Here is a 72089-nt window from a genome sequence, read left to right as displayed (position 1 = left end):
AATAATGAAAATTTCGAGACAACCAACCCAAGTCACAATAAAGATAGACCAAAAACAACTGGAGAATGTGAAATGTTTTAAATATTTGGGTAGCTTGTTAACAGATGATGGAAGGTGTACATGTGAAATTAAATCTAAGATTGCCATGGCAAAAGCTGCATTTAGCAAGAAGAAGAATCTTTTTACCAGCAGATTGGACTTAAATTTGAGAAAGAAAGTAGTGAAATTCTACATTTGGAGCATCGCTTTGTATGGGGCTGAAACATGGACACTTAGGGCAGTAGATCAGAAACACCTGGAAAGCTTCGAAATGTGGTGTTGGAGAAGGATGGAGAAGATCAGTTGGACCGATTATGTGAGAAATGAAGAAGTGTTATTTAGAGTCAGTGAGCAGAGGAATATCCTACATGAAACAGGAAAACGGAAGGCTAATTGGATTGGTCATAGCTTACGTGGTAACTGCCTTCTAAAAGAAGTTATTGAAGGAAAGATAGAGGGGTGGATAGAAGTGACCAGAAGACAAGGAAGAAGAAGTAAGAAGATGCTGGATAACCTTGGGGACAGAAGGGGATATTTTCATTTGAAGGAGAAAGCTCTCGATCGCATCAAGTGGAGGAACTGTTTTGGAAGAGACTGTGGACCTGTCGTCTTGACAGATTACAGATGAATGAATGAATGAATGAATGAATAGTTCGCTTGTGGACTACAGGCCACGGAATTATTTTTATGACTGTTAAGTCATTTTTGGTCATGTTATATTGTACTTCTTCATTTCCTGTGACTGGCATGGGAGCCATGTGAGCGCCATTTAATGTAGTACTTTGAAATTGCATATTGTAATATATCTATGAGACATATGCAACTTATGTCCAGGTAATTTTTGTAGAGTGTAAAACAGGAATATAGCAGCCATTTGTTCTTTTAGTTTTCATTTCGACAGTGGTAACTAATGAACCATTGGAGCTAGGAATATGAAATAGGTTAAAATGTATATACAAATTATGTATGAAATACATTTTACAAAAGTTACAAATAAGACCTCTTCAGTACTTTGAAGTTATATGTGATACATTTAACATAGAATCTTTATTCAAGTTTAAGTTCTTCCCAAAAGTTAGTTGATGATGGCAGTGATGATAATTTGTATTTGATATATTCATCAGTTACACATAATATAGAATATGCTGGCTTGTGTATGAAAATGCCGATAGCCCTATGACCATCCATGTACATACTCATAAAGCACATTTTATCATTTAAAATTGTTGTATTATTGCATTATAAACTTATATTATGCCTACATGTTACATTGACAACTGTAGAGATATACATAAGACTGTAAGTCTGTACAGCAAAATATTATGTGGAAGAAGTTTGACATATAATTTGGATCATAGAGGTTAACACTAGACAAATGAAAACCATAAACTGAGGATACCACACTGTATGTTATGGAGTACTTTTTGCATTTGTCAGTCATCCGGTCTTGACAGCTGAGAAAGGAAGGAACCGTAATTAAGTAGTTGGCTTGCCTGAAACATCTTTGATGCTACATAATACCTTGTGAAAGCAACCTATGGAAGAACAGTCCATTGTGTGCAGTGAGCACTTTAACATGGTGACTTGGGTTCCCGTCATGTGTTGAAAATAGGATCTGGTGACACTGTCGTGGTGTAATAACCTACATCACTCACTGATGACAGCACCCTGAAAGATATTTTAGGTGCAGAGAATAGAAGACAGTGACAGTTCATATATATATAGAGAGAAGATCTTGGTGACGTTATAGGCTACTAGGTTTGTTTTCCTGTGAAGTCTTCATGCTGGTGATTTCTGCTCATTAGGTATCGCCTGTTTCGGGAGCATTGTGTGTGTGTTAATGGGAACTACATCAAGGATCTCTCCATTCTTGGCCGAGACCTGTCACGGACTATTATAATTGACAATTCTCCGCAAGCATTTGGATATCAGGTAATGCATAGTAGAGTGAGAGCTTGTGGAAAGGCTTTGTGTGGGTACATTGTTAACCTGTGGAAGTGTACGTGGTGTGTTCAAAAAGTATCGAACCTTCTTTTTTCCCGCGTAAACCAATGAAGCACAGGAGGCTCCCTTCGGTGGAGATGTGGAGAGGACATTCATGCGCCCGCCCACAGAAAGCGTCAGTCACTGGCAGTCGGAGGAGTGAGGACGTGTAGTCAGTGCTCGTCGGATTCCACTAAGGTGTAAAATGATGGAACAACATGAGCAGTGATATTGCATCAAATTTTGCCAAAAGCTTGGCAATACCCAAGTGGAAACCATTTGCAAGATTCAACAGGCTTTCGGGGACGATGCCATGAGCAACTCACGCATAAAGGAGTGGTACAACCGTTTCAAAGATGGGCGCACATCAGTGGACAGAGAACTGCATTCAGGCAGACCCTCAACAAGCCGAAATGAGAATGTCATTGAGCAAGTGTGGACTTTGGTCATGGAGGACCGTCGTATCACAGTCCTAGAACTTGCGAACGAGATAAGGGTAAGCATTGGATCGGTACATTCAATTTTGACCAAGGATTTGGGCATGAGGGAAGTGTCCATGAAATTCGTACCGAAACTGCTAACAATGGAGCAGAAGCAATGCCGTCTGGAAATTGCACAGGACATGCTGGACAATGCAAACAGTAACCCCAACTTTCTGAACACCGTGATCACAGGCAATGAGTCGTGGGTTTATGGGTACAACCCAGAAACCAAGATGCAGTTGTCACAGCGGAAACATCCGACATCCCCGAGGCCAAAAAAAGCACGGCAGGTCCGCAGCAATATCAAGGTCATGTTGGCCATTTTTTTCGACTCCCGTGGGGTTGTGCGTCATGAGTACGCACCACAGGAGGTCCTTCGTCGCCTTCGCGATGCTGTGCGGTGCAAACGACCGGATCTGTGGGCAGCAAAAATTTGGCATCTCCATCATGATAACGCACCTGCCCATTCTGCGCATCTGATTCAGACTTTTGTCGCCAAACACAACATCTCTGTGGTTCATCAGGCTCCCTACTCCCTCGACATGGCTCCATGTGACTTTTGGCTATTTCCCAAGCTGAAAATGCCGCTGAAAGGAAACCGATTTCAGTCAAGAGAAGACATCATGCAGAATATGACGGCCCGGCTGATCACCATTCCAAAAGACCCATTCCAGAAGTGTTTCCAACAATGGTGGAAGCGCTGGGAGAAGTGTGTGCATTACCAAGGAGACTACTTTGAAGGGGATTAGGGTTTTGTACCTCCAAATCAATAAATTTATTTCTGCCGACCAAAGGTTCGATACTTTTGAACACACCACATACATGCATCTGTGTAGACAGAGGTATGCATGCACACTTCTGCAGATTGATGGAATTTTTTTTTAACCTAAATAATACTGCGTACAAGGTGGTTATGTTTATAACTTCATGTGGAAAGAAGGTGGTTAATTAAAAAGAGATTTTACAGATGGAAATTCTTATAAATGGGGGGAGAAATTTTTATTGCTGTAAGTCTACCCTTGTGTGTTGAATAGCATGTGTTGCTCTTATCTACAGGTTATTTCTATTTGAGTTTTGTATTACCAACTAAATTGAATTTGAGTACACTCTATATGAACATATTTAAACCTAGCTAGAAACTTCTAGGCTATCCCTGTAGCCTGGCCATTTTGCCTGAGGGCAAGTATTTTTAACATTGTGAATATCCATAATTCAGTGAAATTTTATTTTACATGTTGTGCAAACTTTAATATCAGTACAATATTGTGGGAGCTATCTACTGACTGTGATGTAAACTCTAAGAACAGATTCTAAACCCTGAACCATATCAGAGAGTTGCAAGTGCTGGAATTTTACCATTATCCAAAGAAGAGTTATATAAGATATGTCTGACTGGGTATCTCCTTTTTGCTTGCAACATGCCGTCTAAAAATCACGAGTTCATCTATATGAAGATATTTTAGAATCTGTAAAATAAATGACAATTTTTGTGACTGATAGTTAACCCTTTGACGTGGTCATTTAAATTCCGCGGCCGCGGCTCCTGCGGTAATATATTCAGCCGGCCATTTAAATTTTGCTCGAAAATTATTTATTCATCATTGTTCTTAAATTCTATGAGATAGGAACATGAAACTTTCACTAAAATGATCTTAAATGGTGGTTTTATAACCTTACCTTATAATATGAGCGCCCTGTATCTCGGTAATGGAGGCAGTTGGTTTAGTAGAAGGAAGGCCTTGAAGCATTCGTATAACCCAACGGTGCCCCACGTTCACCATTCTCCGCTCCAATATTGTGTATTTTTTTTGGCCCTTTTTTTTAACCACACATATGTGCGGCCTTGCCTTCTTACCCGTGAGGGGTATACTTCAAGGAAATGTCTTTCCGTGACCCGTTTAGTTGCCAGGTCAGCTGTAGTAAATTCAACGTTACGAGTTATCATAACAAGGGGTTGTTGCTATGCCTTTGATATTCCATCCATTTTGGCGGCAGGAGATGTCGTAGGGGTGACCACAGAATTCATGAAGTTATTCTAAGAACTGTCTGGTATGTAGTGAACGAAAGTAGAGCTTAGCTGGCTCAAAAAAATATTTATGGTCATCCCTCGAAACGACCACCAAGGTCAGTACGATAAAATGGAGTCAACTGGAGCGATAATGAGCGAAGGAATGAGTTCTTTTCCCTCCCCCACACACATCCGTATCGTCTCAGGGGGTGACCACAGTGTTCTGCCTTAAAATGTGGCGTTTTTCTAAGAAATGGGTGCTATGTACTGTGCGAAAGCAATCGATTTTGCAGGCATAAACTTTTGTACATCCCTCTTCTAAGAATTCCAATTGAATAGCCAGCTCAGGGCAATATGATATTATAAACACCAGCACATATCAGTCTCTGGTGTTTATAGCTTCAGAGCAAACAAAACACATCATTCATAACAGAAACAGCTCGCAATAGCCACAGGAACGTTGCTGCAAGACAGGCATATGTAACGACGACTTAGCGCTCTTAAACGCGTGTGTCATTAAATACAGTCCTCCTGACAACAGGCCAGTGAAAAATCTAACAATCTACAGCAAAACCATCAATTATTATGGGCGTTATAACATACGTGTGCAGCTGGACGAAACATACACGTCGAACCCCCCCAGACGATTTAAATCCCTGACGAAACATACACGACGAACCACGGCAACGGGTTAATTTAAATATGTGATTCCTCAGGTACAAAACATGTAACAGTCACTGAATATACTTCAGCACCAGAGGAGCCATTGGCAATAGCAGGAGAATATTTAACAAACTGCATTCATTTTAATAAACTAACCATTACAACAATCTTTTAATATGGCATCTTGCAACTCAGTCAAAAATTAGATCAATTTTAAGATCATTGCTACATCACAGTAATACAGCTTAGTTACTGTGCTGCAAGTTCCAACCCATTATTAAGGGCCATCTTCAGGGGTAGTGGTGTACCAAGTATCAATCTTTTGCTGAATATCATTGCATCACATACCTTCTTAAAATATAGTTTATTACCTGTGTAAAGGATTCTCCATTAGATATTGTCATGATTTTAGAGTGACTATAGATGGGGTTTTGATTGGTAATCAGATTTATTGAACACTTTCAGAACGTAACTACAAATAAGTGTGACAGTCTGGAGTTTCACATTCCAACAGTCACTGTAATTACAGCATACATAAAAGTCTTCTCAGTCTTCCATAGCCATTTCTTGGTAGCAGCTTCCAACAGCTGATGTTACCCTTACTCCAGTTCCTGAAATGTCCCCGGCCTCAGCTACAGTAACTCTTGACTGACTCACTGTCCTGCTTATATTATCTCAGCACGGACCACACAGAAAACTCTGTCCCTATGTTGCTGTTTTCAACTGCCATGCAAGCTTGCTTGTTTGTGAAGCTGTTACTCAGTAACAGCTGTTGTATGGCTACTCCTTTCATGGTCATTGCCTAGCAGTGGGTCTACATGCCACATTGCACCTTCCTTAAGGCCATTCGTCCTGAATAGCCCACAGGCATACCACCATTTCTTCTTTTCCGAGATCTGTGCTTGTGACATCTGTGATCAGGCTAGTCAAGCCGTCGGTGGTGCCATATGGCTAGATGCCGGTTCCCATATCAGTCCTCCAGTGCTCCTACAGTTTTCACTGCGGCCTTTTCTTTAGAGACTTCCTGATGCCCCACTATGGATTTCATTTCTTCTGGACTTGTCTCTGTTTTTGTGAATAGGCCATCATCTCTTTTCAATCGTCCCTCATTTCTTCTAGCCAGGCATCCATATTTTCTTGATAGGCATCTAACTTGGCCATCATATTGGCCTCAGACTTCTCCATGATGTGTAGCAGGTGTTCCAGCATTGGTTGCATCCTTTATTTCATTTTTGTAGGATAACAATAAACCAACCATTGCAATCTTCAATCCAATAATGCACTCGATCCAATCCCACTTCAGACACCAGTTGTCATGCATATGGGGTGACTGTAGATGGGGTTTGGATTGGTAATAGAGTGTATTGAACACTTACAGAACATAACCACAAATAACTATGACAGTCTGAGTTACACACTTGAAAGATCACTGTAACTACAGCACTAATAAAGTCTTCTCAATCTTTCCTAGCCATTGCTCAGTAGTGACTTTCAGTGGCGAATATTCCCCTTACTCTCGGTTCTAGAACTATCCCCAGTCTCAGCTACAGCAGCCCTTGACTGACTGACTCAAAATCAAAGTTATGTTACGACTGATGGTCACTCGGTCAGTCTGTCTTGGTGTCAAGCACCCATCTGGGACCCAACACCAAATTTTTATCTTTGATATTTGTGGGTTGGTGTCCTCTCTGATGAGAGGACAGGTCTGTCATTCACAATTGCTGCTGGCCCTCACCAGTGCAGTCATTCTCGCGACCGAGTCCAGAGGCTGTTAAGACCATATTTTACTGTCTCAGATTCGAGATTCCCCCAGCCTGAAGGTTCAGGTCCTTGTATTTATATCCACCAGGAACATGGTGGCCCAGTTAAACCTACAGGTGCTGGATTCCCTTTATGTTGCCTTCTACAACTTGCAGGGCAACAATGGAGGTATTCAAACCAGCCTCCATGTGGGGAACTGACTCGCAAACTGTCCTGCTTATAACACCTCGGCATGGACCATACAGAAAACACTGTTCCTCTGTTGCTGTTTCCAGTTGTTGCAGTGTAAAAATGCCTGTTTTTAAGGCTGTTACTTTCACTGTTGTTGCCTAGCAATGGGTCTGCATGCCACAGTATTTTCATTGTTATAATCTGTAATACAAGGTGGTTCAAATATGACCGGGACTGATTTGTGTGTAAACAAGCCGCACTGCGCAGCAGCTGTGCAACCTTGAGAGAGTGAAGCCACAACTTCCACCCTCCCTCCTATTCAGGTTAGAACCTGTTCAGTCCTGTCTGGGAGTTGCTAGAGTGATGATCCAACAGAAGGTAACCACGGAGCGTGGAACAACACATTGTGATCAAATTCCTCGATGGAGAAAACGTCCCATCTGCTAGTATGGGGAAGAGTGTCTCTTATGGATCTATGTGTTTGGGTGGTGTAAGTGCTTCAGAGAGGGCAGAGAGCGCGTGGAGAAAGAACCGCATGATCATTGGCCTCGAACATCCGTCACCGAGCCAAATATTGATTGTGCAGATGCACTTATTCGTTAGAATAGGCGCATCACTATCAAGGAACTTGAAGCAATGCTGTCCATCAGTGTTGGTAGTGTAGAAGACATCGTGAAATACCACCTGCACTATTGCAAGGTGAATGCACGGTGAGTACCACACACTTTGACGGACATGAACAAAATGGTGCTCATGGAAGCTGCCAGTCGTCTCCTACAGCAGTTTGAAGATGAAGGCGATGCATTTTTGAAGTCTATAGTGACCACTGATGAAACATGGGTTCGCTACTTCATTCCGAGTCCCAGCAGTCATCACGTGAGTGGCCGCATACCAGTTCTCCCAAACCCAAGAGAGCGTGAAGGAGCCGTTCGGCAGGAAAAGTGATGGCAACGTTCTTCTGGGACTGGCAGGGGGGTTATTCATGTAGACTTTCTGACAGATGCCAGAACAGTCAATGCAGCTTATTGCACAGACCTGGCAACAGATGTGAGGGAAAAGATCTGATCCAAGCGGAAGACACGTGGAAAGCGGGTAGCCTTCCTTCAAAACAATGCACGCCCCCATATGGCCAAAACAACAATGGAAACCCTCCGGAAACTGAAATGGAACCTTCTGACACATCCGCCGTACAGTACGAATTTGGCCCCAAGTGATTTCTACCTGTTTGGAAGGCTCAAATCAGACTTGCATGGCATGCGGTTTGTGGACGATGACGCCATCATCCAGACTGTTTGGGAGTGGATACGCCACCAACCACAAGCCTTTTTTGAAAAGGGCATCAGGATGCTTCCAGAAAATTGGAAAAAATGTGTTGACTCTGGAGGGGAGTACGTTGAAGACTGACATGTGCAAGTAAGTGTTTGGCAATTATTGTTTTTAAAAAAAAAAATCGGTCCCGGTCATGTTTGAACCACCTTGTATATACAGCTATATTCCAAATTTATCAAAAGCTATCCATGACATTTTGGAATTAATGATGTCTCTTTTGAATTGTTAAAATTTTAAATTTATAAGTGTTAAACCTATAAATGATAACAATTTTAAATTTATAAAGTTTAAACAGACACATAAATAATATGTGTACATTGAATTAAATTTATCATTGCGTCCTTTTGGAGAAAGCGATAAGACTTTCTTTAGCCTGAAACACACCTGATTTTTATAAAATATCAGGAGTACATTTTGCCACGTCAGCAGATACAAATAGAAGGTTGTCATGTTGAGATCACATAAAGGAGAGCTCAGATTTCAGTTTCAAATGTTAGAAGTTTGCATAATTATAATTGTTAGTGTTTGTTTACACTGAGGGTGCTTGAAAACAAGGTGCTAAGGAGAATATTTGAACTGAAGAGAGATGACGTGATGTTTGGTTAGAGAAAACTGCATAATGAGGAGCTTCATAACTTGTACTCTTCACCAATTATGGTTAGAATAATCAAGTCAAGGAGGATGAGATGGGCAAGGCATGTAGCACGAATGGGGCGAAGCTGAATTAATATAGGAGATTGGTTGGAAACCCAGAAGGAAAGAAACCACTAGGAAGACTAAGATATAGCTGGGTGGATAATATTAAAATGGATCTTAGAGAGATAGGATGGGCTGGTATGAAGTGGACCAATCTGGCTCAGGATAGGGATGAGTGGAGGGCTCTTGTGAACACGGTAATGAACCTTCTGGTTCCATAAATTGCTGGGAAGTTCTTGAGTAGTTACGCAGTTGGCGGCTTCTCAAGATGGTCTCAGCTCCACGAAGTGAGTTGGTGTCTGTTTACAGAGACATGCATCTGGATTATACGAGCATGTTTTCTATTTCAGTTGGAAAACGGGATCCCAATTGAGAGTTGGTTTGTTGACCAGAATGACAATGAGCTTATGAAGCTATTGCCTTTCCTGGAGGACCTTGTTCAGATGGTAAGTAAAGAGACTGCATTGAGATGAAGAGCAGAGAATGAAATTATTTTGACCTGCTTGCATTTTAATGTAAATTATATTAAATTACATGGTAATTGATAATTTGATTTACTGAATGCTTATGACTCATAGCTACAAAACTATAACACTAATTTACACACTGCAAATCATTATAGCATGCACTAAGTCTGCTCAGTTTGTTATGTCTTCACTAGTGTTTCCTAGGTAGCAGTTTCTAACAGTGGAGATTCTTCTGCTTTCATGCTCATGACCGGCCACCAACTGCAGCTGCTCACTCACAACTAAGTCACCAACCATCAGCTGCTGACCGACTTGCCTGTGTTTTTCGTCTTATATAACCTTGGCACAGACTGCATACAAAACAGCTTCCTGCTGTTCTGCTATTGTTGAGTGAGTAGCAGTTGCCATGGGAATGTGTTTGCCGGGCCATTGCGTAGTAGTTGCCACCTCTTCTGGCTCGTTTGTTCCACCTTTCAGGCGTCATGTTGCGCTGGTCCCTCCTTAAGGCTGTTCACTCGCGACTGACTGCTGTGTTTTCCTTTTGGTCCACATTATATATCCTTGACATGGACTGCACAGAAAACACCTCTTCCAGCAGTTCTTCTGTTGTCATTGCAGGAGCATGTTTACCAGGTTGTTACTTAGCATTGGCGCCTCATCTGGCTCTGCCATTTCACCCTTCAGGTGTCATGTCACAATATTTTTCTGTCAGTTTGGTTTGTCGCTTAAGTTTGGGCTGGCCATCACCCGCACAGTGTATTGGGTCTGTGTCCAATTGTGACTTGGGACCACATGTTTGCTCTTTTCAGATATTTTGTTTGTTTCAAAATGGGGCGTCATCTTCAACAAGGGGAGGTGTCTTGACTACTACCAGTCACTCCATCTCTGCTGGGGGTGACTCAAGTGGGCACTCACTCACTAACTGGCTTTTTCCTCCCTCCAATCCACACACACCTGCACACACCTCCAGCTGATCCCTGTCTCCCATTAGTTTTCATTATATAACTCTGGTATGGGCCTTGTAGGAAACATCATTTCCAACAGTTCCTCTATTGTTGTATACATATCCGTTACGATGGGAACGTGTTTACCAAGTTCCACTGTTCCAGCTTTCAGGCATCATGTCATTATATGTTAGGAATGTGAAGGTCTGAAATTTTCAAGGTGAAATCAAGAAGAGGAAACATTGATGGGGACATGGATTTTTCAGTCTTGAACTTGAGCTGTTTTTGGATAACTGTGTTTGCTTTGTGCAGTACCACACAAACTACCTGATCCACAAGAATCTTATTGACTGGTAGCTCTACTGTAGATCAACTTGTCAACAAAACTGGTCTTGTCTCCCTTTTCTTGCCCATGGTGAGGAAGGACATAGACCCAGAATTGAGTTAAAAAAGAACAATTCATGGCATTTTTTCTTTGAACATTATCTGATATCAGATTGGGCAAGTAGTACCTTTCAGTGCATTGAGAAAAGTGGCTGGTGTTTTAAAACGAGATTGCAGTGAAAGAATTGGTGTAGTAGAGAAAATTCTCATCTCGATTGACAGAATTTTTGTAATTGTTGTGCAGAACTGAAAAATTCTGACTTAAGCCTTTTGTTTATGTATGAGGGCAAGTCAATAAGTAAGTTACAAATGGATATAGAACTTAAACAAATAAGAATACTGATTTGAAATATGCTTTTATTTCTCAACATAATCTCCCTGTACATTGAGGCACTTGTCCCATTGCTTCACAAGCCCCTGAAATCCAGCAGCATAAAATTCTTTGGGCTGCTGTCGGAACCAGGCGGTGACTTCCCTTTCTACAGCCTCTCCGTCGTGAAAATGTTCAGCCAAAAGATGAAGTTTAAGAGGGCTGAACAAATGGAAGTCGCTTGGAAACTTTGTAAAGCCATTCAACGGAAGTGACCAGGACTCCTCACCAAAGGCGCGTTGCTCTTGCATGACAATGCGCGTCCCCATACTGCCAAGACAAATGAGACGCTGCAAAATTTCAATTGGGAAGTCCTTGAGCATCCTCCGTATAATCCCTATGTTGCTCCAAGTGACTTCCATTTGTTTGGCCCTCTTAAACATCATCTTTCGGCTGAACATTTTCCCAACAATGAAGCTGTAGCAAGAGAAGTCATTGCCTGTTTCTGACAGCAGCCCAAAGAATTTTATGCTGCTGGTTTTCAGGGGCTTGTGAGACGATGGGACAAGTGCCTCAATGTACAGGGAGATTATATTGAGAAATAAAAGCATTTTTCAAATCAGTACTCTTATTTGTTTAAGTTCTGTATCTATTTGTAACTTACTTATTGACTTACGTATGTATATACAGAATCAGAATATTTGTTAACATTAAAAGATTGGGAATAATGGAAGTATTTATTGTCATGTTTCAGTAATTGCTTTCAGCTTCATGTTTATATGTATTAAGTGTCACCTAATTTCATATGTTTTATTGAAGGTATTACTGAAATATGAAATCTCAAAGAGATAAATTGACTTAATATTTCACATTATATATATATATATATATATATATATATATNNNTGTGTGTGTGTGTGTGTGTGTGTGTTGGGGGGGGGCGTCGTCAAAATTGTATTTACTGCAGGGACTCTTATTAATCCCAAGCCATTGGCTTGCTGATGGCATTGACCTGGGACCTTCAGAATGTCCATTATAAAATAGTGAGTAGTGATAAGAATATCAGCAGGTGTAAATACACTGCATTGTAAGGCTCGAATAGTGTGTGGGGAGGCACTTTTTTATACAGAAGGAAGAACTCTTGCAAGGGATAAATATAATTTGGATTTGTTCATGCAGTACACAGAGTATTGTTTTTAAAGAAGGCAAAACATAGTACAAGAATTGGTGTTTGTAAATATACATATAACAGTATATATTATAAATATATGAAATTTGAACTTCAAGTGACTTTCTGATGTGATACAGATCAGTAGACAAATGTAAGTGTATGTTGTTTCCCCCACTTTGTGTTTTAAATTGGAAACATGTCCAGTTACATTAAATGTGGCATGCTGCATGGTTAAGGGCAAAGACTACCAGTGTTCATTAAACTATGTTTGATGTGCTCAGCAAAGATTAGTACTGTCTTCTGGGATGTGATACCATGTAATCTGCCAGACACCATGGCATCATATTCTAGAGGATGATCATCTATCGACCACATGAAATGCAAATCTTCAAAGATGTTAAATATGTGATGCCATATTTATCCATGTGTTGCTTGCACTTTGTATTGCTAGTTTTCAGTCTGAAAATTAGGTTTTGACATATTGTAACATGTTTTGTTACTGAAGACGCCGTAGTGATTGTTAATTGGTTTATTTAACAACCTACAAGTAACGGCTACAATTAATTATAACAATATTGCGGGGTTTCACAATTTATAACCCTATTCGCAAATCAAATCACGCTATTGTCAGTAGACTACACGTTTCACAGTACGGGAGCTATACAAGTGTCACTGTGTTACACACTCCCAATTAATTCTCACTTATTTCAAACTGTCATTGATTATCACACTTTTACTCGTTCACTGCTGACTGGAGAACTGTCTTCGGCCGCTGATACACTTTAACTTGCTTCGTAGGCTGCTGCCTTGAGAAGTGTCTTCGGCGACGGCTACATTTCAATTTGACTACAACTGAACTGTTGATAACACACTGCTCAGCTGGCTTTTATTCCGTTCGCTGTTACCTGTTGCCCGCATCAACAGCATCATTGCGTGTCGCGTCACAGTAGGAATCGGTGCCACGTCACTGTGTTTGTGTATAGCCTAGCAACGCTGTTACCTCACGCCGCCTTACATCACTGCTGTTGACTCGCGTTGCATAGCTACCAGGATGCTGGGACTCGGCTAACTTCGGCTCCGCTTGGCACGTCACCGCCGGGGGGGGGGGGGGGGGTCCAGCTAGCGTGACACGTCACAATATCTACTAAGGCATCTGTCATTGTTTACAAAATGAATACCTGACATGTGCTTTATTCATCACACTTCATTAATGTATGTTATGTTCAAACAAATATACTTTATGAGAAACAATGTTTTAGAGATTTGAAGGTCTGTTGCAACGATTTTAATGAAAAGACAATTTCTAGTCACATTTTTTTAAAGAAAATAGCAAGTACCCAAAATAAATTAAATTTATTTGCAAAATAAACCATTTCACTATATTTTAGGCCTACACAGTGAATTGTCATTAAGATGCTGGATTTTTACACAGTGACATGCATCACACTTCCTACAGGCTTATTAGAAACTGAGTATCTTCTTTAAATGAAGTGTACATTATGAAGTGAACTACAAATTTATGACTAATGACCTATTCACTGCATAACTGACTCCATGGATTAAAGCCCTGCTTGACAACGTAACTCAGACACTCAGTTTCCTGGCGTTTTATGGAATCTGAAGGTTTACTGCCACATTCACAAGTGCCTGCCACTGGTCTCTCTCCTGAATCATATGAATGCAATAAATGTATGTCTGTATTCGTGGCATATTGTGGTGAATCTTTAATTATTGTGTTTCATCTGAATCTGCTAGTTTAACAGAAAAAAAATGAATCCATACTCTCTGTAATAATGTTTGTAGTATTAACTGCAAGTTAGAGATGCTGGCAACTGGAACTGAAGGGATGCCATCTGGAAACTTATTCTGGGTAGTCTTACCATTTTTTGCATTTAAGTACCTTTCCAAGACCAGGTAATTTACCATTTAAAAGAGAGGAAAGCAGTTTTGATTGCTGTCACGTTTGTATTGATCTTAAAAGTGGGGATTCTTTTTTTAAAATCCTTAATATTTGTACAGAGATTCTAAGCTGTCATTGGTATGTTGTCACCTTTGAGTATGAGTATGAGGGGTGAGCCATAAAACTTGCCCTAGCACTGCGACCTTCAGTGGTCTATTGTGCTTTTGTTGTCACCTTCTGTTAAGTCATCATCTTTATTTGTAATAATGAGATGTAGTTTCATGAGTGAGCTACTTTTGATACTGTTCACGAAGTGTTCTTCCATGGTTGTAAAGCAAAGAATGTTCTGCAGAATATCAGTTGAAATGTTGAAGAATTTCATTGTAACTTAACAGCTTGCTTACCCTTTTGATCTCTTTATTTTTTCTGCCATGTTCATAACCTCTCATAATAAAGCGATATTGGGAGCACTGTAAGATGATGCTATGAGTGTATGTTATTTTGGAACATATTTTAGTAAGTCCGATTTTTGGTTCTCACAGCTGTGACTAGGCAGCATACTATATTTTGGATATGACAGTATGCTTTTTGCTCATTGATTACTAGGCATATCTTCTACTCTGAAGATGGAGGCAGTAGATTTATCCAAAACATAAGTGAATTTCTATCAGAGTTTGTGGTATCACATCCAAGAATGTAATCAGTCCTCTTCATTGTTACAGTAAGTTTAACACAAAGTAGGAGCTAAACACATAACTAGTCTTGAAATGCCACATGTTGTATAGTAACACCATTGCACAACCTTGCCTAAAAGAAATTAATAAAATGATGCAGATTTGTGAACAAATAGGAATGTCACTTGTAGTTGGGGCCATCTGAGGAATGTGATCATTATTCTATGCTGTAATGATACAGTTAAACTTTTAAACTTAGTTAAAAGTCAAGTTCAAGTACATACATGTTGATAGCACTTGCTTTGCATGTACATCATAGTTCTTGGATCTCACTTCAGTCCACCATAGCTGGATATGTGCGCATGGACGCTACACTACAGCCAAGGCTTGAGTCATGTAAGAATCATTTCCTTGTATTTTGAAGTATGTCTGTTCTACACCTTAAGTTCTTCTCTTTTGTTGACTGTACTTTGAAAACACATTGGATGATTTTCTAAATCTAAAAAATGTTATCTGCATTTAATAAATTTTAGAAATGTATCATATTACTGGCATGCAGAGTGTTTATCATCTTCAGATCTATATGCTTGTCATTTTGTGAATACTGAATGAGAAAAAAGAAACAAAATCAGACTGGTTTTAGTCCACAGGTGAACTATACTGACCAACTGACTGCCGCTTATTGGCAAAGTTAGTGCCAACTTTAGTGGATAGAGGGTGTCGCATGGTCAGAGCAACAAATCCCCATGGCCGTTAATTTTGGTGTAACAAACTAAGTTTGGTAATGTGATGGCTAATTGGTCATTGTACTCTTTTGCTCTTAAATCCATGCATGAGGTATGAATGTGTTACAAAAGTGCAAATTTGAGTGTACTTATGTTGCAGATTGTCCTGTTTGGGTGAAAATATAACGCAGTCACGAAAGTTTATTAGAGACTGCCGATAATGAAATTCTTGAGTCTGGGCATGTAGCCACAGTGGGCTTTCTCCATCTGTTCTAGTGACATATAGTTTGTGTACAGTTTGAAATTTGAACTGTTCACAGATTAGTAGTAGTTTTGTTGTGGAACATCCAGTTTAGTAAAGGAGAGAGATCATTATACTGAGGCAGTGTGTTTATTATTATTATTATTATTATTCTATGAATCATCATCATTACCTAATTCAAGGTAGGCTTTTATTAGCCTGTTCGATCTCAGAGACTATCCACCCAACTTTTATGACTATAAATTTGATAAATGGTAGCAAAAACTTATATTTAGTCTTAAGTGACATCTAATTCACATGTTTGGAAGCTTACGGCTTGTATGTAGCATCTGCTGTCACACTTATCCTCAATGCTTGGAGGATTCTTGTTATTATGTTGCTTGAACTTGATTGCTTTAATATGTAGCAACAATAGCATTGTTTGAATGCAAGTACTATTCTGTGCTGTTTATTACATGTAAGTTTCATCGTTAGGTAAACTCTAGGAATTGTCACATGTTAGCTTATGTGAAGTCTGTTAATGGTTCTCTGTGACTGCTAGTCTGTAAAGTTGGCCAAACTGACAAAGTTCCTTTCAATTCAATTCAGTTTGTTTCCAATTCAAGCAGATTCAGATACAAGTTGGGAAATAAATTCACAAACCGTTGGATATAGAATGAGTTGCATATCAGTACAAATGTTCCAATTAATTATTGGAATAAGTCAAGGTAAACATAATGTTGTCACGTGTTGGGTGTGTCACGTGACAATTTACGTGGGCCTCGGATTTAGTGAATCTTTATTGGACACTCAATCTTACACACCTTACAATTGTTATCACTTCAACTGTGTTCTGCAGCGGCTATCTTCCAACTGTCTTGTATGGTGACTAGGTTCCAACTGTGTTGTTGCTGTCTGTAGCTCTCGGCTTATGTAGGTGTTCTGCGGACTCAGTAGAGGGCACCTCTCGCCAAGGTTTGGTCTCACGTGTTCGGCAATCCGTTGCTTCGGGAATGCTCTTTATACACTGGTAATGAGTTTCGTCTCATCTGTTGTTACTCAACGGCCTTCTGTTGTTCATCTCCGGGGAAACGCATTCGTTGTTTTGGCATTGTCTACGCAACGGCCCACTGTTATTGTGTTACAATGGAAGTATCTACTCCAAACACGTTACAATATGAAATATACATAACACAGTCATTGAACACAATTGAATATAATTACAATAAAATTTAAATGCTAAACGAAAAATATATTAACCGTTCATACAATAAAATTCCTCCAGTTTATAAAAACAATGCAAAAAAAAGTATCTTCTTAAGGAACAAACTCTTTTAATTCAGGTGGTAATTTATTAAAATTGTAATACCAGATAGTAAACGCCATTTTGATACAATGTTAGGGAGGTAGGAGGATATAAATTATTGCTATGTCTGGTCTGTACATTATGCCTATCATTATTAGTAATAAAGAAATTTCTATTCTTCAAAACAAATAACAGAACTGAAAATATATATTGAGATTTCAGTCGTAAGATTTCTAACTGTCTAAAGGGATCCCTACATGAGGACCTATTTCCATGTCCTGTCATTAAGCGAATGGCTTTTTTTGTAATATAAAAAGTTTTGTGCTATTGGTGGATTGCCCCCAGAATATAATACCATAAGATAATGTAGTATGAAATAAAGAGTAATAAATCATTACCAGAGAGGAGAAAGACATAGGGTTTGACTGATCTAATATAACAAACTCTGGTTAATTTGTTTATAACATTATCAATATGTAAATTCCAGGACAATGTATTATCCATTACCAGACCAAGAAATTTAAAGTGAGAAACTTCAGTAATTTATAATTCTGTATTTCAGCATCCTGTTGAAAATCTTTAACCAAACATCTATGTATTCAAAGTCTGTCTATAATACAACAATTATTTTATTCACCTTTTAACAGTCAACACATGTTTTGGCCATAGAAGGCCATCTTCAGGTCTTTTAATGCGTCCAACTGTTACATCGTTCTGAAGTGCGCTAACATCGTGTGTTGCAGTCCACTTAAAATAACATAAATACTTAAAATCCATTAAAATTTTCCGTAAAATTCTATTCCACCTCATAAGGGGTGTTGTCCACTTGTTTAGAGTTGTTCAGAGCTTGTTTACCCGTTCATTAGCCTGTTGTTTTGCTACGTCTGCAGTATGCCTCTTGCTTGCGTGTTGTTCCCTCTAGCACCATGTGGTGCTGTCTTCACTAGTGTTCACCACACCTGCATTACTACTTGCATTAGTCAACGTGTTTATCTTTTTAACTGATGTACACTCGACTCTGTCTACCATATGGGATAATTGCTTTTGATCTTCTTTTAAAATTTTCACTATTTCCACCACAGATTTCAATTCACTTACAACCCTCTGCAACTCGTCTTTTAATTTCACACAGCACAACCAAGGTGAATTCAGTCCTTGTATCTGATTACTTCGCAATGACAAACAGCAGTTGTTCTTCTCCATCATTAAAGTTAACAATATCAGAGCGATCACAGCTGCCAATTCTCCTGACTGTTATCGTACACTCACAAGCACAAGATTCCTCGATTAGAATAGTAACCTTTCCCATTTTTTGACTGTATTTTCACTGCAGGATTCCTTTGATCTGTAGTTGGGGATGTGAAAGTTAATTCTTTAATTTATTGCATTGCATTTTCAATTGTCTTTGTAAAATGAATGTCATACATGCAGAAGTAGTATTATAAATTTATGCCATAATTACCATCTGTTCTGTTTAATTGAATTCAGAATATAGAAATGAAATTATGTGGTTTCTTTGATTTTGGGATGAGATAGGTTCAGTGGTACATCGGCTTAACTGAGAACAAGAAATTTTGCAGTCACAGAGAATGTTCTGTAGTAAGCACATACCTGCACACTCATAACATTACATTTCAAGATGATTTTTTCAATTTCAGTTTAGTGAATGGAAATCTTTGATAAATATAGAACATTTTCTGTTTTTCTTATGTAGAGAAACTTTCAACGAAGAGCTCAGTTTTGTATTTCATAACTAGACAGAAGCTATAGCTTTCTGTTGTTTAAAGCACTCATTGGCCTGTGTGCTGGGCATGCATTTCACCAGCTGATATGACATGTTGACACTCCATTATGTAATTACCAGTTTGTTTCTTGTGTGCTTTTGCTGCAGAACTGCTAGAGGTGGATTGAATCATAAATTTATCAGATTGTGGAGTAAATGAGTCTTAACTCTTTTATTTTTAACCAGTTGGTGCAACATTCTGATTTTGTGTATGTTTTACATATTTAATCATACAGTAGTACCCATAATGTAGTAAACTCAGCAAATTCTTATTCAACCTTGTTCTGTCATTTTATTGATCTGTGCATATTTCCTTGTTAAATTCTTGCTGCCTTGACACATTTCATATTTCCCGATATTTGAGAATTACCTTTTTAGTCTTAATATTTTCTACCTTGAAGCAACACATCAATGAAAATATGAAAATTATTTATTTATTTAAGCAGGATTGAAGTGAATTATGAGTGTGCAGGCTGACCCTTCTTGTAACCACTCATTCATTCACTAGTAGTAACAACAATCCAGGACACAAAAACATTTTTTCTGAACTTCCCAGCATTGAACACAACATGATGAATTTCTATTTTTCCACAATAGAATGAAGAAATGAGAACTAAATAGTGACTGTTGTCACAATCCAATTTGTTTCTGTGAAAATGGTACAAAAGTGAAAGGAATGATGTAATTTAAAAGTTCCATGTATAGAAGAGCAAAAAATTGTTGTCTTTGTTTTTATATATTAAAACCTAAGAAAATAATAAGGATAAATAAAATAATATAATGTAATAAAATAATGCTTGTAGTTTCACAGGACAGTGAAGCTACACACTAATGTTATGGATGCAAGTTGTTACATATATAGAAAACGTTTTTTGCACAAAATGGGGGTTTCTGACCAACAGAAACTTTACAGTTTGTGTAGTTATTTCTCATCTTTTACTATTTAATAACTTGGTCATTTATTTGATAGTGCAAGATACTCATTCATGTGTTAATGTGCAGCTACTATCATTTCTGTGGTTTATGCCTCCCAGTATTTTTTGTACAGATGAAGAAAGCAGATGTTATAAATGACGTACAGAATGAGTTTCATTTATGCAAACACTGTTTTCGTTGATGTGTGTTGATTGTAACCATTTACTTGTTATATTTCATTGTTTTTTTTACATATGCATATGTTTTATCTGTTACAGTTTTTAGTCTGTCTTCAAAGAATTACTTTATGATCCATTGTGCAAGCATCAAACTCTAATGAACAAATTTCAAATGCAGCATTTTCTTTGTGCTTTATTTCTGTACCTGCCTGAATCCCTCAGTGCTCTACAGTTATTGAGTTAAGGTAAGGTTCTTGCAGGCAACAGATCTCCATATTTTTATGCATTTTAATTTAGTTGTTTTGAGCAGTTAAAATGAGGTTAAATTCTTTATTGATTTGTGTTAATTCTACCTAGAAGAAGGCCTGTACTAAATGTGATGTAGTTGTACAGTTCGAAGAAGTGCTTCAATATTAATGGACACAATGGTGAACTTTACTTCTAGGAGTGGAAAGAAATCCTTATTCTTATTTGTTTCCTACATGTGGAATGTTGTTCCAAAAATATCAAAGGACATCTGTCTTTTGTTTTGGGTACAATCCTGTACTAAAACCTTACATAGCTAAATCAGCTATATTGTCATCAGTTTATGGCTTCTTGACTAACAATAATGGGCTTTGGATTGGATTTATTAACACCTACTTTTACAGTCACTCGTAATCCAATAAATATAGCGCTATTGCTAATCTACCCACTTCACAAATTACTAGGATATGCCAAGTCTTCTTAATCTTCACTAGTCGTATCCTGGCAACGGATTTACAACAGTCACAGGCTGACTTTCAATGGACAGCTGAACTGAACCGAACTATGATTGGACTGACTGACATATATTGTTGGAGTCTTGGGTCAGACCACAGCACAGAGAACATCCGTTGCCCAGCAATGGATATATGCAAACCACAAAGGAAACACCTGCGACACTGCTTCCAGTGTTGCATTCACAGTGCCGTTGCAGAGCAACGGAAGCTATCCAGTAGTTGCCTGAATATGCATTGCCATGTGAATTTGTTTACTCGGTTGTTACCTAGAAATGGGTGTATATGTCACAATATTATCGTAGCACTACACAGTTAATCTGGGTAATAAAAACACTCTATTGCCTGTAGTCCACAAGCGATCTATACTGACTGAGCTTCTGCTGCTTGTCGGGTAAGTTAGTGCCAACTTTTGCAGATTGAGGGTGTCACATGGTAAGCGCAGTGTTTAAAAATTAACTGAGTGTAACTCCAGTTGTTTCATCATCATCACCACTGGCACAACAGCCCTTTGTGAGCCCTGGCCTTCCTCAGGATTGCTCGCCATTCTTCTCCATTCAGTGCTACAGTTGAGCCGTGTCCCTCGACCCTGTGGGTAAAGAACCCCGTTCTTCTACCCGCTTTGACCCGTGAATCCCTTCTCTATATGGGTAAGGGACAGGCTCATAAGAAACGACTTGCTTGCTAGCGTGATGCACTATGCCTCCCTAAGATTGAGTAAGGGATCTCAAGGGAGAAAAACCACAGTCGGTACGATGGGCCAGGCTGGACGGATCCACTAGGCAGGAGCTGGTATGGAACATACGGCACAAGTATACATATACTGAACTGGCATTTTCAAACATATAAATATATGTATATTGATAAAATAAGTATACAAAAGAACTCCGCCTGAAGGGCAGTGACTGGTTAAAACATATGATAACTGATTGATGCAGAATTATGCTGCGCCCAACAGCACAGCAACTCAAGTAGGCCACGCCTCATGGCATATTGCAGACTCTCCAGTACAACATGTACTTGATCAAGCCTTCGTAACACAAGGAAGATAGCTAGAAATACTACTGAACACACCTGAAGGGTGATTTACTGTTTATCACAAGCTTTAACAAAACCAAAATTACACTACGCCACATGGCGTCTATAATCAACCCAAAATGCGCCTTACAGCGTACACCACTTCAGTAAGCCACTTACTTTTGTTTTGGGTATACAAACTCAAAGATTTACCTCACGACCAATCCACCCTTGACCAAATCGTGAGGGCACTCTTCCCCCTTCGATCGCGCTACCTGCCGAAACCAAATTTCAACTCAGTCAATTCAACTTGCTGAAACAGCATTTGAACGTAGCGATGCTTTCAGACGAAGGTCTATGGGAAGGAAGAATGACTAGCTTCACTGAGCTAGCCACGAAACCTCGGAATACGTCCAGGAAGGGGGGACAAGGTCAGCTGACCTGACGTCAGTTAGAAAGAAGGGAACGGCTCACATCCTGGCGTTTCGGGGGAGGGGGACTCCAAGGAACTTCGCGAAGAACCGTTACACGGTTCACATTCCTCCAGTTCTTTACACCCAAAATTCTTATGTCCTGCCCCACACATTCTTCCCATCTTAATCTTGGTCTTCCCATTCTATTTCCTTCTGGTTTAGTATTAAGTGTTTTCTTAATCTCTCTATTCTCGCTGGCACATATTATGTGTCCAACCCATTCAAGCATTTTCACCTTTATAAATCCAATAATGTCTGGTCCATTAAATAGTTTATATAGCTCATGGTTATATCTCTTCCTCCATATTCCATTTTCTTCCACTGGTCCGAAGATATATCTCAAGATCCCTCTTTCAAATATAGTTAACAGTCTTTCATCCTATCTTGACAGTGGCCAGGTCTCAGAGGCATAAGATAGCACTGATCTTATAAGTACTTTATACATTACAGTTTTGGTTTTCCTGGGTATTAATTGGGATTTCAGGTGTTTCCTAAGGCCATGGAGACATTTATTTGCCGCAAGTACACGCTTTCTTATTTCATCATTGATATTTTTACAGTTAACTTCTGATCCAAGGTAAGTGAAACTACATACTGCCTCAAATTTATATGAGCCAATTTCAATATATGCAAGTCCATTAGCAGCCTTTCTTGGTTACCGGCATGTACTTTGTTTTATTTTGGTTAATTTGTAGATTCGTCTTTTTTGCTGCTCTTTCCAAATTAAGAAAAGCTTCTTTCATGGATTTTTGTGTTCTACCAGTTATATCAATATCATCTGCAAATGCCAAAATTTGAACTGACTTATAGAATATAGTTCCCCTTGTCTTGATGGCCTGCAGTTGTTTCATATTATGAAATTCTTAAAAAAATAAATGGGTGTAGCATCAGTAGCATCATTTTAGTGATAGCCTGTACAAATATTACTGTAAACATTCCACCTGAAAAATCATTTTAATATTTGATTTCACAGTTATGGATTTAGATCTGTCAAGAAAAATTAAAAGTTAGGAAACCCTTTGAAGATATGGATAAACCAATATTTTGGAAATGAAACAGGTTTTACTAACAGAATGGAAGAACTGACAAGTTTCAACTTTTTAATTATGTTTTTTTGTTTATTTAATGGCACTTTCAATAGACTGGATTGTACAGCATCAAATTATAGAATGATTAGTGAATAATGAATTGGAAAATATATAGAAGGAAGCAGTCATGGTCTACTTTGTGGTAGTATCCTGGCAGTTGCTTGGGGATGGGCATGAAAATCAGTCAAGATATCTAGTTTGCAGGCCACAATTTGAAACCAAACCTGTTTAATATGAAGCAACAGTGCTACCTACTCAACCACAATGTTTAGTTCGAACCTGTCCGTCCCTTGACCTGTCACTGAAATCGAAATTAAGAGAATTCTTTCAGAGAAGTGTATGATGTAATGGCAGTTTTGGTAGAAGTCTGAATTCATGGTAGTAATTCAAAGTAACATAAATTGATAATTTGTCTTTCATTTAACTTTACACAACATTACACCACACCTCACACAAAGACAATCTGAAATGTATGGGACCTGCAGAAAGGTATTCCTAACAGAACATTTGCACATGCTTGCACACTTATAAAATTATGGACAATGCACAGCTTATCAATATACAAATTTTAGTTTTGATTGTATCCAGTGTATGATAGAAAAGAATGACAATATCTTATAAAAATATTGTGGTGTACAGACCTATTGCTAGGCAAAGACCTCAAAACAAATGAGACAACAGCCATTTCTATGCAACAGCACAGTAAACAGCCCTCTACAATAATAGTTACTGTTGGAAACAGTGGACTGCAGCAATGGAAATGAGAGGGGGGTCTGTGCCCTGTGCCGAGGAGTTATCTTGACAGTTCAGGTGACCCAGTAACTAGGCTTAGGGCCCCATGAGGCTCACCTTACATTTGATGGACGGAATATCCCCTTTGTCAGTCATGTAAAATTTCTGGGTGTAATCTTCAATAAGAGAGTTAAATTATTGAAGGCAATGTCTTAAAAATATTTATTATAATCCCCTATTCAAAACAGCATCTAAGCCTCAACATTAAACTGACCCTCCATAAGGTACTGAACAGATTTGTAATTACTTATGCTTGTCCCACCTGGGAATTAGAGGCTATCTGCCTCTTAAAACTGCAGTGACTACAAACCAAGGTCTCTACACCATCGGAAATTCTCCAAGGTGCACACCAGTCTATGATTTGCATACTGCTTTCAACGTTCTATAGGGGCATGATTAAATGACAAAATTGCGTGGGAAAGGAACAGAAGTCATGAGAACGAACATGTTTGCGATATAGGACAAGGCAAAGCCAGATATAGGAAATATAAGAGGCTTAAACTTGGCGGTGGTCAAGCTTATGACCATTCAAGTTACTAAGCTGCTGTTTTAGCATAAGATACATAAGATAGGCATGATCTGCTTTGCAAAGCTTGTACTGACAGGACTTGTATATAGCGCAAAATGAAGAATTTCTGATAACATGGTATGTGTAATATGTACATTTGACAAAAGGCCAAGCATATTCATATGAGAGAAACCCATCTTGTTAGAGAGGATGTTACATAAGGATTATTACTGCAAGGGTTCAGTTGGGGGAAAAATCTCTGGACATGAGTCTCAAGGGGCTTGATGTCAAGATGAAATGATTGGCTGTAAACTGCCAATCATAAAGTAACTTTTGACTTTGACTCTGGGGGGTATGTGGTAGCATAGTTGGTTGAGGCACTATGCTACAAGCAGGAAGGTCGTGGGTTCGAGTCCTGATGAGGTGGATTTTTTTATTGACCTACACCTTCCAGCTGCACTATAGCCCTGGGGTCAGAGTACCATGAACTTCCTGGGGGGTAAAGGGCAGCTGGCACATAAGGCTGACAACCTTATCGCCATCTATGAGCCGACTGTTTAGAGAAAATGTGGGAGCCTCGACATCTCACAGCCTGTTACAGGGATAGCTTTACCTTTTTTTTTAACCTTTACCTTTGACCCATGAGTTGTCAGTTCTTAGCTGAGAGATGAGTTCTGCATGGGAGGCTGTGAAGATGGAACCTGAGTGCATGAAGCTGAAAGATCATGACTATTAGAAGCTGTTGCCAGGGAATGGCTGAGAAAGACACAACAGGCTAGAAAGAGGCCTAGCAGGTGCTGTGGTGATTTGTAAATTGTGGAGTGGAGATTATTGATAGTGCTGTAATTATTTGCAGTTCCGAGTGGTGTGTATAAGTGGTCAATAAATCCATTCACCAATTCATACCCCATCTATAGCCAACAACACATGACAAAAGTAAATTAAATTAACATAATATTAACATGTAATGTTCAAAATGGAAGATGACAGTGTCCAGTTCACAGATAGCACCACAGTTACCCAGTAAATTTACACTTAGCCACAAAATAATCAGGGATATGAACTTTCATCAGATACTTGATGTGAAAATGTGCAGTGAACAAGATTACTCTAAAGATGGTACAAAATAGCTGAGGGCCAAAGCATCCAAATCAAGAGTCTTCCATTACTCTGGCATAACATTTCAAATGTATTTTAATCAGAATAACTTCAAGATCTCAATGGTAATGGATGAACAACCTCTATTAACTTAGAAAGAAAGAGCATAACAGGGCTGTTTTGAGTTATAAGTAAGGTTCACTAGTAATGTGACAAGGGCCAAAAAAAAAATGCTTCACAGAAAACAATTCCTGAACTTCAAAACCAGATAAAAAATTAAATGTAAGTAAAAGATTAAACAGTTGCAAAAACCTAGAGACTGAAAAAATATATTCCATTAAGTTTTACTTTATTCAATGGCTGGCTATTAAAACGAAATTTAAAATTTTCCCCAAGTTCAAAAAACAGATTCTCTATTCAGCATAAAGACTGGCATGAAGAGATGACCACTATACTCTTATCGCATGACTACTGTTGCTGTGCTTGGAAAAGTGTGGGTCAGCTGCAAATCTGAAACCTCCCAAGCTCTGCACTAGATGGAAAATGTCTCCAAGCCTGAGCTAAGTCACAGAAGAGGAGAAAGGAACATGAAGGATGGAAAGCTTAAGCAGGGAGTATATGGGAGGACTGGACTATTCCCATCCGTCGCAATATCTTTGTTGTGGCGAATCCATATCTGTATCTATAACAGTCACTGAAGCTGAGAGATATTTTGCTACATTTGTACTTGATGAAAGCTGCAGACACTGGAGACACTGCTGTCCACCAGATTATTTTTCAATACCAAATTTCTTCTAGCCATGCATATGCACAAAAATGCACATACTCAGTTTTACTATCATCAACTGAGGCAAAGTTGGGCAGGATGCTAAAGCACATGGTGCAAACAATGGTATATGGTACAGGTTGGCAAGATTATGTTCTTGACCTGTTTACTCGATGAAAGCCTTTCTGAGACACTGATATCCACCAGGTAATTCTTAAGCTCTCGGCTTGCCTCCTGCTGTGCATACGCATGAGAAAAAATATATTTGTCAAAATCAGATTAAGTTGGACTGTTTTTGCGCAAAATAAGCAAGGGTTACAATACATGGTTGGCAAGACATTCCCCATCGATGTTCTCTTGAACTGTCATCTGATGCTTGCACTGAAGTAAAATAATCTCATAAACCAAAGTATACAAAATTGGAATTATTATAACGGAATCATTAATTATAACGCCACAATGAGCTGAAGACTGAAAAAGTGTAGTGAGGGAAATCAGTGTACTGATTTAATATTTAAGAGAAGAAAAATTATAAATCATCAAATTAAAACCATCATCACTGGAATTTAGAAATAAAAGGTGCTAGACAAGTAGGCTGTGACATGTGAATGAAATATAAAATGTTCTTTTTCCTCTTATCGCTTTCACTCTTCCGTGTTCATTTCATCTCAGACTAGTGTTGAGGAACTGCACAAACAACAAGCCAGTCTTGCTGATGTCATTACTCGGGTGGAGTTTTGTGTAAGCAAGGAATTGTCTTCGCAGCCGTGTCAGTTGAGCAGCTGTCATGTTGGCACCATTAGTCAACAATACACAGTCCTTGTAGCCAGGGATCTTAACTTCACCTTCTAAACCCAACTTCTGTGCTGACAAAATGGCCTGTAATCCAAAGAGTGATAGGAATAATTTAGCCAGTATATATCATGCATTTGTATAAGGTGGCCTTGTTTTGTGTACAGGTGGTTCTTCCAAATAATGACCAAACTCTTTTTCATGTGGATCAATTTGAAAGTCAGCCCAAGCATGCCAATTGCTTACTGCAAACATGTAACAACTACACTGTTCACTCAGCATATACTTATGAAATTTACAATTATACTTCACGGGTCATGAGAATCTGGACAAGTTCACATTAAATTACAAATCTAATTTCTCTGTTGTACTGACAGCTGAGAATAATCACTCCTATTAAGTCTAAACTTATCATTTAACCACTTATTCAATCAAGAGAACAGTAATAATCTGTATGGAAAGAACTTCTGACGACAGCTTAAGGCTTCACTGTAGTCACAGACAATTCCCTGCGGATTACAGTATATATGAGGTTATTGATTTACTGTTGACAGAAATAACTGGCAGCAGATAAACTACACTGCATCGAGACAAAGCATACTCACTGTCACAACATCCTGTGTTATCCTGTCGATCTCATACAAAAAGTTTGTTGATGACAGTGGTGCCTGGGGGGAAAAACAGGCCATTAGTTACAATAAAAATATTTAGGCCGTGCCATAGCTCAAGCAGTTAGTCGCTGGCTTCCCACTGCAGCGGCCCGGGTTTGATCCTGGGTCTGATCAAGTGGGATTTGTGGTGGACAAATTGGCACTGGGGCAGGTTTTCTTAGAGTACTTTGGTTTCCCCTGCCAATCTTCATTCCACCAATTGCTCCACAATCACTATCACCTAGCATCTGGGGCTGGTACAATAGGCCAGAAGTGGCTGTAGTACAAGGGACTTGGTCCCATCCCACCAGCAATAAAAAAAATAATACACTAAAAATAACAGTAATTATGCCACAGTGCTCTTGGAATTGCAACATCCAAAGCTTTGATCTTATTAAGCACATGTAATAACATTCTTTATCATGTATTTGATCATTTCATTTCATTTCATATCATAGTTATTCCAATCAGTACATTCCATACAACTTTTTGCTGGCTTCTAACAATATGAACAGAAAAGTTTCTGATTTTGGTACTTTAAGCTATGAACAGATTGATAGAAATGGAAATTAAAAAAAAAGAAAGTCCCTACATGAATGCAGTCAACTTTATGTACAATAATGGAAATTTTGGATATTTTTAAGACTTGAATCAGGAGCATAACAAACAGGAGACAGATATGGTGTCCACTGCATGTTCAACATTCAGAATCATCAATTATGATTTTTCAAAATAAAAATTGTGCTTTTCATGTTACATATTGAGAAACAGTAAGTCAATACTGACATCTATAACTGAACAAGACATGCAGTAGTATGGTGTGCTAACAAAAGTCACTGCAGAAGATGACAGAATTACTAACACACTGCGTTGACTGGTTGGGAGGGGGAGCTTTTCTCTCAAATAAAACACTGTGCACTTGATCAACTGGAACTTTATTTCCAGGCAGCACAGTGAAGAGAGGAGAATCCCATCGGTTCCTACTGTCTGGTGGTTCAAAGCGCATTGTCAGAGCATCAAATGTCTCCTGTGTGTAGCAATCATCCTCTTTTTCTCTCAGGTTATTCCATTCCCAAGCTGTGTTAACTGTAACTTCACAGTGAACTGTGCATTGCGTTGTCTTGCTTGCCTTGGACATGCAGTACAATTCATAGCGATAACCTGCACAAATATAAAAAACCCATTAATTCTAGGCACCAATGCTTATTAAACGTGGGATCAAACATTATCGACATGTCATTTACCTTTTATGTAATTTCCAGCATCAATTATGACAATGTCTTCTCTACTAATTAATCTGAAAATCAGATGAGAACAAGCATTATGGCCATAATTTTTTTCTGAAATGTGATGGAAAACTGAGAAGGAAGACAATTTAATCCATGCCCACTGAATTTTAACTGGCGAATGGTGAATACTGATTCATTTATAACACGTTTTGTAAATATAACTGTGAGATACTGCATTTGAAAACATATGCATACACGTCACTACCTTTGGGCTTCAGACTTGATGAGTCCACGGACCTGTTTTTCTTTCGTTGCATCTGAAAGAACATTTTGAGGCAGTTGAGAACACCAGACATATGCAGCATCCTTATACACTGATGAATAAATTAATACGTAAACTTCTGTGAAACACATATTTACAAGGCATGAAGTAACAAAAGGTAACAAGCATTGGACTTGCCTAGAAATATTACATTTTTCTGGGTTCCGGAAGCAGTGATTATATCGTTTTCATTAACAAGATGCACTGTTTTTTCACGTACGTCTTCAAAGTATGACTTTATTTCCAAAGCCCTTGCAGATTTTCCGCTAGATGGAATCCCTGTTATCAAAATAAGAGGCATTTAAAATAAGTTAATTTATATTTATTTGTACTAACCTCTCACAGTAATCACACAAATGCAAGCTTAAGAGGCTTAAGAGAGCATCGCAGTTCTATACTACTATCTCGCGTTTTCCGTAACCAATCAACAAACTAGACGGAAACAGAATTTGGTTGGGTAATCAAGATCGATGAAGATGATTAAGATCATCAAGATGTCGGAGGCATTGTGATTGGTGGAGGTAGTTATAGGCATAACTTTATGAACGTTATTAACACTGTTAACGTTAACGAATACTTGATAATTTCTCCCCCAATTGTAGGTTGGTCAAGGGTTGTTCGAAAATGAATGATTCAAGTACAAGAAATACCCGAAAAATGAGAAACCCGCATGACGACGAAGAAGAGAAAGCTCATTTTCAAAGAATTGTTGCGGCTTTCAAATATTACAGGTGAGATGGCACAGATAATGGTGATTTCAAAAGAAACCATAGTGCGGCATTGTTCTAACCTACACGAAACTTTAAGCCGTTAACAGATAATTTGAAAATGTGGAACTGTGCAGTATGCGAGCTCTTATGCAGAGTTAGGTTATGCATGTTTCATATGCCAATTGTGTGTAAAGTAACCAGATTTTTCGTACGAGACGACTCTTCGAAACACCACCGCATCTTTTGCTCCAGTAGAACCTTTTAGGGCAAAAGATAAACTTGCGGCTGTGTTGTGCAGCTTTTTTTTATTGATTATATTTATTTATATCGTCTCCATAGATCATTGTTAAAGATATAGGATAAGTCAGTTACTGTACATGGGCATTTACAATAAGAGAATATAGTTACAATACTTACAATAATTTACAATAGATTACAGTAGTTTACAATAGTTAAGATTTCATATAGTGTGAGGTGGAATCCATATTAGGTCCCCTCGGAACGCCGGCTACTATATGTCCTATTGTACCTGTACTGGTGATAATGCTTATGGAGAATTTGACAGAATGAGGATTGGCAGGGGAAACCGAAGTAGTCGGAGAAAACCTGCCCCAGCGCCACTTTGTCCATCACAAAGCCCACTTGACTAGACTGCAGCGATGGGGAGCCCGCGACTAACCGCTTAAGCTATGGCGCAGCCTTTGAGATAATATTGGTGAATTTGGTGATAGTACTGGTATAACATTTAACTGTAGACTCTACACTGCAACATCTCATTACATCTGTTCTCCCTTCCTGGTGCAGCTTCTTGGTATCTGCAATCTCTCCAGAGTAGCCCGTTCAGGTACATCTCCAACTGTGTTATCTTGGTTGCTGGAAAAAAGAAAGGAAAACTGCGCAGTAGGGATTCCTAAAACCGATTATTCATGAATTATGTAATTATAATTGATTAGTGTTTGTCTCACACGAGAGAAACTCATCCACTTTATAAAAACAATGATCGAGTAGGTATGTTTTCAAAGCGTTTTTGAACTTATATAGTACCGGTATTTCTTTAATATATCGTGGCAGATGATTTAGCAGTCGAAGTCCTACGTTGTTAAAGTTGTTCTTGCCTAGACTTGTATTACATTGGATGATGTGCAAGTCATCTTTTTTCCTTGTGTTGTATGAGTGTAATCGTGAGTTGGTTGTGAAATCATTCAAATTTGATTTTATGTATATTAGAGTTTTGTATATGTACAAAGATGGTAGAGGTAATATATGTAATGATTTGAAAATTTGTTTACAACTAGTTGTTTCTGGGACCTGGGTCATAGCTCTTATAGCTCTCTTCTGTAATTTAAAGATCAATTTTGCATTTACCGAGTTGCCCCAAAACAGCAGTCCGTATGATAAGAAAGACTGGAAATGAGCATAATATAACATGTGGACAGTCTCTAGTCCAGTCACTCTTCTAACTACCCTTAGGCCAAAACATACTTCACATAAGTTGTTCGCTAGCTTTTGCATATGCATAGTCCATCTTAGATGCTTATCTAGCCAGACTCCCAGGAATTTTGAGTGATCTGTGTAGTTGATAACAGTGTCATAAATCTTTATTGGAGGGCATTCAAGTTGTAGTTTTTGAGGATGATGAAAGGCTATTGCAATTGTTTTCTCTTTATTAATAGCTAATTGATTCCTCTCAAACCACTCTGTGATTTTGTTTATTGTTTCATTCGTTTTCATTTGAATTTCGTTAGCGCTATTTCCTGCTATAAAAATGCTAGTATCATTGGCAAAGAACGTAGGTTTCCCATGGTCTATGCTGCCCTCCAGGTCGTTTACATATAACAGAAACAACACTGGTCCCAGAACGGAACCTTGTGGGACACCATAGCTGATGGGTCTCTTTCGGGATAGGTAATTATATTATATAATGTAAAAATATTAAACACTATAAATGGTACTACTTGTTATTAAAACAATGCTTTGTGTTGTTAATATGCCATGATTGTATTTCCTCAAACCATGACCTCCAGCAGACAGCATTAAGTAAGTGATACTGTTTGCTTAACAGGGCCCATTCCCTTCAGCGAGTTGCAAAGACTGAGAAGTATTTAAGGTCTTTACCAGCTCATCATCAGGCGTTGCTGGAGAACTATCATCAACATTTAACAGAAATCAGAGCCTGCATTGAAAACAACTATCAGATCATCAAATTGATCATCAAAGATGTTGCATACATGTTTGAGAATGTGAACCCGACTGGTCCAGCAGAATCGGTGTGGATAAGTTACTGCATAAATAAGCTAAGGATAATGAATTTACAGGGTAGAACACATAATATTTAGACCTCTTTTCTGTTTACTTAACATGCTTTTATTAAATGTTTTAATAATACTTCATCACATGATTCACTAGAACTTAATGAGTGAAATGCTTGACTGGGTTGGAATGTGTTTTGGTTGGGTCAGACAAATTTTGCCACTATCTGTGCAAGTGAAAGTTAGACTATGAGGACTCAGAGGCCCAGGGTTGGAAATAAAAAAGTTGCTACAAGTGTGGGGAGACATAGTCACCACATTTGTGACATTACCTGTCGTAGTCCAGATCTAGTAACATTATTTAAATGTATTATATGCATGACCCAACTTATTCAGAATTTCTGTAGAGTTGGCACTGATATATCATGGTAGTGAATGTCACAGTGGATTCTGACATGGCAGCAGTGCCACATATCAAAAGGAGAACTTTCCAGGCATCTGAACAGCTAGGTAATGTTAACAACACCATGGCTGAAAGCAGAGTGACTATGTAGCAACTATATTGATGGAAGAAAGGGAAAGATGAAAAGGTGGGATCTGATTTTTATGTTCTGCAACATGGCAGATCTGTTTGACCCAAGTTCAACAGGTTTAAGAAGTTGGAACAGACATTATTCAGTAAATATAACATTTTCATTAATACAGGTTTACTAACCTTGAAGCTGATGCTTAGGAAGAGAAGTTAAATTTATAGCACTTATGCAAGAATGGCACAAATTACAGGATTTATAATAGTTTGCTTCTTTCAATCATAGTCTTTTGCTGTGAGTGTGTGTTATGCAGACTTTCTCCTTGGCATGGCTCAATTGTGAGAACCGAGGCTATGTAATATTGTCATGTGTATTAGCGACTATGGCCAAGGTTTGGATTGGTGAATAGATTTATTGAAGTGTCACAGGTCGTGACTACAAATAATTATAACAGTCTCACTGGTTTACACATTCTAAAGATTGCTGTAACTACAGCACACAAAATAAAATCTCCATTGTCTTCTTTCACTAGTCATTGCTTGGTAACAGATCTTGGGTGGTTAAGACTTCACAGATGAACTATTGAACTCCCTTTTGAGTTCTCTGATGAATGAACTACAACTGAATAAATTTTAGTCTGCATCTGAAGGGGCCCATACATGTACAAGTCTGGCTCGTGAGTCCGACTCGGCCCGGGTTCCAATGAGCCAAACTCGTCCATGCGTGGGTCGCAAAGTTGGGAGTCAGCTCATGCATTTGTGGTGAAATTAATCTGAGCCCAGCTCCCTAGTCAAGCTTGTCAAGTTGGATTCGCGAGCCAGACGTGTATGTGTATGGGACCCTTGAGTCTTATGTTATGACTGATGGTCAGCCAGCCAGTCTGTCTTGGAATAAGGCACCCACCTGAGGCTTACAACCGGATTTTTGTTACTTTCAGACAGTCACAGGTTTATTGATGTTGGACATTCTCTCGGACGAGAGGACGGTTCTGTCGTTTACAGATTCTACTGGTCCTCGCCAGCACAGTCATTCTTGGGTCCGAGTCCCATGGGACTCCCGGTCATATTTTACTCTCTCAGTTTTGAGACTTTACTTTTTGTTGCCTCCTATGACTTTCAGGGCTATGGTGGAGGTATTCAACCCCGCCTCTGTCCTCAAATTCAAAGTAAAAGTTATGAATTCTCAGTCAACGTTATGTTATGATCCACAGTCAGTCGACCAGTCTGTCTTGGACTAAAGCACCTATTTGGGGCTTTAGGCCAGATCTTTATTACTGTCAGACATTTGCAGTCCTGTTGATGTGGGGCACTCTCTCTGATGACAGAACGGGTCTGTCGTTTGCCAGAGTCACAGTCCGGAGCAAAAGGTTTGTTGTCAGTATGTACAATTTACATTTTACATGTTATTAAATGTATGTATATACAACATATACGAGGCCACTTGTCAGTCCAGGTTCAGTACAGCAGATCATGCCCCATCATAAGTAGCTCCTTATATAGGCTACTGGTATCCATGGAAAATGTCTGTTGTCATGGAAATGTGTTTACTGAACCATTGGCTAGCAGTGGACTTCACATCTGTTCGCTGTTGTGGGAACGTGTGTTTGGTGAGCTGTTTGCTAGCAGTGGACTTCTCTGGCTCCACTATTCTGGCTTTCAGGCATCATGTCACAATATGTTTTGTATAGACCACGCGTTCGGGTCTTCTTTTCGCGACTGCTGCTCAGCCGGCTTTTATTCCGTTCGCTGTTGCCTGTTGCGGTGCCGCATCACAGTGCGGGGGTGCTACGCCACCGCGTGGAGGGGGGTGACGGAGCGCTGACTCACCCGCCACGTCACTTGTGGGTAGGGAGGGGTTCTCCGTTGTGCAACTTGTCACAGTATGTTACACTGCTGCCATTATGATGGGCTTATTTTACAGCATGCATAATTGAAACAGCCATATCAAATTTGTATAGGGAAATTTTTGGAACACTGAGGATTAATATTAAAATACAGTCAACTCTTGATTATCTGGGATAATGGTGGGGATGGAAATCACGATTAATCGAAAACCCGGTTAAGACAAATTTTATTAAAAGTAGTACTGTAATACTGTACCTTCATAATACTATAGGCCTACCTGTATTTAAATTTATTCAACCTCATTTTTATGTCATCTCATGGCCTATTTAATACTTTTTTTACATTACGCTGAAGTATGAATTAGTTATTTCAATCACAGTCTTCAACAACATCCAACACTTTTTACAAATATTCACACTTAACACTTAAAACAATTTAATATTGCCGTTTACTTTTTCGCGGCATTTTCCTTTTTCTGTTGAATACTTAACACAACACGCTTCCTTTTACACCCTGACATTTTGCTAATGCACTTGAAGATTGATACAAAGATACTAACTGGGGCGATGTATCTGTCCTTGAAACTTTCCACAAATCCTTGCATTCTTTCACCCCTACCCTAGAACATTGTGTTAGCATAACGGGACCAAAGAATGCAGAGCTCGGTTCACACTAGTGCGAAAATAGTGTTACAACTCGCCATGTGAAACAAAAGTGAATGAATGTTAAACAACATATAAGCCTCAAAAAAGCCTCAGTAGCCCCGGTTAAGCCGCAGACTGGTTAATCCACCCCCGGATAATCGAGAGTTGACTGTATTGAGATAAAGTTTGAGGTTTTGGATGGACTGCATTTGCCTTTCCTAGTATATCTCATTTTGGGCTTTTGTAATTGTGAATGGAAAACCATATTGGTTTATATTTCATTTGTGTATACAGATGTACTGGATGATTTTAATTTATAGGGCAAAGCTGTGAGTTTGCACCCAAGTGTAGCTGACCTTGAGAAAGTGCAGGCTACACTTAAACAGTTTGTGCGAGACTGGAGTGAAGAAGGGGCCCAAGAACGAGAGACCTGCTACCAGCCAATAGTGGAGGAGATAGTTTCTCACTTCCCAGCAGACTTGTGGTAATGACGAATTTATTATTTGACCCCAGTTCTCTGTTTGAAATTTGCTCATAGCAGTTCTTTGTATGGGATAACTTTGTGGTCTTTGCTGTTAGCTCTGACATCTCAAGCACTTATACTAACAAACCTGGCCAGGTCACTTGATTTAAGATGGCACAAAATTGCATTATGTTCTTTATACAGGCAAACCTATGAACTCAACAGCCAGTTCAAGAAGTTTTAATAAGGACTCTGATGTGTTTCATGGAGACCTCCATTTTGCATGAAAGGAGGGAAGACAGAAGGCCACCCAAACCTCATACTTTTTGGTTTCCTACAGTTGGTAATAACATGAAAGATACATTAATTTGTGAGGCTGGAGTAATGCCAGCATCACTTAATATGGTATCTGAAATGATATATATATATATATAGTAATAGATCTTTGAAAGATGTGCTACTTCATTTAAGGTAATTTATTTGTAGAATGTAAAACATCAAAATCTGAAATGATGTATAGTAGTAGATCTGCGAAGGGTATGCTACTTATGAGGAAATTTATTTGCAGAATGTAAAATATCAAAATGGTGGCTCATGAAATCTCTGATTAGCTTTTGCTTTAATGTCAACAGGTTCTGTATGAAGTATTGTGTAGTGGTTGACAGTTACAAACCTGACAATAGTGAAAAATTCTGTGGTAATGTCTGATAAATTTAATGTAGATAAAATCTGTACCTAAGTAATAAGCACATCCAAAAGGGTGACATAGATGAAGAGTTCTGTCTTCTCTATTCTAATGCAGTGTAGCTTTTTGAAAGTCAACTGACATTTTGTAGGAACATGTTGACATGTTGCCTCTATGATCAGTGTTGAAGAGTAAGCCAAGCATGAAACTGGTTTGCTGTATATGATGTAATCCTCTTGTTTTCTCTTCCCATGTCGGTATTGTGAATGTTTGAAATACATTCCCCGTGTTGTCTTTACATAATGTTTTCTTTATGATCACTGTTTTTCTTTCACATTTCACAACATTAGTCAGTTATATGAGCAAATAGACTGTGTTAGATGTAATAAATCACTTGTGACTTGGCAAGTAATCCAATTCTCTGTAGGCCGGTGTTACCAAAATCTCCAGCTTCCCTTTTTTTTTATTTTTTTTATTTGTTGTATATATTTGTTTTGCCAAGTTGTAGAAGATTCTCCCATACCAGACTTCATCTGAATGTGAAGAGGATTTTGATGGTTGGAAGTTGTGACAAATGGGCAGACAGACATGTGAGGTGGACTATAAAGACAGATTAATGGAGTGGCAGATGTCAAGCTAGTGTTTTGGTTTACTGGATGAACAGATACAATTTGTCCATAAGACATTATTTTCTTTTGTGCATATATGTTTAAAAATCCTAAAAATGGTTTCAGTATAATAGCATTAAAAAAATGTAAAAGAATGTAAAACCACAAATATTAACCCTTTGACGTGGTCATTTAAATTCCGCGGCCGCGGCTCCTGCGGTAATATATTCAGCCGGCCATTTAAATTTTGCTCGAAAATTATTTATTCATCATTGTTCTTAAATTCTATGAGATAGGAACATGAAACTTTCACTAAAATGATCTTAAATGGTGGTTTTATAACCTTACCTTATAATATGGGCGCCCTGTATCTCGGCCATGGAAGCAGGTTGTTTAGTATTTCAGCAGTGAATGGTACGCCTTGAAGGATGAAACTTTCACTAAAATGATCTTAAATGGTGGTTTTATAACCTTACCTTATAATATGAGCGCCCTGTATCTCGGTAATGGAGGCAGTTGGTTTAGTAGAAGGAAGGCCTTGAAGCATTCGTATAACCCAACGGTGCCCCACGTTCACCATTCTCCGCTCCAATATTGTGTATTTTTTTTGGCCCTTTTTTTTAACCACACATATGTGCGGCCTTGCCTTCTTACCCGTGAGGGGTATACTTCAAGGAAATGTCTTTCCGTGACCCGTTTAGTTGCCAGGTCAGCTGTAGTAAATTCAACGTTACGAGTTATCATAACAAGGGGTTGTTGCTATGCCTTTGATATTCCATCCATTTTGGCGGCAGGAGATGTCGTAGGGGTGACCACAGAATTCATGAAGTTATTCTAAGAACTGTCTGGTATGTAGTGAACGAAAGTAGAGCTTAGCTGGCTCAAAAAAATATTTATGGTCATCCCTCGAAACGACCACCAAGGTCAGTACGATAAAATGGAGTCAACTGGAGCGATAATGAGCGAAGGAATGAGTTCTTTTCCCTCCCCCACACACATCCGTATCGTCTCAGGGGGTGACCACAGTGTTCTGCCTTAAAATGTGGCGTTTTTCTAAGAAATGGGTGCTATGTACTGTGCGAAAGCAATCGATTTTGCAGGCATAAACTTTTGTACATCCCTCTTCTAAGAATTCCAATTGAATAGCCAGCTCAGGGCAATATGATATTATAAACACCAGCACATATCAGTCTCTGGTGTTTATAGCTTCAGAGCAAACAAAACACATCATTCATAACAGAAACAGCTCGCAATAGCCACAGGAACGTTGCTGCAAGACAGGCATATGTAACGACGACTTAGCGCTCTTAAACGCGTGTGTCATTAAATACAGTCCTCCTGACAACAGGCCAGTGAAAAATCTAACAATCTACAGCAAAACCATCAATTATTATGGGCGTTATAACATACGTGTGCAGCTGGACGAAACATACACGTCGAACCCCCCCAGACGATTTAAATCCCTGACGAAACATACACGACGAACCACGGCAACGGGTTAACACACTGATTTGGGTTTCTGGACTTTATCCATCGTCCTAGTTTTTAAGATAACAAAATTTTTTTTTCTTATTAGCTCTCATGGACTTAGCCTGGTCTCAGGTGTTTATAATCTTCATGTTGTGTGACATTGGTTTGTCCAGTGATTGAGGCTGGCTCTTTCTAACGGACCCAACAGAATAGGTGTCCCCCTTTTCCTTCACCTGAGGACGGAAACAGATCCAGTTTCCGAAACGTTGTGTTTTTGTTATCTTAAAAACTAGGACGATGGATAAAGTCCAGAAACCCAATATATCAGTGTGTTATACACCATCGTCAGAATCCTATAGTAACTACACGAATATTAAGCCAGTTACTCCATTATCAAATAAATTAGCAACCGTTTTAGATTGTTACTGCCTTACCTGATTTGTATTAAATCTTTGACATATCATGGATGTCAGAAATGAATAAAGATCTTTTTACAGCTATCAGCCTGCCATAACACCAGCACTGATATGCAGTGCCATATATGTCTGTTGTATGGATAGTGTGCTTGGTATATTGACTTCGAAGAAAAAGGTTTAAAAGTAATTAAGAAGGATAGGTGAGAGAGAAAGGAACACACATCAGGGTGCCAGACAGACATTCTGCTTCTGTGAGTGTTTACTTTTATTCTGGCAAGTGGTCCTCTTTCTCAGCTGTTCAGTTGTTACTTTTAAGTTTTGGTGATGAATGGAGTTTCAGGTTTCTAGTGTTATATTAGTCTTTCCTTTGCAGTGTGCCTCAGGATGTTCGAGTGCTGGTCCCAGGAGCAGGACTTGGACGACTGGCATTTGAAATTGCTCGCCGTGGTTACACTTGCCAGGGCAATGAGTTCAGCCTGTTTATGCTGTTCACGTCCAACTTTGTGCTTAACAAGTGGGTGTGTTGGTTTGCTCACAGAAATGTGTGAGATATCTTAAATTCTGCTTGCAGTTGGGGGTATTCAGCAGGGCTGACCCTAGACCAGCTTGGGGTCTAAGGCAAGTCAGCCTGTGTATAACCTCCATAATGATGTTTGTCATATAAAAATATGAACATGAAATTGATTTTGAAGTCCCTGTTTGCAGGGTGGTTGATTGCCTGTGACACTTCATGATATTGAATTACCATCAGAGTTGCATATTTAATAATGTGGAAAGAATTCTTGCTTTTCCAGAAGTTTGAATTTTCCTGGAAACAAAATAGTCTCTACATGAGTTTGAGTTTTTTATTTTCATCTGTGAGCTCTTAAATGGCTTTCAAAGATAGATCTTTGTGAATTTCTGTATGAATAGATAGCTGTCCAGATAATCTGGAAGTGAGCGCTAGAAGTGATTATTTGTAATAAAGCAAGTAACAGCCATAGAAATGGAGCTTTGTCTTAGTGCTGGATATTTATGGAAAGTGATTGTGTGTTTTAGCTGAGTGGCTGTAGACATTCACTTTTTTCCTTTTGTATATGTTGATGACAAAAAATTAATAGATGCAGGGCATAAGGAATGCGTACATTGCTAACTGAATGTGTTCGTTCAACACATGGCTATGGTGAGCAATAATTATTGCTCACCATTATTATATTATTATATTATATATTATAAATTATAATAATTAATTATAATTAATGGGTAGTTAATCAATGGTAAAAGTAAGTAAAGGTAAAGGTATCCCTGTAACAGGCCATGAAGGCCCAAAGGGTTGTGAGAGTTGAGGTTCCCACATTTTCTAGACCAGTGTTCCGCAACCTATTTCTACTCGTGGCACACCATGAAGTATCCATGACTGAACATGGCACACCGAAATGTTATTCCCCTCAAAAACGTATGATATCATACAATTAATATAAATACGTAACGTGATCAACTTATTACTATAATATTATTATATTGTTATTTTATCATCATTAAACAGAAATCAACTCGTGCATTTATTAACAATTAATGAACTTTAATTCCCTGTAGAGTGTAGACAGCACACTTCTATTACTATTAAAGTAATTACAGTAATTCTACTCATAACTTCAATGTGATACTTGCGCCTGCGTAGCTGCACACAGGCGACTGATCCGTGGTAGAATCGTCAACGCAAGTCTCATTTCTTCATCGATGGATTTGAGCCACTCCCTCTTTTATGTCTTAATTTCAGTTAACATTGAGAAGCCCAGTTCACACAAATATGTAGTTGAAAATGGCAATAACACATTAACTGCCATCTCGGAGATAGCTGCATATCCACTCCTTTTTGCCAACCAAAACGTATCCAGAGGCACTTTGAGAAGTTTTAGTTGCAATGTTCTGTCTGATTTTAAATCTGCGAGTTCCTCTTGTATATTAATCGGAAAATGTTCTGCATTCACAACAAATGGATCACGAACCCAGTTGAAATCTTGTACACTCTCTCCAAAATACTTATTGAATTTCTGCTGCAGCATTTCTAATGTTCTTTAATTGTGTCCATCACCACTTTATTGCCGTCAGCAAGTGGCCATACAATCGGGGACATCTCAAACGACCCATCTGTAATTCTCTAACTAGGAACCAAAATTTGCGAACTACTTCAGAGCACAGCTGTGATAGAAATGAAACAATTGTAAAACGCGGGATCTCTACTCTTCAAACGGAAGAAGTGATACTATACTGACTTATTTTTTAAATATTTATAATTTTCAATGAAGTCCAACAATCAGTGGGTGCATTGTTACAGGAAGAAAGTCATGAAGTTGAAGAAGCTCTAACTTCTAACAAACAGTGGCAAATACCAAAACAGCGTTATAAAAGACAGGAAAACCCATGCTAGTCCCTGCAGTTTTAGGAAGAAGCACGTACACAGAACATTCAGCAAGCATATCAAAGAAGCAGCGTAGATGCAATAAAAATAAAAATAAATCAGTAATGAAAACTGTGATATAACAATAACTGTGAGTAAATAATTTACGTTTAATTTCTTAGAATACATTACTGTACATAAAAATCATGGCATGTAATAAAGAATAAGCATCATCTTATTTAATCAGTGCAGTGGCTGAGAATAAAATACAAGCATATGAAACACGGTAACTGGGATAAAATAAAATGAATAAAATCCGACAATTAATTTCTTACAATAGGTAAAAGTTTGTGTCACACCTTTCACCTTGTGATGGCACACCGGTTGCGGAACACTGTTCTAGACCAAGGGTCTCCAAACTACGGCCCGCGATGTGATTTTATCCGGCCCATGAAAGAGTTGTGCAGAAATGCTCCAATTGAACTAATTTTCTAATGAGTACTGGTAAAAAAATACTTGTTCATAGATTTCAACTGATGTTTGTAATACCTCTCAACTATTAGTATTTTTTCGTGGCGTCGACGATGAACTTAATGTCACACAGGAATTAGCGTCACTTCACAGCATGCATGGCACTACAACAGGAGATGATATCTTCAAAGAAATACAAAAAACACTAACAGAATATAATTTGGACTGGAACCGTCTGCAGTGCGTGACAGTTGATGGAGGAAGAAACATGTCTGGTATAAAAATATGTTTGGTTGGCCAAATCACAAAAGCTTGTGAGGATGCAGGAATATCAAAGCCAATGTTTCTTCACTATGTTATCCACCAAGAAGCACCCTGTGCAAAACACATTGATATGAGCTCTGTTTTAAAAGCTGTTATTTCTATCGTTAATTTCATTCGCTGTCATGCACTTAACCATCACCAGATTCGGTCTTTTCTCGAAGAATATGATTCCGAGCTTATTGACCAGACATATTATACTGCAGTTCGATGGCTTAGCTGTGGAAAAGTTGTTTCGCGCTTCTTTCAGCTCAGGAATGAAATTGATATATTTCTTACCGAGAAAAACCATCACGAAACACTTTTATCAGATACCGAGTGGCTTTGGAAATTAGTATTTTTTGCTGATCTGGTGAACCATATGAACAGTTGAATTTAAAGTTGCAGGGTGAATATAACTTAGTCTGTGATTTATTTGAACTTATCAAGGCATTCAGAGCAAAGTTGATACTCCTGGAAAGCCAAGTGAAAAATTGTAACTTTGTTCATATGCTATACTGTGCAGAGTTGCATAAAAAGGGTGAAGCAGAATTTCCTTCCTTGTTTGGAAATTTAGTCATTTCAGATTTGAAAGAACAATTTTGGAAGCGATTTGCTGATTTGGATGCCAGTGCTCAAAAAATTAGATTGTTTCAAAATCCATTTGACTGTGATTCTGCAGATGTCCCTAGTCAAATTCAAATGAAATTATTGAACGTCAGGAAAATTATCATATATTAAAGACAAATACAGGGAAAGAAATTTGATCAAATTTGATGAATTTCTGAACTCTGAGCAATTTCCGAATTTAAAGATATTTGCTTGTAAATTTATCTCCATTTTTGGGACGACATATCTGTGTGAACAAACTTTTTCCCAGATGAAGTACATCAAGTCAAAATACAGGGCAAATTTATCTGATGAACATTTAAAGTTGCTACTTGTGATTAGCGTTTCAAAATTCGAACCTAAATTTAATCAGATTTTAAGAATGCAAAAAGAGTTCCATCATTCACATTAATTGTTTTATTATAATTTGGGATGAAAATATGAGCATTTGCTGCTACTGTCTGTTGTCATTAATATACGATAATTTATTCTCACATACTTTGTATTTAGTTTATGAAATTCTGTGCTTTCAATAAAACTCATATACCTAGAGTTATTAATTTCTCATTTTATCCGGCCTGTTGAAAGTGCTGAACTACCTAATGTGGCCCGCATTTCGAAAAGTTTGGAGACCCCTGTTCTAGACCATCAGCTCATAGATGGCGGCAAGGTTGTCAGCCTTATGTGCTGGCCGCCTTTTGCCCCCAAGAACATTCCAAGAATATTCCTGGTACTTATTTCTGTTAGAGGCTGAGTCGACCCCAGGGCCATAGTGCGGCTGCAAGGATTAGGCAAATTGAAAAAATCCAATGACCTTATCTGGATTTTAACCCGTGCCCTTCTGGCTTGTAGCATAGTGCCTCAACCAACTATGCTACTAAGTAATGAGTGGGTGTACTGTGAGACAGTGCAGAAACTGTAAATGTTCACTTCAAAGCATGACCATCAGATGTTAATATTTGCTGCCAATTTTTGCAGTACAATAGCAGCTAGCCTCGAGGAAAAAAAGCTATGCAGAGCCGTGTTTCTGGATGTTGCCCAGGCCTTTGCCAAGGAGACTAAAACAGCAATGGCCTACTGACCTCCCCGAAACCGCTGAAGACACGGAAAACAGTATTATCCACCTAGAAGACCAATAAGGGATTTTCATCAGAGGATGAATGCTCCACTCATGCCACTCACCCACAGATTTACTTAATGCTCCACAAATAAGAGAGCAGACTGTAAATACGCAGTCAATTAAAAAAAAAATTTGTTTTGCAGTATATTGCACTGAAGAGGTTTACATTTAAAATTTGATAAGTTAGTGCTGTCATTCTGAACAGAACCGACAAATGTTATCCTTCTATTAGTCATGTCTATGGGGACTGAATTCTCCATTGATTGTATGTATTGTAGCAGTTGATTTGAAAAATATCTCAGCACTTGAACAAAGACGAAGGAAACATTGAAAATATATGGGTGGAAATTGATTCCAGGTGCCGAGGTACAAATGTATATCGTGTATTTCCTTGGGTACACCAGTATGTTAATAATCTGCACCCTGAACACCAGACTCAGGGAGTTTCCTTCCCTGACATCAACCCAGCAGATCTTCCACCCAGTGCTCAGTTCTCCATGGCAGCTGGAGATTTCCTAGAGGTATGGATATATTTGTATCTTATTCCTGATCCAACAGTGAAAACTGATGTATTCTGTATTTAAAAAATTGTCTATAAACTGTTGACTTTTCAGTATCAAATTTTATTTTATTGTGCAGAAGTGGCTTGTCGTGCAAATGAGGGATACATGCCCCAGTAATGAACTGAGTAGTTGATTTTATTGTCCAAATCATAAGACAATTTTTTGTAAGCTGTGTGATTTGCTAGCACTGTTATTTGTTATGTAGGTGTACACTGAAAAAGATGAATGGGATTGCATCTCAACTTGCTTCTTCATTGACTGTGCAAATAACATTGTGGCATTCATTGAGACCATATACAACATCTTGAAGCCAGGTCAGCTCTTCATGTTATTGTTCTTACTTTAAGTATTCTAGTAGGTATTATGCATTCTTTTTAGCCAGTGCAGAACCTGAAATACTGTGGAAAATCATACTGAACTGTCCACATAATTATTTACCAAGCAGGTGATGGATTCGATCAAGATGGTTCAGGACATAAGCCTTTGTTGTTAATACTACAAACATTAGGTTCATAGTGATTATGTAACTAAATATTTTTCTGTTGTAAACTTTCACATTTTAACCCTAGAGTACATAGGACGGCATGTGCATCTTGTTGGTATTTTATTTGAACTACATAGCCACAGATGGGGGTATGTGGTAGTGTATTTTGTTGAGGCACTATGCTACAAGCCAGAAGGTTGCAGGTTTGAGTCCCGATACGGTGGATTTTTTTTCTATTTACATAATCTTTCCAGCCGCACTATGGCCCTGGGATCGACTCAGCCTGTAACAGAAATGAGTACCAGGAATCTTCTGGAGGGGAGGGGGGTAAAGGGTGGCCAGTGCATAAGGCTGACAACCTTACTGCCACCTGTGAGCTTCAACCTTTCACAAACCTATGGGCCTTCATGGCCTGTCAGAAGAAGGATAACTTAACCTTTACATAGCCACAGACAGCTGAAGGGAATCTTTACCATACGTTTGAAGTTATTTTTTATTTATTATTTAGTCCTACCCATTATTTTTGCAATGCTGTGACTTGGTACTGTGGCAATTAGAGTGGACACTCCTCAGGTTAAGCAACTGTTTAGAACAAAAACAAGTGGAATCACCTTACATATACTTGAAAAGTATTAAAGGTTTGTGGTGTGGAGTTAAAAATTGTATTTTTGGTGAATGATGATATTACAGGAGGTTTGTGGATCAACCTTGGGCCCCTGCTGTACCATTTCTCGGATCTCCCAAATGAGAACTCTATAGAACCCAGCTACCAAGTTGTACGTGAGGTGATTGTTGGCATTGGTTTTGAGATAGAGGTATGTTGCATACCGTCTGCATAAGCCTTACAAATGATATTTCCTGGATTTGTTTCTTTGGGCCCTATATTAATTTATTTCCCCAAATGGATTTGTGTGTTGTTCACAGAAAGAGGAGACACATGTAAAGACAACCTATGCCCAAAACCCCAAGTCGATGCTGCGCTATGAGTATGAGAGTGTTTTCTTTGTGTGCCGCAAGCCTGCGTTAGATGATGACAGGAGTCCCAGTCAGACTGGTGGCCGGTAGCAGGTCACTGTAGTTTGCCGCTGCCTGAAAATTTAGTGGATTGAGCATAGCTGCAGTTATGTGACATTCCACCTGTTCAGCCATGGACGAACTCCTATCTTTTCATACTGTGGTCTTCTGGGTTGTGACACCATGTAGTCTTGTAGGTGGGTATCACACGTCCTCCAAAAAGTCTGCCTTGAAGATGAAGGCATTATGTTCCTCTGTAATGCTGGCACCTGCCTATCAGACTACGTGATGTCATGTTATAACCCAGAAGACTACAGTATGAATCTTCACTGCTGTGGAAACTACAAATCTCATAACCACTGTCTTGTTTATGTTGTGCTTCCATTTAACTTTTTTATTTTAACTGTGGTCCCTTCTTATTGTGGAACTATATTTAAAAAGGGACATAATGTGTCACAATTGCCAGTCAGCATCAAGCAATTCAGAACCGTGTAAAAGTCATGTGGTAAAAGAGTTATATCTGTTTACACAGTTATGTTTGCTTCACTTTTTAATGTGAACAGTGTAATATGTACTGTATTCACATGCATAATCATGTACTTAACATACGAGGTGCATTCACCAAAAATTATTATTCCATGCTTACATGCACAGAAGTTGCTTTGCATTTTAATTGTATATCAGTTTATGCAGCACTCTTACATTTGAATCAGTGTCTTATTATCAGCTCTGCAGTCAGGCAGTGATGTGGTGACTCGTATGTATGGATTACCTACTTACCTACCTACCTACCATTCGGCACTACAGCCCTGGGTGAGCCTTGGCCTCCTCTGCAACTAGTCTCCACAACCAATGGGTGCTGCCATAGGAGTGGACCCACACATGATGACCCAGTGGTGGTTGTTAGGTTTCTGAACAAAATTCTTTTTACAGGATGAGGTTGTTAGCCTCATACCCAACCCCATCCTGGAGGACCAGTGTATCTCTCTTAGTCTGGACTCTACCCTTTGACATTTCCGGCATGGGTGACCCTACAGTTGAACTACAACCAGCATAGCTCTCCAGGTCACAGAGTCATGCAAACCGCACCACCACAACAGTTGCTCAGCTAGTTAAAATATTGACTTTGTTATGGCACGTCAAAGGGCACTATAATTTTTGTGTGGACATGCAACTGGTCCATATCTGGAGCCAAATAACTCCAATTGACGTGATTCTGCTTCAGTCTTTATGATTCATTTTAATGTTATTCTCCCACCTGTGCCAAGGTGTTCCAAGTGCCCCCCAGGCTTTTCAACCAGAATTGGAGCACACTGTATGATATGCCACACCCATTTCATTCTCCCTATTTTGGTCTTTAGAAAAATGGTTGGTAAAGAGTACAGATATGAAGTTCTTCATGTATCTTCTCCAGCCTTCAGTTACTTCAAAGATTCCACAAAGCACCCTCTTTTCAAGCATCCTCAGTCTACGTTCTACCCTCAATATAAACGGGAACTACACTAATACATCAGAGTGGACAAATTGTGGTCTAAAGAGCATGCAGTGTCTGGCAGTTAAATCAGATTTACTGATTACAGAATAAATTTGTGAAGTATGGAATTTTTTTGTTTTTTGTTTTTTCCCCCCCACATAATTGAAAAGTTAATGACATGGCCACCAAAAATAATGTAGCTGGGACTGAATTTAAAGTGAGGGTAACTGGGATGTAAGATTCATGTGTCACAGTGACTTACTGCTAAGAACTTCACCAGAGGCTACCTTCAGACCATACCACTAAGTACATGAGTGTAAGAAATTTATTATTCAGCTTTGCCAGAAAAATTATCTGCTGCTACAGATTGGAGAAGATTGTATTCAATTATGGTATCCATAATCACTGATGGTTGGAAAATTCCTGTTTTGTTGAATCAGAAAAGTGTGAAAACCACATAGTCTGCTGCAGCTGATGATAAGGTGTTAGGAAGGTGTGAAGCAGTATTTTTTTACAACCTGATATAGTTTTATAACCTGTTTATTTTGTGTTTTTCAGTGTTTCAGGGTTGTGTTTATATTAAATGGCTCCCATTTTGAAAATTGTATAAGTACATCAAGAATATAGTTCATCTGTATGCTGCTGTTTTTGCCTTATGAAAATATTATCAAGTTTAGTGAAAAGAGGCTGTGTTGCGGATTTGTGGGAAATTTATCTGATTCCAAAATTCATCACAATTATGAGAGGTGAAACTTTGGTCAAATAGTGCAATGATTATTCATGTAAATGTGGTAAATATTGTAAACTACATCTGTAAACTTGCTTATATTCATGCATGTCTCGAGAAAAAGTTTAATCTCACAGATGTTGTACACTTATATTTTGCACCATTTGGCTTACGAAGTATTATTTAGCCCTGAATACTCCATAAGTGAATGACATTTAAGTGATTAGATCCACATTTTAGATAATTGTCTTGTTATGTTCCATTCTTAAAGTAACAAAACTTTAATTTCATATCATTGGGTTCATAATTATAGGATGCTCATGTATGATTTAAATACTCATAAAAGCTAAATACAAAGAAAATGTGTTGAAACGTTCAAGTGCTGGAGGAGGAACACACCAACATCAATCTGTTGGCTGGGGTACCTGTAACATGCTTTTATATAGATCTCAATATTTGTCACAATCTCAGTACTTTATATTACATATAAATAAGAGTTAAAATTGTGCACTATTATACACAAATTAATTGTTTTATGGCAAGTGTTATGTAACTTCAAACAAGGCCAAGAGTAACCATGAATGCGCAGAAGAAAAATTTCAGACAAGCGGGTGGGTTCAAGGGTGTGAGAAGTGACAGGCGGCCAGCTGTTTGTAAGGCACCCCCGAAGCAGGTTATACTTACGGTTTTTCTATCATCTGTTTAAAAACGTCAGTTTCCTTGTGCGCTAAATGAGTAAGAAATTAGGTCAGGGTATAGGTCTACACTTGTTTGAAATTACGTGACACTGTCTATAAATTCCTTTTTGTTGACAATTGTGTTCAATAATTCAAGATCATAACTGTAAACTTGTAATAAAAATTTTTTCAAAATGTGTGACTAAGGAAACCTACTATAATAAACTATAACCATTTCACCAAATTTAAAATTTAAAACAATTCATAACCCTTTTAAGAGTTCATATATGATCACACTTTCAGTATGCTGGGATGGCCAATTGGTAGAAAACATGCTTCCCATATATGGGGATTATGAGGAACATCTGCTACATATCAATAAATAACAAGTGTCATGCAATCTACTTGTGAAATGAACTCCACTCCTTTACCTCTGTGCAGGCAATTTTGTTGTTAAGTTGCATAATATGTTGACATAATCCAGATTCTCAACATGGCATTGCTGTAATTTGAACTTGTTCCTCAGATGTTGCAATCCTTGAATGTGAACCACAAGTGTAAAAAGTGACAAGAAAGTAGGGTCAGATGTCTGTTATCATAGGAGTTTGGTTTTTGAAAATAAATATTCTTCTCGTACAATAGATACAATTCCAGAGTGTATATTTTAAGCTGGTGCATAGTTTGCCGCATGTTGCAGGTATCTGTACCATAGGAACAATTTCCCACAGCAGGAGTTAGGTGTGAGCCCACAGAGCCATTCTGGATGTAGTTGTAAAGAGAAAATTTCTCAGGTCTCCTGTTAACAATAGTACCCCTCATCGAAGCCATAGATATTCATGTGTTCACTACTCATACTCGTATAATGTAAAGCTCAATGGTCTGTCTGAAAAGTTATCTTGTATTCATATATACTGCTAAAGTGATTCAGTATTGATACATGCAATATCAGTGAATAAATTTATATTTAATGAAATTACTATAAATTTTACAGCTTTGACACCAACTTAGACATTAAGCCTCCAGCTATAACTTCAGGGCTTTCACTATGTTGGTAGTCCCCCACCCCAAAGTAGATCAGTTGCTCACTATTTTACTTACCAGAACTGGTAAGTTAGTGTACATAATGAAGTTGAAAACATTTAATTAAATGATTAAAGAGTCAGTAATGGCCGACAGACTTATACTTTAATCTCCTAAGAGGGACTATTTGAAAAAAGAATGCTTTGTGTATATGTGGAGTGTGACTTGTGTTCTTCTGTGAAACACACCACTTGTTTGGTGTGTCAGAGTATACAAGTCATTGCAATATTTGCTGTCAAGTTTTGCCAAGGAAATATATGTGAGAAAAGTTATAAGAATTATAAATGCTAATAAATGAGAACCTTCAAGTACTGTGTGGCACAAAAAAGTGTGATTGGTGACTTCAGATAAGTAACATCCATTATTGTGTCAGCCATTGTTAGGCTTATGTTGCAATTTAATTTTTACATGGGCTCTGTGGAAGCATGAAAATTGTGAACTACTATGACAGATTGTTTTGTGGTAATGAATGACACTCCTTCTGATGAACAAGAAAGGTTCTACTGAAAAGCCATCATGTTGCAGTGTATTAGTAGATGCAGGAGAAAACTGCCATTTTGTGTGTGGATTGAAACTGGATCAGAAAGAAATTCTGTGTTTGGAAGGGCTGCACCAGCTAATTTTTTATGTTTGCAAAGTTAGTCTCTCTTCTTATCTCAGGACATTAAGTAAAGAAATACTGTCTTCTCAGTGGGAGAATATCTTAATTGAGTCATTCATATGGAATGCAGGAGACCCAGGTTGAGTCCCCATTCAAGAGGAAATTATGTATGGAATCACATAGACTGAGGACTGGATAAGGTTAATGTTCTCCCAGAAAAGGCACTAGGACATCTTCATAGCTTTCCTCATGGGGTCAACAATGTAACATGAAGTTTCAAGTAAAGACTTGTCAGGAGTGGGAGTGCTAGGAGTGCATGTAATTCTGGTATTTTTTAATTTCACTTTGTTTCCTCAAGTAGAGATCTCACTGGTGTTCAGTGTTCTCTGTTGTGGTATTTGGCTGTAAGCAGTTATTGGAATGTCTGTGGAACAGAAGTTCCTCTTGTTTATTTCAGAGCTTGATTTGTTTTATCTTATGAGACTCATGTGTAGGGAAGGCAAAGATAGAACATATACTGCAAATTATCTGTGTATTTAATAGTCATTTACTCTTTTCCTGATATGTTGACAAAGTGGAGTTTTTGACTTCTGGGAAATGCCTCAAAATGGCTTATCATTATCACAGCACCAATTCAATTGATTCTGAATATTGTGAATACAGTGAAGATAATGGATTTGAATTACCAGATCAGGATCATAGAAATTCAAGAGTTAGAATTGCTGAAAGTAATCACTCCATTTCTAACTAAGGAAATTCTGTAAGGAAATGCATGATACTTCTGAACCATAAAACAAATTAAAGGACATATTTTAGGAAGAAACATGTACCTTTAGACTGCCAGGCGCACACAGATTTTAGGAAGCAAAGTGTGTGTTTTGTTATGTCACTTAACAGTCTATTCTTTTTGTCAAGTTCTATGAAAACTGTTTTAAGTTTCAAATGAATATTATGCATGTGATGTAGCAAATGGAGGTGTTCACACCATGTTAATAAATAAATACATATTTCTTTATGCTTCTCTGTACTCATATGGTTGATCAACTTACTAAGGTATAAAAAGTGTGAGTAAACAAAATATATCTTGTGGACACTGCAGAATTTTTTCAGATTGGTTTGGGTTAGATTAGACTAGGTGAAATCATGTAAAGTTAAATCAGGTTGGCACATCAGAGACCTGTACACACTGGCAGAACTGAGTCAGGTTAGGGTATCAGACAACTGTATTTGGGCATAGTTTGATCCGAATGGATCATGTTAGTTTAGGTTTGGTTTGGTTGGTGCAACAGACTATTGTGCACCTAAATACATTATAGCAGCAACTGGTTAAACAGGTCTTAAGTTAGGGACAGTAGATAGCTGCACAGTTCTTGTATGAAGATGTAGAATGGTAAATTCACTTGCAACTTGTATATCTAACGCCTATCAGCCTCTGTTGTATCAGTATTTGCACTCATGTCTTTGACATACGCAGTATGCAGAATGTCACACGTTTGTGTTTGTTTGTTGGCGGAGTCACTGCCTTGGTATCATTACCACCTCTGGGAATCATGGCTTCATTCCTTATCCTTTCCAGTTCACTGTTTACTATTATCCAATCTCAACACTGCATACTCTTGAGTTACTGATACCGTTGTTAAACTACAAATATAGATATAACAGGTCATCAGAAATGTACAGAATTTAAGAAAACCAAAGATTCAGGAAAGAGAAGTGCTGTACAGTATTCTGAATTTCCATGGAACAGGTTTGAATCCTGGCAGTGTCATTACTTTTCTTCTTTTGTTAATGAACTTCTCAGGTTCTTAGACGAACCTAATACCATAAAATAGTGTTGTAAAGATAACCAGTAAATCCTTGCAGTGTTTGGCAAAATTAAAATTACAATATGCAACAAACTGTAGCAAATCCGATTTACGCCCGTGAAGAAATTATGAACAGAATAAATTCGGGGAATTTCTTCCACTTAATATCTCGTGTTTCCTCCTATCTACACATAACATGAGTAAAGTTATGTAATTTTACGCATGTATGGGTGTGGAACTTTGTTATTATTTTACTGTAAGAGGGATGAAAGGTGTTTGTTTGAGAAAAAGATTCTGGGAAGAATATTTAGATCGAATTGTTTATTTTACATTTTTATCGAATTCCAACAAATAGACAAGTCGAGGACGCGGCAGCGATACTTATTGCATGCCTATAAAGTCTTATTAGGAGCCGGGATAGCGTAGTCGGTTTAGTGATTGGCTATGGGCTGAGGTGTCGGGGTTCAAGCCCTGGTAGAGTCAAGAATTTTCTCCTCTCGTCGTCCAGACCGACCCTGGGGTCCACCCAACCTATCCAATGGGTACTCGGGACTCCTTCCCCGGAGGGTAAAGCGGCCTGGGCGTGATGTTGACCACTCACCTCCAGCTAGTGCCGAGGTCAAGAACGTGTGTATCTATACGTTCACTCTCCCACACGCCTTCATGGCGTAGTGCTTAATTAGTTAAGCACAGGGACAACTTTACCTGTACCTTACTATAAAGTGGTCTCAACGTTCCTCTTGGTTTAAAGAAACCACTGGCATTGGACAATCGCTTCCTACTGGCTCACAGTTCACAGTAGCCTTAATTTTTTTTTGTTAGACAACGGGAGTATTACTTTCCCGTTTACCACTCGCTTTGCTTGTTCCAAGACAATATGTCCGTCCATAGGTGGCCTCAGGCCTGCCAAGCCAGGGCTAGGATGGACTGTCGAACTCAGTCCACGAACTTTTCGATTGAGTCGGATTCTTCAGCGCGGAATTTGTAGTCAGTTCAGTAATAACGGGCCAAGCATGCATTCGGGGAGTACTTTTATAACGTCAACCGAGAACCGGCTGTCCTGTTCCTACGTAATTCCAGGGCAAGTGCCTTGAAATCTTACCTACTCGCGACGGCTGTTGTAGTCACCCTCGTGCCTGAGTTATCGTAACATACTATTGCAGTTTTTCTATTGCTAGTGAGGCGGGACTAAGTCCCTTGTACTGCGGCCACTTATGGCCTATTGTACCAGCCCCAGATGTTAGGTGATGGTGATTGTGGAGCAATTGGTGGAATTAAGATTGGCAGGGGAAACCGAAGTACTCGGAGACCTGCCCCAGCGCCACTTTGTCCACCACAAATCCCACTTGACCAGACGGGATCGAACCCTGGCCGCCGCGGTGGGAAGCCAGCGACTAGCCCCTTACACTATTGCAGTTGATACAGAGTCCCCATATAGCTTACAAAATCACTCAGCGCGATAATATGCCTGACTTTCATTCAGGAAGTGACTGGTTCCCACTATGATTTTCTTCACACCCACCGGGAAACGCCGGAATAATGCCTGAAGAAGATCGCGATCGCTTCTCCCCACGAATTCTCTCAAGGGATAATTTGAACTTACATTTTTTATTGAACACAAAATAATTACAGTATTTGATACAGAATCATAAAATAATTGAACAATGTTCAGAAGAACACTGTTTTCTGGGGATATGACGGCCTCTAGTCCGGTACAAGATCGCCGACGATTCGCTGGAACGTAGTGCCTATCTATACAGGGTCGAAAGGTAAGTAAGTAAGTAAGTAAGTAGGCCGCGCCATAGCTCAAGCGGTCACTCGCTGGCTTCCCACCGCGGCGGCCCGGGTTCGATCGTAGGTCTGGTCAAATGGGATTTGTGGTGGACAAAGTGGCGCTGGGGCAGGTTTTCTCCGAGTACTTCGGTTTCCCTTGCCAATCTTCATTCCACCAAATTCTCCATCATCATAATCAGTCGGGGCAGGTACAAGAGGCCAATCAGTGGCCGCTGTGCCGAGTGGACCCAGTTGGACCCCACCCCCCACTAAGCGAATTAAAAAAGAAAGCAAAAAGCAAGCAGAACTACGAGATTACACGGCATTACATTCCAGCAGATAGTGCTGTTCATAGTCACCGCTGTACGAACCTCAGTCCAACTTAATCAACGTTCAGTTTACCGATATCGCTGACTTAGCTTGTTCGTTTTTGAGCCTTGAATGACGGAACAAGCATAGAACCCCTGGCATGCTCGAATGAAGAAGTGCTGTCGTCAGACCTCGTTACAGTGACGTCAGTCTTATATCTGTGAATACAGGGAATTTTGATGTAGTTCAGGAGACTGAAGTAGATGTTTGTGACATGGACACGAACACTTGTGGTCCCTTCGTTTGGAACAGGTTCGTGGCCATGGACACTGTTCCAAGATCATGACAGTTTGTGGTCACTGAGCTGGAACTGTATTTGGCGGTTTCTCTTCAGTCTCTCATTTTAGAAAGTTTTTTTTTCAGTCCTTCAGTGTCCTCATAGGGCTTCAAGGAAATTTGGTATACATCGTAAATGCCTATGCAAAGAAACATCGTTTCACAATGCAAAACAGCAATCTTGTTGACTGTGACTTTAGGTTAAAGGCATTTGTGACTAAGTATTATGCCGATGGTAGTGGCCGCACTTGTTACATGCTCTTGGACATTTCGAACACTGTGTTAACAGATTGTAATCTCGCGTGAATTTGTGTGTTCTTCTTTGTTCCTCTGTACAGATCCTGCAGTGGGCTGATCTATCCACCAAGGAGGCCTATCACATGTCTAAAAGATTCACAGTTTTATAATTAATTTTGAAGATTAAATCCATGAAGGCTGAAGGTGCGTTTCGGAGAAGTTATACTGTTAACTGATAATAGCGTCAGAATTACTGGGTTTTTGGACTTTGTCCATCGTCCGTTATTCTAAAAACTAGAAAACAACGTTTCGGAGACTGGATCTGCTTCCATCTTCAGGTGAGGGGGGAAGACAACTACTCTGTTGGGTCCCTCAGAAAGAGCAGAGTAGGTGTCTCCTCCCCCCCCCCACTTGAAGACGGAAACAGATCCAGTTTCCGAAACGTGTTTTCTAGTTTCTAGAATGTCAAAGGCCGCGCCATGGCTCAAGCGGTTAGTCGCTGGCTTCCCACCGCAGTGTCCTGGGTTCGATCCTTGGGTTTGGTCAAGTGGGATTTGTGGTGGACAAAGTGGCGCTGGGGCGGGTTTTCTCCAAGTACTTCGGTTTCCCCCAGCCACTCTTCATTCCACCAAAATTCTCCATCATCATAATCACCCGGGGCAGGCTACAATAGGCCAATCAGTGGCCGCCGTGCCGAGTGGACACAGTTGGACTCCACCCCCCTCTAAGCGATTTTAAAAAAATTATAGAATACCGGACGACGGACGAAGTCCAAAAGCATAGTAATTCTGAGTCAGCTCCCTTAAAATCTACTTGATAACATCGTTTTCTGCACATTGCATAACTCAAATCAACCTCGAACCTTCATACAAGGACCGAGATGTGATTTTTATCTGTGTTCAACGAAATGAGCATTCTGCTCGTTAGGCAGCAATACATGAAATGACAAATTTCCAGCATTTCTCTTCACAGGTAATATGTGCTATGTTAATATTTTTATATATCGTATTTTGCCAGATAATTTTATATGCGTTCATGTACAGAACAACTTTCACATCAAAAGTTATTAGGCACATTGATGTCAGCGCATTTGAAACGTAAGCATGTCCTTTATTTGGAAGAATTCCTCCTTACAAGTCGTCTGTACTTCATGGGCAGCATACGCCCTACATTCTGTGCTATTGTAACCAGAACGGATGCCCAGGATGACAGGAGCTTTCTAATACGTGTGTCCATATCAGAGAAGCATGTGAAAGTTTGTAGGCGCTTTAGGTATGAACACTAGACTGCTAAGAAATAAGGAACTGGCCATGTCAAGTTGAACTGTTAAAATCGCATTTATGACATCAAATTTCTTGGAAGTTTTTTGGTTCAATTGGCTCAAGTCTAGTGGTGGATTCTTTTGAATACAGTAGATGGACCTACGGGCTCCCGTAACGGAGGGAAATTCATTGACCATTAGGGTAACTGTAAGCTTTTCAAGAGGTTAATAATACCACCTATAGGCCTATACTGAGCTAACTGTACATGACAGCTTCAAATCAGACGCACTGTATCTAGCATCAATGTTAATACGGTCAGTAAGTGCTCCAGGAATACCACTAGGAAGGGAGAAGGAAGTCGAATGGTTGAAAGGAACTTGTGATGTAGTTGTGGAGAAAAGACTGAAAGGGCGGGGGGGAATGGAAACATAAAATGGCGACTGGGGAATTGCCTCTTCTACCTATTAACACATTAAAATTACAGAAATATATCAGGAACTCGGCAAAATTTATAAAGCTTAAATAGAGAAATATTGCTACAGTGGAAATTTCAACTGCATGTCTCGATCTATGAAGGTCAAGTGAAATATTAATAATTCTCCTGAACCGAATCCTAACGAACGCGTAGCCTCGTCCCCGTAACACTACATTGCACCCTTAAAGTCGTTTGGTACAGATCCTGTGACTATTCCGCTATCCAGTGATTCCCTTATGTTGTTATTCATGTTCAGACTTCCGGTTGCATGTTAATACATAGGCATCATTATGGAGAACAGTTTCTTGAATGCAGTTTATGGAGGTACCTATCTGACATTCCAGCCACCCGCCCGATTTCACTTGCTGCTAGTGATAATCTTTAAATGGTAAAGCTGCAACGCTATAGGCTTGTTCTCGTGTCTGTCTTGACTTACAGTGTGTCCTGCATTCTTATTCGTAACAGCCCAGTGGAAGAGAGCGAAAAATTCAGCATGAATTGAAACTTATAGGAACACATCAGCCTCCGGTCTAAGCCGAAGTTAATTTATTAGGCGAGACTACGAGTATACAGACCTTGTGGAGGTGAACACACAAACTTTATTAGACTCAAATAGAGGAACGGTCTGGGACTAAATGCAAGGTACGTGTTCTCATGTCTCGTCAGAACCCAAGAAGAAATCGTAATGAAAATTAGCTGATGTCATATTTGCATATTAAAACGTCACAAAGTTGAGCATTTGAAAACAATAGTAGAAACGAAGTACCACGAATGTTTGTCTCACGTAGAAGGAATAGGAAAGAGAAGGTACCAGTAGAAACCCATGATAATTTTTATTCCGCAAGAACTGACAAGTAGATTGGGTGTTTGTGTTTTGTTCACGAGAGTACTTCTCGGATCATTATGAACACCCCACTGGATATTGCGTTGCTGGCATATGCATGCATCATTTGTTTCAGGGGCAATTTTAAAAGATAATATAAGATAAAGCAACGTTGAAATAGATAATACGGCCTTGCTTGCATTGCACTTAAATTTTCTGTTCAGGTAGAAATATATTAAGCTCTTACCTCTGTCATGCGGGGATAGTATGAGTAGCACAGTGCACTTCATTATTAGTAGTCTGTCATGTTCCCACGCACATCAAGAGACTGGGGCGACAAAGATGCTTCAGCAGAAATTGCATTACCTCATTTGTCAGCAATTAAAATGTAATACGAGCATAAGTAACTCTGGTATGGCAGAAATTAAGCCTTGGCTTGGCCGTAGCGCTTAATACGAGTATGTACAATTTTGTTATCATTACGTGAACCCACAAATGTTGCAATTGTGAAAGGAGAACTGACAAGATGGAACTACACGACTTCTGTATGTAATTCCAGAATTTAGGGGTTTGTAAGAGAGAGGGGGATATCATTTTTTGTATTCATGGTCTGTGTTTATTTTAACAGCTTTCTATTCCAATTACACCTATATATGATTATCTCCATTAACCTAAATAAGCGTCCCAAAGACTAGTGTACAGGTTGAATATGCGTTGAGCTTCATTTCAAGATCTGTGCCGTAATTCAGACAATTAAAATATTCTATATGTGGCAGTATGATGAAATATTTCAAACAGGAAGTCTTGACGTGTTAATTAAGGTGGATTAAACAAAACTGTTAACAGAATTAATCTGGCTGTCCTCTGTGTTTCTGCGTTTCTTTAAACTGACGTGGCGTAATGAAGTTCTTAAGGGAGCTGAGAGGATGATATATATATATATTCATTCTTTCATCAGTAATCTGTCAGACGACAGGTCCACAGTCTCTTCCAAAACAGTTCCTCCACTTAATGCGATCCAGAGCTTTCTCCTTCAAATAAAAGTATCCTCTTCTGTCCCCAAGGTCATCCAGCATCTTCTTACGTCTTCTTCCTCATCTTCTGGTTCGCATACATGGTGTCTCTGTTTTTGGAAAGAGACCATCCAGGAAAAGTGATAATATGGTAGTTTTTCCATTTGCTTTCCACATCGCAGTACAACAGCCGTTCAAACCACTCTGGTCACGCCTGTTGCTGTACGAACTTGAACCATCTCGAGCATCATTTGCTCTGTGCTTCAAGTCGCTGCTGATGACGCTGCTTCCGGCATCAGTTTTTTTTTTGTCTCTCTTCGTCTGATGCCTACCATTTGACCTGTCCAGCAAGGGAGGCCCTGCCAGTAGCTACGCTACCCCTGGTATAGCTCTCAGGGTCCTTGGCATACTCAAACCCCCTCACCAAGGAAAAAAGTAATCCATTTATGCCTGTATAATTATCTAAATTAGAGTCCGGTAATTTCTCGAAAATTGTGATAATTATTTAATTGAAATTGTAGGAACTATTAATGCGTACTCATCCATGATAATTATTTGCAGAAATCGAATATTTTGTACAATGTATAGGTCCTTATGAAACAGTATATTTTATGAAGAATGACTCGCCCGATTTCAGTTCATCTTTGCAAGTCTTCTTTTTTTCCCCTCCACCGTAACCAAATTTCTGCTTCAGGTTAGCTGTTGGGGTTGATATCACTTTTATTAATTCTTCTGTAAGAAAGAATTATAAGCATATGTTGAAAAGGCAAGTTTACATACTTACTGCTTACCTAGTGATATCGCATGTTCTTCGATCGTGTTTCTAAAAATAAACTACACTGAAGTAACGGCATTTCTTTTTATGAAGACCGCTCTCCTCCAAGACAGGAACTAGGAACCAGAAACTCCCTAAATACAGATTAGTCGAGCTAAGGTTCTATTCTATTTCATTTTACTTAATTATGCTAACTACTGTTAAGTGTCAAAGGAGTACCATAACTTGGGGCGACTTCGCTCCAAATTGGATGAAATTTTATTAGAGAAATTACAGGGATTTGAAGGCTGTGACACGTTGAGGTATTCATAAATATGAATGGAACGACGTGCTGGGAGGTATTAATCCTCCGAAAGTGTGTCAAAGCGAGGATTTTATTCCATCTCGGAGCTATCAACATTTTTGAGTTCAGATTTTCAATTAGTGTGCTATAGTGTTCTTTATACATTGTTTGGTTAGTTTTCCTTATAGTACATAATCTTGTATGATACTGTCAATACTCTGTAATGGTGATGTTTTCCGGTGTAATACTGTACTACTCTTTAATGACGATGTTCTTTTGCTTTTCTCGTTTTGATTCCTATGATAAAGGTTATGAATATTTAATACAGCGCGTAGAATAACCTAATAAGTTTCAGACATCTTCAGGGCAAACCCTAAATATGCCCAACCTTATTATAACAAAACAAACCTTGTACCGTCAGAAGTGTAATTTTTAGTTTTTAGACCGCTCAAGAAATTATTTTACTTGTTCTGTTAAGTTTCGTTGATAGCGATGACGTCTTTTTTAGACTATTATTTGAAATAGGCCAACAGACTTGCACGTCTTGTAACTTTTACTTTCTTCAGCAAATAATCTCAACAATAAGGGAATTAAATGTAGCAACAAAGTTTATCATATCTCTATATGACTTTCAATAGAAGCATAAGTGAAGGAGTATGTAAATGAACGTGAGTATAGAAATAAACGCAGTTATCAGTTTTGTGAAATGATGAAGCAGTGAATCGTCTGGACCCATTACTGGGTAACAACCTCGAAAAAAAAAAAAGAAAACCGCCGCTAGGGAACAGATTCTTAATAAGCAAATATACGCAGCCGTTACTGAGTAATGGCTTCGCAAACAAACATGTTCCCAGGTAAGCGATTGCAGTACAAAAGTGAATGGTGTTTTCTACGCGGCAACGAATACGAACGCAAAAGGTGGAGGCACTGTTGGAGGCGGTGTTTTGTATTCTGTCCGCCTCGAATTTGTGTGTCAAGGCATAGCAGACTGGCCCTCCAGCGGCAGAAAGGGAACCCAGTGCCTGGGGGTATGACCGGGCCCCCCTGTTCCTGGGAGCTATAAATACGGGGACGTGGCTCTCTTGGTTTGGGGATTCTCGAATCTGAGACAGTAAAATGTGGTCATGAGTCCTGCGGGATTCGGACCTGAGAATGAATGCGCTGGCGAGGGCCAACATAAATTGCGAACGACAGACACATCCTCTCGTCAAAGAGGATGTTACGTAAAGACTATGACCGCAAATGTGAAATTGAAAACAGTATCTGGCCGTGAGTCTCAAGGGGCTTGGCGCCAAGACGAACTGATTAGCTGTAAACCGCCTGTCGTAAAGTGACTCTGAAGTTAGTCAGTTGAGGGATAGTTGTAAGGGAGTCTGTGAAGAGAAAACTTAGCTGAAGAATCGATATTCTTTAGCTCCTTTACCGGGAAACGACTAATGAAAGCAACTGAGAAGGCGTAGCGTGTGCTGTAGTGATTTGCAAAGTGTAAATTAGCGATAGTGCTACAGTTACTCATAGTTACGATTAGTAAGTGGTCAGTAGGTCTCATCTCCAATCCAAACCTCGTCTGTAGTCACCATGCACGTGAGAGTATGTAAAAACACCCAGCTATATACGTGTATATATACACGTAAATTAATTAAATTTAATTAAAGAAAAATGAAAGGAATTGCTGTTTTTTCACAGTACATACACGTAAGACCAATTTCAGGTTAATTTTAAAGTACACTGAAACGAGGAACGCACAAAATAAGATAACATGAGCAGATTTTATCCTTTTAATCTTCGCAACTGGAGCTACTTATGATGATCTACATCTTCATTAAATTTACACTTTGCATTATTCAGTAAGGAGTGATTTAAAATTTCATCCTGTGGTATTCAAGTCATCCTACAAGTTAACGTTGCGTTACACGTTGACAGAATTAGATTAATCCTGTTTTCACCTTAGTAAAATTGCCGGTAAAGAAAAGGCAAAATAAATTTCCTTCAGATCTTTCCCATTCATAATATTTTTTTTCATGGGCGCTACAGCCCTCATTTAGGCCTAGGCCTATTTCCATGAAACACTTCGATTCATAATATTAGCCTCAGTTTATTCTACTGTCATCATCATGACAATGAATAGTATGCATATGTACATACATCAATGTGTTTCTTCCTTCATATTTGTTTTACTGTCTCTCCCACAGCAGTAGAACAGATGTGCAAGTACAATATCACACTCTTAAAATCTTCGTAACTAGTTTGTGTCTTGTAGTTACACTATTAATTTCTACAATTACATTTCAATAAGTTCCTCTCATTTAGTAGTTATTATTATATCTTAATCTAAAGGCCGCGCCATAGCTCAAGCGGTTAGTCGCTGGCATCCTACCGTGGCGGCCCGGGTTCGAGCTCGGGTCTGGTCAAGTGGGATTTGTGGTGGACAAAATGGCGCTGGTGCAGGTTTCCTCCGAGAACTTCGATTTCCTCTTCCAATCTTCATTCCACCAAATTATCTATCATCATAATCACCCGGGGCAGGCTACAGTAGGCCAATCAGTGGCCGCCGTGCCGAGTGGACCCAGCCGGACTCCACTCCCCCTATTCGAAAATATCTTAATCTAGGCACTTAGTCACAATATGATGTAAAGTTTAGTAATATATGAACTTAGTTTTCTGCCCCATGTATCATACATATTATACGATTCGGGTTTTATAAATTTTTCTTTCATGATACGAGAAGGCCCCTGAGAGACAAACTTTTACTGTCACCTATTTTTCCCGTCGTTGCTATTTTTACGGCTGTAAATGAGTCAGAGTCAAGTCTCCTGATACGTCTGTTAGTTCTGGATATCGTTTAAGATAAAATCAATTAGTGAACCAATATTATCCTATATCTGCACCTTGTCTGTCAACATGCTCACTGACACCAGGGACAAATTTATTGCATACTCGAGTTTCTAGGACAAAATCACTTCACGCCATACTCTGTTTATCGCAGTTGGTTAGATACGGAGTTCTCAGATAAAGGGCGCCTGTTCTTGCAGCCCACTTCTCTTGTGACTACATTCGAATAAATGACAGCTATAACGCATTGGTGTTTTTATTATTGTCTCTTAAGAAACGAAATTACCGCATCAGAACCATAATATTAGATAGTTATCTGTCTATGCGCCTGGTCGTCTGCTGATTAAAACACAAACATAAATATTTCGACAATAATTAGTCGAAATTGGATAACAACATCGTACCATTTAAGGTACGAGGTATTTGGTACTTCACGTTTTCCTGTACTCAACAGCACAAACTTGGCGGCTACGCGAAATTATGAAAGGGCCATACCACTACCTCTGTGTAGTTTAGAAAAATGGAAGTTTACAGTATGGTTGCAGCGAGAAATATTTTGATCCTACAGTGATTGATAGGTGTACTCTTCGATCCTCAAAATGGAGGCAGTGCACTCTTCTGAAACATCGGTAACCTGCTATAGAGTACATGGGATCAAATCCCAGAAAGCAGTACACTTCAGGTACAGAATATTATAACGTTATAAAATACAGAGTAAGAGATGTAACGAATCTGTAATAATCCGAAAGAGGCCGCGCCATAGCTCAAGCGTTTATTCGCTAGCTTCCCACCGAGGCGGCCCGGGTTCGATCCCCGGTCTGGTCAAGTGGGATTTGTGGTGGACAAAGTGGCGCTGGGGCAGGTTTTCTCCTAGTACTTCGGTTTCCCCTGCCAATCTTCATTCCACGAATTGCTCCACAATCACCCTCACCTATCATCTGGGGCTGGTACAATAGGACAGAAGTGGCCGCGGTACAAGGGACTTAGTCCCAAACCACTAGTAATAAAAAAAAATAGAAAAATAAACCAAACGAGGTTACGCTGCAGAATTTTTATAACTTTCCAACTGAGTCTAAATGGAAAGAAGCCTCACTCAGAGATGTAAGTAACCTGGAAGAACTTTAACATAATATAAATAAATAAATAAAACTTGAAAAAAATTGTGAGGATATGGAGTGGATGCTAGTGGCTCAGGATGGAGGATCTTGCAGATGTGATAATGAAGCTTCGGATTCAATCAAAGGTGGCATATTTCTTGAGCAGCTGACAGAATATTAGCTTTGTGAATTTAATGTTAGGTAACAGAATTCGTGATAAGTAGTTTAGAAACTTTCATGTAGACATCTTCATGTATGAAGAAAGCAGTCTTCTGGGATTTGGCACCGTGTATATGTGGTGTTAACCGACGTTTCGGAGGAACGTATCGCCTCCATCTTCAGGGTAGAAGAAAAAATATATACGAAATCCGCAAGCAAAGAGACCGTGAGAACCGCTAAAAGCAGACTCATGTCTGCTTTTACGACACGTTCTTCCGAAACGTCGGTTAACACCACATATACACGGTGCCAAATCCCAGAAGACTGCTTTCTTCATAGTCACCGCCGTGAAAGCCTCAAATCTTACATCTTCATGTATGTTATTAAAAGATGAAGCAAGAATTGCTGGTTCATGTACCGGGACCATGCTGTCATAGAAAACAAAACAGAACATATTATAGCGATTTACGATCCGGAGTTTGACTGAATATATAAAATTTTGACTAGGGAAACAAAGTAAATTATTTTTAGGGGTGTTCAGTCGTGACTTCAGAATGAATGAATGCAGTTACTACCATATTTTGCCTCGCTATGGCCCTGGGGTCGGCTCAGTTTCTAACAGAAATGAGTACCAGGAATCTTCCTGGGGGTAAAGGGCGGCCGTCGCTAAGGCTGACAACCTCACCGCTTTCTGTGAACTGATTGTCTAGAAGATGTCGGAGCCTCGACCTCTCACACTCCTATGGGCCGTCACGGCCTCTTACAGGGCCAACTTTACCTTTACGTTTTACCATCGTTTAGCATCTAGAAACTTGCCAGCGTACTCTGTAAGTATTTTGAAATGTTCCCACGTTGCTGGCACAAGAACAGAATGTCGGAACTAGGACACAGAAATTCCCAGCCGGCTCCCTGAAGAACCTTTCACAATTCGAATGTAGGGTCAGGAGCCTACGTAACAACAGCAGCAAGTATGAAGCATTTGTCGTTGGTTTGGCGCGTTTTAGGGTTCAGAAGTGTTATATGTGTGAATGTTATATCTTAATACGATTTTTTTTCACGAATCTATGGGGCCATGATAGCTATATCAGTGTAGTGACTGGGCTACGAGATAGACAGCCAGGGAATTTAGCTTCGACTCCCGAAAAATGAGAGGAATTTTTCTTTTTGTCCATAAGAACCAGACCGGCTCTGGACCCCGGCCAGCTTCATATCCAATGATGCATCTATATCTCCACTACCCCATACATATTAATTAAGCACAGGGACATCTTTTATTTTAGTTTCTGGGGCGTTCTTTCTTTGCGGTAAAGCGTACAGTGTATAAAGCTCACCTTCATTTAGTGCCGAACTTAGGAATGCGTGGATCTTAACTCCCAGTCTTTTATACATCTTCATGACGTAGTGCATAACTACATACAGGGACATACTGTGACGTGTATACCCATTGCCAGGTAACGGTCGGGAAACACATTCCCGCAACATACTCGCACGCGACAATAGAAAAACATCCATAAATAGGTAACGGACCAGTAAACACGCGTCATTAACAATACAGGGGTGTTTTCTGTGTGGTCCATGCCGAGATGTTATAAAAGGACACAGAAGACGCGAAGGAGTATAGAACATAGTCGTGAAGTGACGTAGTCGAGAAGGAATAGAATTGGGTCGAGTTCTGGAGAAGGCAGTCGAAGGTGATTGAGAAGAAATGACACGAAAGGAATTAGACGGTGTAAAGAAGACATCATGTGTGATTTGAGGTTACAGTGAGACTGATATAAATCTGTTGCCTGAATACGACTAGTGAAGGCTGAGAACCCTAGTTTGTGTGCAACGGTGAACTGAAAGTGTGTAGAATGGAGATAGCGCTGTATTACTTGCAACCCCGAACTGTGTGAATGTCTGAGGTGCAATAAATCCAATCATCCATGTCATCCCAACACGTGACAATATTTAACTTAAAAAGTTTTAATAAAAGCAAAATAAAATTCATTTCACTTGTCAATTCATCTTTGTCAAATTCCAACAACCGCCATGTTATTTTACACTTTCATAAAAGCACATTGTCTTAAAGCAAGTTGCATGTTTGTCAGAGAAATATTTTCTTACTGTATCCCAAGGCTCCATAATGAATAATACAAACGCAATTCAGCCTCACAAGTTGGCTGGATGGCCGTATTGATATTTTGGTGGCAGGAGATTGGAAGGTACTAAGACCGCACCATAGCTGAATCGGTTAGGCACTGGCTTCCCACTGCGGCGGCCCGGGTTCGATCCCGGGTCTGGTCAAGTGGGATTTGTGGTGGACAAAGTGGCACTGGCGCAGGTTTACTCCGAGTACTTCGGTTTCCCCTGCCAATCTTCATTCCACCAATTGCTCCACAATCACCCTCACCTATCATCTGGGGCTGGTACAATAGGCTAGAAGTGGCCGCAATGCAAGGGACATATTCCCACCCCACTAGCAATAAAAAAGATGAGATAATCTTATAATGACATTATATTGACACGGACGTTCAGGAAAACAGTCATTAAGTGTGTACAGAGATGAAACTGGAACCGTGAGCAGAAGATGCAATGACGTAATGAGAGACAGTTGAAACAATGATGCAATCATATAGACTTGTGAACTGCGTGCTTTGTATGACAATGTAACAGCGTCCACGCAGCTTACATACTGTGTACATTAAACAACGCCAGTGTTTTCATGTGTTTGTAATACGTGCCTCTGATGATGGTTTTTCTTGAACCGAAACATGTAAGGCAAGTGAGATAAATAAGTGACCTAAAAACATTGTTACACTCGACGGATTTTTCATTGACAATTTGTGATTGATAGTGTAACGGACCAAAGATGAAACAATTCAAAATTAATAACTATATTTTAACGGTTGTATTCTAGTAGTAATCGTTGCTTATTTGATAGACTTAATTTGAAATAATAATAACTTTTTACGGAACTATTTTATATTTTATATTTTTGGCGCTTCTACGTTATAAGTAAGAAGCCAGTAAATGTTATGATTACGCAGCTGAGTAGGAACAGATGTAAGTGAATAAATTGGAACTATATTATCTTATGCACGCAGCTGCACGTTTTCCCACAAACTAAGAAGTAAATATTTTAGTGATTTAAATTAACTTACAACTCGCATTTCACAATGTTTGTTTCTTAAAGAACGATTTGGCGTTATGCAAATTGTTTCCTGGATAGTAAACAAAAGCTGAGTAAATAGGGCACGTGTCTGTGTTCACAAGAATAGTCCACTCTTCACTAAAAACACGCAGGCCTATAGCATTATGCTTGGGGATAGAACAAATGTAACATGTGGTGGCTGATATTATCGTTTCTGTAATTTCACATGGACGTTTCTACTTCCCAGATGAATGGATGGACGTGTCATCATATTTCAGTCTGTAGGCCTACACAGTTTCATTGCATCAGATAAACTGTGAAGAAAATCCACGGATTTCAACTTTCTACGTAAGGAAATTAAGTTTATAAGTAGGCTTACAGACATTTCAACGCTTACTGCGAATGCTATTTCTTGTTATTTATGAATTTATATGGAGAAATATCTTAAAATTGTACCCTTCTTCTTCTATGGCGCAACAGCCCGATGTCGGGCCTTGGCCTCTCTTATCAAGCCCCTCCATTCCTCTCTATCCTGCGCTGCTCTCTTCCAGTTCCTTACGCCCATTAACTTCTTTGCATCTTCTTCCACCGCATCAATCCATCTAGTTCTTGGTTTCCCAGCATGTCTCCTACCATCTATTGTACTGTATAATATTTTCTTTGGGATACGCTCCTTATCCATTCTCTGTACATGCCCAGCCCATTGCAATCTTTTAAGCTTTATCGTCATTGAGATCTCTGGCTCCTTATGTAATTTGTATAACTCTTTATTATATCTTATTCTCCATATCCCATTCTCTTTTATTGGTCCATAAATTCGTCTTAGGATTTTCCTCTCGAAAGAATTGATGACTGATTCCTCTTTCTTGTTTAGCGTCCAACCCTCACATCCATAATAAAGCACCGGTCTTATCATTGTTTTATATATTTTTGTTTTAATCGCTCGGTGTATATCCTTTGATCTAAAAACTGATAGTAACGAGAAATATGCATTATTCGCTAGTTTTACTCTTCTTGTTATTTCATGATTTTCCTCTCCATCTTTATGGGATTTCGATCCTAAATATATGAAGTCTTCAGCTATTTCTATCCCGTCCCCTATCATGTTAATTTCTCCAGTTTGCCTTGGATTCCTTCTGGAGTGTATCAGCATTTTAGTTCTATTTACATTCACCTCTAAGCCAGTTGTTTTTGCTATGGTTTTTATTTCTTTATATGTCTCCTTCATTGCTCCTAGGGATCTCAGTACTATAGTACTATCATCCGCATGCGCCATTATTTGCGTTTGTTTATACACTATTGTGACCTTGTGTCTACGTTACATTTCCTCGCTATATATTCCAATACCAAATTAAATAGTGATTGTACCAAACTGTCTCCCTGTTTTAATCCTTGATTTATCTTAAAGCATTCTGTTAACTGGTTCTGGATTTTAACTTGATTGATTGTTTCTGTCATGGTTAAGTTAATCATTCTACTTAGTTTTGTTGGAATACCAAAAGTGGACATAATCATCCTTGATTTCTTCCTTATTATTGTATCATATGCTTGTTTAAAATCTATGAAGCATAGGTAAATATCTGTATTAAATTCCCAGCATTTCTCCGTTATTTGTCTCAGGGTGAATAAATTGTCTATTGTTGACCTATTGGGTCGAAATCCTGGTTGATATTCTCCTATTGTTTTTTCTATATATGGATCCAGTCTCTTTTTTAGTATCCTTGTTAAAATTTTATTTGCTGTCGGTAGTAATGATATACCTCTATAATTACTACATGCTAATTTATCCCCTTTTTTAAATATGGGACATATAATGCTCTTTCCCCAATCTTCTGGTATATTTTCTTCTTCCCACACTTTATTTATAATTCTGTGCAGTGCTATTATTCATTCTTGTCCTCCTGCCTTCAATAATTCTGCTGGTATGGTATGGCTCCTCCTGGTGCTTTATTTAGTTTTTGTTCCTTTAATGCTTCTTCCACTTCTTCCTTTGTTGGGGGCTCTATTATCTCTTCCTCTTCCTCTTCTCCATCATCTGTATTTTCTTCTTCATTGTCCTCGTTATCTTCCATATTCTGATTTTGATTTAATTATTGTTCAAAATATTCTTTCCATGTATTCATAATCTCTGTTTTATTATTTATTAGAAGCCCTTTTTTGTCTCGGATAAATTCTGTTTTTGGTTTGAAACCTTCTTTCATATATTTGATACGACCAAAGGCATTTTTTGTTTTGTTATTTTTGAAGTCTTCTTCCATTTGCAGTAATTGCTCTTTTAGAAACGCCCGTTTCTTTTTCCTGCAAATCTTGTCTGCTTTCCTTCTTGCTTCTTTATACGCCTCATTCCTTGCTCTTGTTGGCCTTTCCATATATTCCATATATTTCTTATTCTTGAGGTTTATACTCTCCCTACATTCCCCGTCGAACCATTCTCTATTATCCTGTTTCTCTTGATATCCCAGAGTCTTCTCAGTTTCTGTAATTTTTGCGGTTTTAAAATCTACCCATATCCCTTCTACCGTTACTTCTTTCTTTGCTCTGTTGTCATTAATTTCTTTAATTTTATTTTGAAATGCTTCTCTCTTATCACTCTCCATAATCTTGTCAATATTAAATTTCTTACATTTCTCATACTGCTTAGATCTTTGACAACTTATTTTACAGCTATATTTAACCTGTACTAAGTAATGACCACTGTCACAGTTGGCCCCTCTTAATGTTCTTACGTCCAGGATATTCATCGCAAATCGCTTCTCTATGAGGACATGATCTATTTGATTGAAGGTTACTCCATCCGGTGCTGCCCATGTCCTTTTATGTATATTTTTGTGCGGGAAGTATGTAGAGCTGATGATGAAGTTCTTACTTTCTGCAAAATCTATTAATTTTATTCCATTGTGGTTGGTTGTATCATGTAAACTTTCTGTCCCAATTACTCCTCTGTGTTCTTTCTCTTTACCTATTTTGGCATTAAGATCCCCTAAAATAACCTTCATGCCATTACTTGGTACTGAATCATGTGTCTCTTCCATTTGTTGATAGAAATAGTCTTTGACCTCCTCCTCTTTTTCTTCTGTAGGTGCATGCACGTTCATCAACGTCATATTGAAAAATTTTGTTCTAATTCTCAAAGTGCAAATTCTTTCACTTATTGGTTTAAAGTCTATTATTGCGCTTTTAAATTCTCGTTCTATTACAAAGGCTACACCAAATTCCTTATTGCCTTCTGCTTTACCACTGTAACACATAATATGTCTCTTTAAGTCCATGATTCCTTTACCCAGCCATCTAATTTCCAAAATTGTACCCTTATAACATATTAATATGAAAAGTCGTGCCAAGCGGTAGCACTAAGCTACAAGCCGGAAGGACGCTGGTTCGATTCCGTATGGGGTCATTGGATTTTTTCAATTCACCTAATACTTCCAGCCGCACTATGGCCCTGGGGTCGACTCAGTCTCTAACAGAAATGAGTACCAGGAATCTTCCTGGGTGTAAAGGGCTTCCGGCGCATAAAATTGACAACCTTACTGCCATCTGTGAGCCGATTATGTAGGAAATGTGAGAGTCTCGACGTCTCACAATCCTATGGGCCTTCACGGCCTGTTACAGGGATAGCTTCACCTCTTTTTCAAGAAAAGCTAAGACCGAACATTTATCTGCAATAAATACTGATTAGAAATTAATATTACTTTTATCGAGATATAAGTTAAGTATGCTTTGTTTTTTATATTTTTTCCACGTTTTAGCCTGTTTTAAGTGCCTTTAAAAACACCTGCTAATTGTTTGTGTGTCCGTCAAGTGGTTTTCATATAGTTGTTAATGAAATCATCCCCAACGGCTTTTAGAAAAGGCACATCTAGAGGTTTTTGTGCAATAGCTGATTTGAAAACACAGCAAATCTCATATGAATTGAATCTAATGGCTTGAAGTCACTTTGATCCTAAATATGGAGGAGAATTACATCAAATTTTTCACTACACGCGGGTGGAAACTCTCTGATTTTTTAGGAAAGATCACTAGGAGAACAGCAGTATGATCTGAGAACTAACAGTAAGTGCTAGCCTTCAAAAGCATAGTTTTCTCAAAGCCGTTGCAGGAGATCACAAATATAATGAGGATATTAGAATTACGGATGTGAGAACAGTAACAAGGAGATATTTACAGACTGTTTTCAAGAGTGCCACAAGATATGCGAATAGTACCTATTGGCTTCGTCATAACGCTCTACCAGTCTGTCTGTCCGTCTCTTTCAGCAAGAAAAGAGTTTGACAATGGATTTTCATGGCCGGTCACGGTAGCCGAGCGGTCTAAGGCGTGCACTGTCTTCGCTCGCTCGGAAGCAGGGATCATGGGTTCGAATCCCACTCAGGGCTTGGATGTTTCTGTGCGTGTTTCTGTGTTTGTGTACAGGTAGAGGCCTTGCGACGAGCTGATCACCCGCCCAAGGAGTCCTACCGAATGTCTAAGATCTAGAAAACCGAAGTGAACGGAGAAGTTCATGGAGGTAGGCCTAGGCCCGCTGGGGCTGTAGTGCCAAGGGTGAAAAAAAATGGATTTTCATGACAGATGGTATTTTTTATTGCTAGTGGGGTGGGACTAAGTCGCTTGTACTGCGGCCACTTCTGGCTTGTTGTACCAGCCCCAGATGATAGGTGAGAGTTATTGTGGAGCAATTGGTGGAATGAAGATTGGCAGGGGAAACCGAAGTACTCGGAGAAAACCTGCCCCAGCGCCACTTTGTCCACCACAAAACCCACTTGACCAGACCAGGGATCGAACCCGGGCCGCCGCAGTGGGAAGCCAGCGATTAAGCATTTGAGCTACGGCGCGGCCCACAGATGGTATTGGGAAGTTCAATCATAGTCTGTCAAAAAATTTGAATTTCGGTTATAATCAACAAAAATTAACCAACCTGGGTAGCTCAGTCGGTATAGCGACTGGCTACGTGCTGGAAGACGGAGGGTTTGGAGTTCGAGTCCCGGTAGGGCCAAGAATTTTCTCTTCTCCTCGTCGTCCAGACCGGCTCTGGGG

General features: G+C 39.1%; 3 protein-coding genes across 4 annotated transcripts in view; 2 read left to right on the top strand and 1 right to left on the bottom strand.

Annotated features, from left to right (window-relative positions):
• The window catches only part of LOC111874736 (CTD small phosphatase-like protein 2), a 47844-nt gene extending 38239 nt beyond the window's left edge, over positions 1-9605 (top strand). Inside the window, exons 9-10 of the mRNA XM_033755576.1 lie at positions 1845-1971; positions 9483-9605. Coding sequence (XP_033611467.1) covers positions 1845-1971; positions 9483-9605 — 250 coding nt within the window. The remainder of the gene's footprint in view (positions 1-1844; positions 1972-9482) is intronic.
• Positions 9606-27111: 17506 nt separating this feature from the next.
• Positions 27112-30022, bottom strand: LOC111874728 (protein KTI12 homolog). Of its 2 annotated transcripts, none has more exons than XM_023870466.2 (6): positions 29763-30022; positions 29568-29619; positions 29318-29370; positions 28936-29234; positions 28029-28091; positions 27112-27510 (listed from the first exon to the last, which is right to left on the bottom strand). In XM_023870466.2, exons 1-6 carry the CDS (start codon positions 29923-29925, stop codon positions 27295-27297), a joined length of 846 nt encoding a protein of 281 aa, XP_023726234.1. In that variant the 5' UTR covers positions 29926-30022; the 3' UTR covers positions 27112-27294. The 2 variants fall into 2 exon arrangements, with proteins under 2 accessions (XP_023726234.1, XP_023726235.1); XM_023870467.2 differs by having other exon boundaries at positions 29203-29234.
• A 28-nt stretch (positions 30023-30050) lies between these two features.
• LOC111874727 (carnosine N-methyltransferase) lies at positions 30051-51774 on the top strand. Its single transcript, XM_023870465.2, has 9 exons — positions 30051-30145; positions 30227-30355; positions 32397-32601; positions 35922-36085; positions 39617-39757; positions 44482-44644; positions 44892-45000; positions 45861-45985; positions 46095-51774. Exons 2-9 carry the CDS (start codon positions 30249-30251, stop codon positions 46233-46235), a joined length of 1155 nt encoding a protein of 384 aa, XP_023726233.1. The 5' UTR covers positions 30051-30145; positions 30227-30248; the 3' UTR covers positions 46236-51774.
• Positions 51775-72089: the final 20315 nt, after the last annotated feature.

The sequence above is a fragment of the Cryptotermes secundus genome, unplaced genomic scaffold, assembly GCF_002891405.2.
Source record: "Cryptotermes secundus unplaced genomic scaffold, Csec_1.0 scaffold390, whole genome shotgun sequence".
In the NCBI taxonomy this organism is placed as follows: domain Eukaryota; kingdom Metazoa; phylum Arthropoda; class Insecta; order Blattodea; family Kalotermitidae; genus Cryptotermes; species Cryptotermes secundus.
Note: the sequence above shows the minus strand (reverse complement) of the source record. Positions and strands in the feature narration are given on the sequence as shown.

Excerpts from the sequence above, each read along its gene's own strand:
- LOC111874727 (XM_023870465.2), top strand. The coding sequence starts at position 30,249 with ATGAATGATTCAAGTACAAGAAATACCCGAAAAATGAGAAACCCGCAT. Across the intron at positions 32,602-35,921 it reads CGACTGGTCCAGCAGAATCG|GGCAAAGCTGTGAGTTTGCA; the intron begins GTGTGGATAAGT and ends TTTAATTTATAG. Across the intron at positions 39,758-44,481 it reads TCCAACTTTGTGCTTAACAA|GTGCCGAGGTACAAATGTAT; the intron begins GTGGGTGTGTTG and ends AATTGATTCCAG.
- LOC111874728 (XM_023870466.2), bottom strand. The coding sequence starts at position 29,925 with ATGCCTCTTATTTTGATAACAGGGATTCCATCTAGCGGAAAATCTGCA. Across the intron at positions 29,371-29,567 it reads ATCAAGTCTGAAGCCCAAAG|ATTAATTAGTAGAGAAGACA; the intron begins GTAGTGACGTGT and ends TCTGATTTTCAG. Across the intron at positions 27,511-28,028 it reads TAACACAGGATGTTGTGACA|GCCATTTTGTCAGCACAGAA; the intron begins GTGAGTATGCTT and ends TTTGGATTACAG.